This window comes from Bos mutus, chromosome 7 (genome assembly GCF_027580195.1).
Source record: "Bos mutus isolate GX-2022 chromosome 7, NWIPB_WYAK_1.1, whole genome shotgun sequence".
Lineage (NCBI taxonomy): Eukaryota > Metazoa > Chordata > Mammalia > Artiodactyla > Bovidae > Bos > Bos mutus.
This window is the reverse complement of record NC_091623.1, coordinates 6,969,208-7,041,296: the sequence shown is the minus strand read 5'-3', so window position 1 is coordinate 7,041,296 and position 72,089 is coordinate 6,969,208.

Below are 72,089 nucleotides of genomic sequence, written 5' to 3'. Positions count from 1 at the left end.
TATGCCATCCCCCTGTCACACAGAGCTTGCTGGGACCAAATATCTTCCTTTGTAAACAAAAAAGCACCAAGTAATTTCAAAGCATCAGGATATGCAAATTATGAGTAAGTTGGAATTTTAATCCCAAATCAATTCAGGATATATTTATTGATGCTCATTCTATGCCATAGACGGTGCTGCTTTCTAAGATGCAATAATGACTAAAGCATATTTCCTGCTAGAGAGCTAGCAGCCAGGTACAGAAAGAGTCAGAAGAAAAAAAAAAAAAAAAATGGCGTCAGGACAGCTGCATCGTGAACAGCCAAGGATAGGAGGAGCAATAAAACAATAGGGGGGTGGAGCCCCGCACCTTTGGAGAAGATAAAAAAGGCACAGCAGGGTATGGAAAAGAAAAGATAACCCCCAAAAAGAAAAAGAAAGATAAATGGAAGCTCACTGTAGGAAAAACCAGAGTGAAGGGACAAAAAATTTACAAACAAAGGTATGTTAGGGGAACAGAAAATAATTCTTTATGATTACAGTCCATTTGAGGCATTAAGTTTGGATATCTCTTCCAACAAACAAATACTTCTAAAAATAAACAAAATTGATAAGGCCTATTTAAATACTATTTAGATTAAAAATAATGTTCAAATCTAGCTCAGAGTTACTAACTGAAGTTAAAGCAAGTCCCCAAATTTGAGGCTTATTCTCACAATATCTTGCAATAGATTGGATGAATAATTACATGAACTTAATGAACTCGATATCTGCAGAGGTGATACATAAAATATCTGCTACTAAAAAGCATGACTCTTTCACTCTTTGTGCAGAAACCACAATATATAGGGCTTCAGAAGGCATATGTAGATGTAGTCTTGGATGCTAAGTTCAGTTCAGTCGCTCAGTCGTGTCCAACTCTTTGCGACCCCATGAACCGCAGCACGCCAGGCCTCCCTGTCCATCACCAACTCCAGGAGTTCACTCAGACTCGCATCCATCGAGTCAGTGATGCCATCCAACCATCTCATCCTCTGTCGTCTCCTTCTCCTGCCCTCAATCTTTCCCAACATCAGGGTCTTTTCCAATGAGTCAGCTATTCGCATCAGGTGGCCAAAGTACCAGAGTTTCAGCTTCAACATCAGTCCTTCCAATGAACACCCAGCACTGATCTCCTTTAGGATGGAATAGTTAGATCTCTTTGCAGTCCAAGGGACTTTCAGCAGTCTTCTCCAACATTACAGTTCAAAAGCATCAATTCCTCAGTGCTCAGCTTTCTTTATAGTCCAACTCTCACATCCATACATGACCACTGGAAAAATCATAGCCTTGACTAGACAGATCTTTGTGGGCAAAGTAATGTCTCTGCTTTTCAATATGCTATCTAGGTTGGTCATAACTTTCCTTCCAAGGAGTAAGCATCTTTTAATTTCATAGCTGCAATCACCATCTGCAGTGATTTTGGAGCCCTCAAAAATAAAGTCAGCCACTGTTTCCACTGTTTCACCATCTATTTGCCATGAAGTAATGGGACTGGATGCCATGATCTTCATTTTCTGAATTTTGAGCTTTAAGCCAACTTTTTCACTCTCTTCTTTCACTTTCATCAAGAGGCTTTTTAGTTCTTCACTTTCTGCCATAAAGTGGTGTCATCTGCATATCTGAGGTTAATGATATTTCTCCCAGCAATCTTGATTCCAGCTTGTGCTTCATCTAGCCCAGCGTTTCTCATGATGTACTCTGCATATAAGTTAAATAAACAGGGTGACAATATACAGTTACCCTGTATAATACAGGGTGACAATTCTTTGGTATTGCCTTTCTTTGGGATTGGAATGAAAACTGACGTTTTCCAGTCCTGTGGCTACTTCTGAGTTGTCCAAATTTGCTGGCATATTGAGTGCAGCACTTTCACAGCATCATCTTTCAGTATTTGAAATAGCTCAACTGGAATTCCATCACCTCCACTAGCTTTGTTCGTAGTGATGTTTTCTAAGGCCCACTTGACTTCACATTCCAGATTTCTGGCTCTAGGTGAGTGATAATACCATCATGATTATCTGGCTTGTGAAGATCTTTTTTGTACAGTTCTTCTGTGTATTCTTGCCATCTCTTCTTAATATCTTCTGCTTCTGTCAGGGCCCTACCATTTCTGTCCTTTATTGAGCCCATCTTTGCATGAAATGTTCCCTTGGTATCTCTAATTTTCTTAAAGAGATCTCTTGTCATTCCCATTCTATTATTTTCCTCTATTTCTTTGCACTGATCACTGAGGAAGGCTTTCTTATCTCTCCTTGCTATTCTTTGGAACTCTGCATTGAAAAGGGTATATCTTTTCTTTTCTCCTTTGCTTTTCGCTTCCCTTCTTTTCACAGGTATTTGTAAAGCCTCCTCAGACAGCCATTTTGCTTTTTTGCATTTCTTTTTCTTGGGGATGGTCTTGATTCCTGTCTCCTGTACAATGTCACGAATCTCTGTCCATAATTCATCAGGCATTCTGTCTATCCCTTAAATCTATTTCTCACTTCCACTGTGTAGTCCTAAAGGATTTGATTTAGGTCATACCTTGACGGTCTAGTATGAGAAACAAAACAAAAATATATTCATTGTCACATTACTCCTTTTGCGGGCAATTTTTCTAGTCTCTGTCATTATAAGTTACTCATTTCAAAGAAAACATAATTTTACAGTTGGGACTAAAATTTCCATTTTAAAATTAGTGAAGAGAATATAAACATCATAAAGAGAGGAAAGAGAGCATGAAGTTGGAGGTTATCAAGGTCCAAAAAGAACCAGACTTATCAACACAGAACTCAGAAAAGACCCAGGTAAGACAGAGAATAGGTTTCTTGTACAACTCTGGAGAGATAAGCAATCTCATCTGTTTCCCTTACATAAAGACACTTCTTTTCTTAATTATTGCAAATATAATTCGGCTTGAAAGAAATCCAGGCATGCTTGAATCCCAGGATTTATTCATCCCAATATAATCCAAGGAATGGCCTCTGGGCTTTAGACCTCCCTGGCCCAATATGCCCAGTCCTACTTCTTGTATTCAAGCTTGGGTCCAGTGATCTTAATTTTCCTTCCAGTGCATCCGTATCAACTGAGTGATGAGCATTTATTTAAAATGGCTTTCATCCACACTGTAAGAGTAGTTGAATACATTTGAAATACCCTAATTAGGAATCCATACTCCAGGCGTTTCACTAACAGTTGTGTTTCACTAACAGTTCCAGAGGTGGTGGCATTAGTGTTTTAAAAACCACTGTATCGATTTGCTATGGTGTTCACTAGTTAGCACAGAGGATATTAAAAATCAGTTTCCATTGTGGAAAAGCCACAAAAGTGGCTTTGTGAACAAAACCTTGTTGAAAATTATTGCGGATGAGCTCAGTGCTTTAATGCCTTTTGATTATTACTACAGAACTATAATAGACTGTCCTATGAGAGAGTCTATTTCCCTTCAAAATGGAGGAATCTATGGCCTGATCCAACCAGCAGTTTTGTTAATCCTGACAGGTGTTCCTGGAAATGAATCTTTCATACAAGAGGAATTTTTTAGGAGTTTTAAAAGGATTGAAAGTCTTTCCTGAGCATAACGAACAAACGGCATGACTGTTTATGTACCTAGTTATTAATGTTTGATTATGTGCCAGATTTTCACTTGAGACTAGAGCTCATTGAACCATTACACTTGAGAGTTTTGCTGGACTAGGTGAAGACAGATAGTTCCCACTTACCTCTAACTGTTGGAAGTGATCAATATGTACAAAAAGAACTGGACTAATTATGAAATCTAAATGACCTCTGCCTGGACTCTAGAAATTCCAGCCTCTATAGATACACACAGTTGAAAGCATCACTTAACTAGAATCCTGCCACTTTATTACTAGGGTAACGTTATTCCCCAGGTAATATTTGGCAACACTTGTATATATTTTGGTTGTCCCAACTGGATGCAGGGTTATTACTAGCATCTATCTGTTCGATAGAAAGCAGGCATCAAGCTGGACTCAAAACTGCCAGGAGAAATATATCAACAACCTTAGATATACAGATGATACCATTCTAATGGCAGAAAGTGAAGAGGAACTAAAGAGCCTCTTGATGAGGGTGAATGAGGACAGTCAAAAAGTTGGCTTAAAACTTAACATTCAAGTTACTAAGATTATGGCATCTGGTCCCATCAATGCATGGCAAATAGAAGGGAAAAAAGTAGAAGCAGTGACAGATTTTTCTCTTCTTGGGCTCCATAATCAATGCAGATGGTGAATGCAATCATGAAATTAGAAGACATTTGCTCCTTGAAAGAAAGCTATGACAAACCTAGACAGTGTATTAAAAAGCAGAGATATCACTTTGTTGACAAAGATCCATATGGTCAAAACTATGGCTTTTCCAGTAGTTACGTATGGATGTGAGATTTGGACCATAAAGAAGACTAAGCACCAAAGAATTGATGATTTTAAACTGTGGTGTTGGAGAAGACTCTTGAGAGTCCCTTGGACTTCAAGGAGATAAAACCAGCCAATCCTAAAGGAAATAAGTCTTGAGTATTCATTGGAAGGACTGATGCTGAAGCTCCAATATTTTGGCCACCTGATGTGAAGAGCCGACACTGGAAAAGACCCTGACGCTGAGAAAGATTGAGGGCAGGAGGAGGAGGGGACAACAGAGGATGAGACCATTAGATAGCATCAGTGACTCAATGAGCCTGAGCAAACTCCAGGAGACAGTGAAGAACAGGGGTGCCTGGCATGCTGCAGTCCATGGAGTTGCAAAGAGTCAGACCCAAAGTAGCAGCTGAACAACAATGCTGCTAAACAACCCTCCAACAAAGAAATACCCAATCCCAAATGTCAACAGTGGTGACGTTGCGCAATCCTGTAATAATGATATAGTTGTAAAACATATAATGTACAATTCAGTGACTATAGTTGAGAACACTGTACTACATAATTGAAATTTGCTAGATGTTCTCATCACTCTCTCCCCCACCCAGATAAATATATGAGGTGATGGATGTATTAATCAAGTAGATAGAGGGAATCTTTTCACAAAAGGAAAAAAAGATACTATGGGGAGACCCAGACCCTGAAAACTGCTGAAATCCTAATCTCCAATTCTTTTTCAAGACAGGCAACTTCTCTATTTCCTTTCAAAATATTCTCACCATCCTATCCTAAGTTCCCCTTTCCCTCTCAAATAAAAATCTAGGTGAGGGATCTTTTTCATGAGACGAGCTCATGAAAAAAAATAGACCAGTTCACAAAAGATATAAACTTGTTCATTCCTGGTGAAGCAAACGAGCCCTGAACTGAAACCATGAAGACCTTCCAAAAGGGATGGTATGTGAGCAGAGATGAGAGTGTTTGCATCTTAGTTTTCAGAGACTTGAAACACTGAGAGCATATCAAGCATTAATACCTCAATAAACGATCTGTCCTCATCACTGCAGAAACCAAAAATTCAGTGCAAATGTTTTGGGCATTGATATTACATTTTCCTTGTTCTTATTTTTGTCTAGAAGGCAGGAGAGGCAAGTGTGGTAGTGATATATAATAATGTCAACAGTAATAATGGAGGTGATGATAATGAAGATGATGACAGCTATTTACTGCTCAAGAATAATTTCTTACAAGCTGGGTACTGTGCTACAAATATACTTTATGTTACATTTTTTATATCTATTTTATTAGAATTGCAATTCCGTCTTGCAGATGAAGTTATGAAAGCCAAAGGAAAGGATTTAGGCTAAATTCACACTGATACTTAATGAAAGAGGTAAGTTTCAAATCCAGTTCACAAATCTCTGATATACATACTTAAAATTCATTCAACAAAATCATTAAGTAATTACCATATTGGGAGCTACCCAGGTGGCTCAGCAGTAAAGAATCTGCCTGTCAATACCGGTGACGTGGGTTTAATCCCTGGGTTGGGAAGATCCCTTAGAGAAGGAAATAGCAACCCACTCCAGCATTCTTGCCTGGGAAATCCCATGGGCAGAGAAGCCTGGCGGCCTCAAGTCCACACAGTCACAAAAGAGTTACACATAACTTTGTGGCTAAACAACAAGGCACTTATTTGGGATGCTTGAGATAAATCAAAAAGGACAGACATCTCTTAACCACTAAGTTATACTACCGCTACTATGAACATTTCAGCTATAGTCTTGCAGTAAACTGTTTTCTTTGCCTATAACTAGATTTGATTCTCATTTTTTTTTTTTTTTTTTCATTCTACAGGTTTGTCATCCTTTGGTTCTGATTCAAGTCAGATGTCATTGTTAGAAGATTCTTGCTTAGCCAAACATAAGCGTTAGGACAGAGTAAAATCTTTCTGATTTTCTCAGCCTATTAAATAATAAAGCTTAGAGGAGACTTTCATAAACTAGAGCACAAGTTCTCAGAAGTAGAGACTTGGAGAGGAAAGCATTTACTGGAGGCAAAATTCTATTTTAAAGTCTACATGAGGATCTTATTGAGATCCAGGATTCTTTAATCATGAAAGATTCTTTTTTTTTTAACTGTTGGCAGACCCAGTATTACCATTGTGACCCACGCAAAAATTCTCTTTGTTCTTAGTAGCTGAGGGTATGTGATTGGAGATTAGCCAGAGGAAGGACCATTGAATCAAACTTTTCGGAAAGGAGGAAGATTTTCAGAAACACTGGTTTTGTCTCATGGCAGTGGGCTCACCAGCCATGGAATTGTAAACACTAATCCATTTTATCCATCAGCAAATGTGACAAGTGTCACGAAATTGTCATAGAAAAATGTGAAAGAGTATCCATTTTGAAAGAGATGAAGGAGACATTCAGGGCCCAAAGAACACAACAAATCTTGGTCCACACGGGGATGTAACCTACAGCCATCCAAATAGTATGTTCACATCTGGAAAAATGAAAGCTACCAGCAAGGGACTACTGTACATGATTAAACTGCTAAACAAGGCTCTCACTACTGATCTATGACCTACCAGCTATGTCACTTAAGACAAGTTACTTACTTGACAATTTCGCAACTTAGTTTTTCTCACCCATAAAAGAAAAATATTACCAGTTCTTACTTTGGAAGATAAAAATGAAATAATGTACCTAAAACACTCAGCAGAATTTCTGACACATTCTAACAACAAATTTAAGGTACTGCTACTGTTAATTGACCTCATTAATTCAGATAAATGCATTCAACAAATGTTAGGAAACCTAAAATCAGAACTTTTCTTGCAAATAGTTTTCCCTGTAAAACATGAGATAAGATGACTTATTTTCCAACGGCTTTTCAAAATCTAAGAAGCTGGAATTATCTTATCAGGAACATTTGGATTATAGAAGGAAATTTCAAATCCCCTAGAATACACATGTAGGTTTGCCACAGCAAAATCTCTAATGCCTTAATCATTAAACTAGTCCCTTATCTTTAATTTGAAATAAATTGTTTCTCACTTTTTTTTATTTTGTTTTCTTCATAAGGGTATTCTAAATTTGAAGAAAGAAATTCATAGTTTTACATATGAAATATTCAGGAAAAGATGTTAAAACTAGGAAAGTGAAGAATGCTTTCTATCAAAACATTTTATATTCTGTAAGGGAATAAGGATACTTACTCATGAACTATAGGAGAACAAGTTGGTTACTAAATAATGCTCCAGTGGACTATGACATGAGACAGATCATTAAATTGAGATTTAAACTGGAAAATACCAAAGGAAGCAATGAAAATTAACTTAGACAGTGCAGAAAGTAAAACTGAAAAGGCAAGGAAATGAAATGTACAGAGGAAATACAAAACCACAGTATGAAGGACTGCTCCTGTGGATATTAGCATGGTGGAAACTGAGCTCCTAAGTGCTTTATCGATAAGCAGAGCTATCATTAATCTTTTGTGACAAGACACTTTGGAGTAACCAAATTGTGATGGTCCCAAGCCCTGAATATCCTGTATTATCCTCAGGATTGAAGATGACTTCTATATACAGTAATTACTGTATCATGTTTCTCTACTGCAGTAAATTTTAGCAGAAATGGCTTTCAAAAGCTGTCTTAATAAAAAGTGATTTAGGGAAAAAAAAATAGTGCCCAACCTCACTTTCTTTCTCACAATGTTCACCTAGGTATATTTGATTTTGAATTTATTTTTAGAGGCACAGACCTCCTATGTCGTTTAAAGTTAAAATAAGAAGTGGGAGGTTTGTAGTTGGTTTGAGGGTTCTAAGAGAAACCTCCCAGCCCTTGAATCGTATAATTAGTGCTATTTACACATCTTCTATGAATTTCAATTTATGACACGTATGAAGTTCATGAGAGAGACTCCAGGAAGAGGTTAAGATCAAAGTTGAACAAATAAAATATAAACAATAGGAGAAAACCCAGAATTTATAGCATATGAGAAAGCTTTTCTTAGCAGATGAAGTACAAAAAGGGCCTTCCTGTTTGCTGCAATAATTATAGAAGCTTACAGAAAGATGACAAGTGGGAAAAAAAAAAAAACATACAGAAATCAGCCCCCCACTCCCACAATGTACTCTTTTCTCATTAGTTTTTTCAATAGCTGGGCCAGGAAGGCAAACTCTGGAACCACCCCCTGTATTTTATCTCAACTCTAGTTCTTATCAGTGTGGCCTTGAGCAGATCATTTAGCTTCTTTGAGTCTCAGTTACACCATCTGTTACATGTAGATAATAATAGTACTTATTTTATTTAGGGTTTTGAGAATTAAAATAGTTAAGGGAGAAATGCTTAGCAAGTGTCTGTCATATAGTATATGCCCGTTGAGGGTAGGAATTTATTGGAGGTTGAATGGTGGACCCTCAAAAAACATATCCTGCTCTTGATGTTGTAAATGTGACAGTATTTGCAAAGTGTCTTCCAGACATAAGTTAGTCCCTAAATAAAATAAAGTATCCTTATAAAAGACAAAAGAGGGGAAGACAAGGTAAAGATGGAGGCAGAAGTTGGAGGAATGTAGCTACAAGTCAGTGGATGTTAGGGCCACCAGAAACTAGGAAAAGACAAGGAAGAATTCTCCCCTACAGCGTGTCAGAGGGAACATCTTTTGACATCTTAAATTCAGACATCTGAATTTAAGTTCCTCCAGAACTGTAAGACAATTAATTTATGTTTTTTGAAGCTACACAGTGACTATTTGGTTATAGCAATCTAAGGAAACTAATATATAGTTATTTGTAACAGCTTTTATTAATCCACATATTCTACAATTCCATTTAAAGTGTATAATTCAATAAGGGTCTATTTGGAGGTATATTATCAATTTTTTATAGTATAGCAAAACATATATTACATTTTAACCATTTTTTAACCACATAGTGGCATTAATTACATTCACAAAGTCATACACCTATCACCACTTTTTTCCTAAGTTTTTCATCACCAGAACCTATAATTCTCTATTTTCCCCATCTCCCAACCCCCAATACCATTTAATCTACTTTCTGTAATATGAAACTTTTTTTTACCTACAAATCCAATTGTATTACTTCTACCCTAGCAAAATATTTGGAGCTGTGATGTACTTCTTCAGTTACTAGTTAGAGGTGACTCTAGCAAAAGGAATTGCCAGACAGGGGCCTAAAATTATCTGCCAATTCCCCATTTGTGTGCTACATGTGGTACCAATCAGCCAATGTGTACCTTGCAACTACACCGACAAACAGAGTTGACAAAGCTCTCAAGGCAATTACGCAAGAAGAGGTAGCTTCCTATCAAACTCAAATGTTTATATAGTGATATGACCTTGCTTTATCAGTGGATTTAACCCTCCTGTTCTCCTAAGTATACCTGCTGGGCAATTGTGGTCTCCCGAAGTCTTACGTATAATCCTTAAACTCTCTGCTATATTGACCATGAGCAGGATCTCTAGTTCACTTTCCTTCTGATGTTATAAAAATTGCCTATATTTTACCACTACTCCACTTGCCATTTCCTCTTCCATGTAGGGTATAGTTTTTAGGGAGATACTATACAGTATTTGTTCTATGCTTCTACTTACTCACAAATGTGACAAATTTCAATTAGGAGTAGTGAGACACTATTCTAGGCACTATAAAGGAGATAAGTATTAGTAATTTACTTGGTCTACACTTATATTTATTATCATAACTGCTGTCTACCAGACTTTGGAGCCTGTAAAAACCATAGCAAGTTCTTTTCACAGTTTTATTTTTAAGATAATTATACATCATGGTTGAGGCTTAGATCATAGGAAATCATATTTCAAAATATTTCCCAGAAAACTTTTCTATCCTGTAGAAAACCTGATGCTCTTGTTAAGCCAAGAAACTCCATTATGGTGTAATGGATGTCGAGAGTCATATCAGGGCTTGGGTTCTAGTTTTGCTACTAATAGCTGAGGCACCTTAGGAAAGATACTTCATAACTCTGGGTCTAATTTTCTTCTTTCTTAATAAAGGATAATGCTTGAATCTACTTCTTATGGTTATGAGAATTAAATGAGATAAATTATCTGTCACTATGAGCACAGCATCTTCGACATGAGTGTTTAAGAAATGATGCCCCAATGATCTAACTACAAAGTTAGAGATCCACTATAAATATTAGGGAGTCTTCATTTTCAGGAGGTTTCCTCTCTACATATGATGTTTCATTGCTTTAATTAAATCTTTGGTTTGAGATGAGACCTAGATGCAACAGTGAGTTCCCTCAGCAAAATAGTGCCCTCCTCATTCATCGATCCAATGAACACTTACTAAATATGGTCTCCAGGGGGCTAGGTTCTGAGCTATGTCTCAGAAGCCCATGGTAATGGTGTGTATAGATACATGAAAAAATTATTCAACAATAAATATTATATTTAAGAAGGTGTGCAGAGCACTAGGGCACTTAGTGTGTATTTACTCTGGTTGTGTAACTTCTGGTTCCTTTAGCCAAGATGCATAGTCCAACCTTTTTTTTTTCCTCCAGTTAATCACATCCTGGGATCCAATGTACAAATGAAGTATTGTATGTCTTTCTTATACTTAACTCTTCCAAGGAATTTTATTTTATGTACTATATGTATCAGAATGGTGTACACTGCCATGTAATGTAAAAAAGAAAAATCTATACTAATAATTCAGCCAACTATCTAAGTATTATACCCACTAAAACAATAAATAAAACTTAAACACTGAATTTAAAAAAAAAAAATAGACTCTTAATTCCACCTTGCAAAGGCAGAGGAGGTGGCATTTCAGAGGAGTCTGACATTATATACAAAGGCAAGTAGGAAGAAATGAAAGATAAGGTTCAAGGCACAAAAGAGGGCATAGCATGGTGAGGGACTTTTAGGTTGGTTTCTGTGTGAAAGCCAGATACCCACACGAGTGTGGTCAGAGCTAAGAAAAGCTCTGATTTGATAAAAGAGAACCTAGATCTAGGGTCTTTGACTTCTCTCTCAAAGATAATGGGGAATAATTGTAAATTTTTTAATAATTAGACATCGGAATCATATTTCCTACCTACCTTTCATCTTCTACAAACACTTGCAGAGCGTCTATTTTGTGTCAGTTGCTTTGCATGATGGATGGCAGAGTCCTGGCTCGCAAAGAATTCACAGTCAAGAGAATAGCACTGGGTAAGAATGCAGTCTCACCACGGTACTACACTGAATTACAGGCGTGAGCAGAGGGTGTGTTATCCGAGAGGGTATGGGGAAAAGAGAACCCTCTTACATTGCTGGTGGGAAAGTAAACTGGTACAGCTGCTATGGAAAATAATATGGAGTTTTCTTTAAAAACCTAAAAATAGAACTACAATATGATCTAGCAATATCACTCTGGCATATACCCAGAGAAAATCATAATTCAAAAAGATACCTGCATCCCAGTGTTCACTGTGGGTTTCCCAGGTGGCACTAGTTGTAAAGAACCCATGTGCCAATGCTGAAGACATAAGAGATACGGGTTCTATCCCTGAGTTGGGAAGATCTCCTGGAGGAGGGCTTGACAATCCACTCCAGAATTCTTGCCTGGAGATTCCCACGGACAGAGGAGCCTGGTGGGCTACAGTCTATAGGGTTGCAAAGAGTCAGCCACAAATAAAGTGACTTAAAACACACACACAATGGTCACTGCAGCACTGTTCACAATAGCCAGGACATGGAAGCAACCTAAACACCCATCAGCAGAGGGATGGACACAGAAGGTGTGGTACATATATACAATGGAATGTTACTCAGCCATAAAAAGAAATGAAACTTTGCCATTTGAAGAGATGTGGATGGACTTAGAGATTGTCATACAGTGAGAAGTAACTTAGAGAAAAAAAATATCATATATTAAGACATACATGTGGAATCTAGGAAAATGGTATAGATTAACTTATTGGCAAAGCAGAAGTAGACACAGACATACAGAACAAATGTATGGACACCAAGTGGGGAAAGGAGTGGGGGATGAATTGAGAGATTGATATTGACTTATATACACTACTGATACTACATATAAAATAGATAACTAATGGGAATCTACTGTTGTAGAGCACAGGGAACTCGACTCAATGCTCTGTCATGCCCTAAATGGGAAGGAAATTCAAAAAAAGAGGAGATATGTGCATACATACAGCTGATTCACTTTGCCGTACAGCAGGAACTAAAACAACATTGTAAAGGAACTATACTCCAATAAAAAAGAAAAAGAAAGAAGGCATTTTGTGAGAACAGTAAAAAGGCACCTGACCAAGTGTTGGCAAGGTCAAGGAAAGAGTTCCAGGAGAAGCCTTCTCTACACTAAGCCTTCAAAGATTAGCAGAGTAGAAGGTTAACACAGAGGAGGTGGGAGAACGCAGGAGGCAGAGGAAGTTGCACACACAAATCTACTGTGCCAAGGAAGAGAGAGATGTGGAACTCAGGAAACCAGGAGTAATTCCTTCTGACCAGGGCTTACACTGGAAGGTTGGAGATGGGAAGAAACTGCGCTGCAAAAAGAGATGGAGTCATTCTTGAAAGAGCTCTCTAAGCCGTGGTAGACAGTTTTGACATTATTCTGAGGGCAACAGGTGTCTTCAAAAGGTCTGTGCCTAAAAATGACAAATCATTAGCTGTCTATTTTATACACAGTGGTCTGTATATAAGAGCCCACTGTGTAGCACAAGGAACTCTCCTCAGTACTCTGTAATTATATAGGAAAATAACCTAAAATAAGAATGGATATATGTTTGTGTATAACTGATACACTTTGCTTACACCTGAAACATTACATCAACTATACCTCAACATAACATACATCAACATTACATACAACATACAACATGACATCAACATTACAAGTCAACTATACATCAATAAAGTTTAAAATAAATAAAATTTATATATTTTTTAAAATAGCAAATCACATGTGTACCTTAGAAAAATCACTCTGGCTATACATAGGGAAGCATTTGAGGGGTAAATCTGGAGATAAGGAGACAGGAGGCTGGTATAATAATCCTTGAAAAAGAAAAGAGTATCTTACATAGGATAGCGGTAGAGGGTACTGCTTAGAGAGACATTTAGGAATGTCTAAGAGACATTGAATGTCTAAGAATGAAGAGACATAGAATGTCTAAGATTCCTAAGAGACACTTAGGAATCAGAAGTGGCTGGACTTTCTGATGTAAGGAGTGATATGCCGCTGCTGCTAAGTCACTTCAGTCGTGTCCGACTCTGTGTGACCCCATAGACGGCAGCCCACCAGGCTCCCCCCTCCCTGGGATTCTCCAGGCAAGAACACTGGAGTGTGTTGCCATTTCCTTCTCCAATGCATGAAAGTGAAAAGTGAAAGTGAAGACGTTCAGTCATATCCGACTTTGAGCAACCCCGTGGACTGCAGCCTACCAGGCTCCTCCGTCCATGAGATTCTCCAGGCAAAAGTACTGGAGTGGGGTGCCATTGCCTTCTCTGAAGGAGTGATATACAAGGAGGAGTTTAGAATAAAACCAAGATTTCTGGCATGGCAGCCTAGTGGCTTACTACATTTCCATTCTGATGGGGATCTCCGAGGGAGGTGTTATGTTTTGGGAGACAATTATGAGTTTGCTTTTAAACTGGAAAGAATATTCCTATGGAATATTCAAACAGAGATCGATAACTAGTAGTGAGTTGGCATTCAATATGGACTAGAGATACAAATTTGGGATTCAGCAGCAAAGAGGGAATCACAGAAGCCTTGGAATATTTGAGATTGTAAAGTAGAGGAAATAAAATGAAAGGAAATTGGGATAAGCTAGAACCTATGAAAAACCTACAAATATGGAATTAGAAAATGTAGAAGAATGTACAAAAAGACCTGGCAAGAACAGGCAGAAAGGTGGGAAGAAAAGCAGGTGAGAGTATCATTACATTAACCAAGAAAAGGGTAACAGGAAGATAAAGAAGTCAATGTTATTGTGAGTTACAGACAGTTAAAATAAGGACTAAAAAAATCACTTTAGACAGATAATTATAGATACTTATGAATAAAAGTCAGTAAAATATTAAGAATAAAGTTTATAAAATCAGTTAGCAAACTCATATACTTGTCCAAGAAAAGGATGATAAGATCTGGACTAGTGCCATAGTAATGGAATTATTAGCAAGGGAAAGATTTATAGACTAGGACACATTTTGGGATTCTAGATGACAAGACTTAGAGATGAGAGATGAGGAGAAAAAATAATCAGGTAGAGAGACATTTAGTTAAGAGATTGTTGAGTTTGAGGAACTATTGACATTTACAAGTAGTATACTAAGTGAAGAAAAATGATTGTCTGATCACAAGTTGAAAAAGAGAGATACAGTGGAGAAACACCACTTATCCCCACGAGTGAAGAATGTGTGCAAAATGGAAAAAGAGACACAGGAGAGGATTCTGGGAACACTATCTGAATGGGAGCAGAAGGAATACCCAAAGCACAGAGACAGGAAGACAGCCAAATGAACAGTGTTGTCCAAACAAAGAGGAACAAGAAAAGGAGTAGCCCCACTTACCAAATCCTGCAGATAGCTTCAATTACACAGGGGAGTTCTCCAAGATGGAGTCAAGGGAATTCAGTTCTTATTCTAGACACTTACAGTGTGAAGCTATAAAGTATAGAATACCCCTGTAAACACCCAGGACACTAGAGTTAACAAATTAATAGAGACAGATAAACAGGATGTATGTATATATACACAAATATTTCTGGCAGAACTTTAAGGTTTTAGTCTTGGTGAAGTTCATTGTCAAAGTGCTCCTTTAATGACACATCGAGTAAAAGCTAGAGTGATGAATTGATAAACAAAATGAATGGATAGACTCTTCAAGGATGAGGAAAAAAAAAAAAACTGTCTAAACAATGATTTGAAGGCACCACAATATGAAATGTTACCTAAAGTATAAGGTGGCCACTCTCTAAATCCCCAAGAATTTACACAGCTGTCTGTTGAAGAAAGATTATAGCTAGGAAGCTGACATCCAGCACTCTTTAATACTATTATATATGTTAGAAATACCTTTATTCTAGAAAAATAAATAAATAGTTTAATGATAATCAGCAACATATTCAACATATTCTGGCGACAGAATTTCAAAATAAATAATCTAGAGGAAGTTGAAAATGTTGAAACAACTGCGAATGAGAAAAATTGAATACTGTAAACCATGGAAAGAGACCAGGATTAAGTTCAGAAAGTGTTCTGAAAACCACAGGCATTATAACTCACATTAACAAGATACTTTGGTAGAACCTAAATGTCTTAAATGACATAATGATTGTATTAATGGATAAATACATTAACCATAATATAGGCTTATCTTCTTCCATGCACAAGCAGTTTTCCTTCATGCACTTGCTAATTTGAATGTTTTCATATATAATTAAATTGGTAGCTCTAATAAGATAAATGCTACATACGAAATGCTAGGTTGATCACGAAATCTAAATTGCCCTGATGTACAATGACTGCAGTGAGAATTAGGTATACCTCAATGCACTGGATCTGTTCCCCAGAATAACAACAGGCTTGTACCACTCCCACCAGCTCAACCCAACCCTCACACCTCCAAGCTGTTTTTGTACTGAAAAACGAAGAATTATTTGTAGTTCAAAAAGTCCTCTATTATGAATTCAGATAGCTTGAACTTGATGTCCAGATCAACAATCTCTCAGCCTATAATCAATTCACAATGGAATTTACAAGCAACAGCAACAACCATAGGCCATTTTGTCCTTTTAAACTAACGTTCTGAACCACTGGCAAGCTTAGTGGCCAGGGAAGTTATATTTTAGCTCCAGACCATTGAAAAATGCCTCCTATAGCTTCAATAATAAAAAGGGAATCTCTAACTTCATGATAAAACCGCAGGGGTTCTTGTTGCCACATTCAAATCTAATAGAGTAGCCATGACTTCATATTTATTAACATCCATATCATCATTTTAATACACTACTTCATCTTTCCAGGAGAGTGCATAGAGTGCAGCAAAAGCCATATTTTACAAGCCAATTTTAAATGCCTTTTAATGATGATTCACGGTGCTCTAATACAGATTTCTCATCAATATCACCATCCTGCAGGCACGCATTAAAGCTGCAAATCTTTTCTTGGGTGGTGCTACTGTCAGACTCCAAATGTACTATAAACATAACTCAAAGATCTGAGTTAAGCATCCCCCTTGGATGCAAGGGGTATAATCTGATTTCTGCAAACTGGAAAGAATGCCAGTTATGCCAGAGAGAGATTTGAATGCCCTTGATTGGAAGACATGCCTGAGTCTCTCTCTCTCCCCCCATCCCAGATGAAGAACAGGCATTCTTCGGTTCAGAGCTGGCCCACCACCCTTCTGCACTTCCCAATGGCTCAGTCGGTAAAGAATCTGCCTGCAATGCAGGAGACCCAGGTTCAATCTCTGTGTTGGGAAGATCCCCTGAGAAGGGAATGGATACCCACTCCAGTATTCTTGCCTGGAGAATTCCATAAACAGAGGAGCCTGGTGAGTTACAGTCCATGGAGTTGCAAAGAGCTGGACATAACTGAACGACTAACACTTTCATACCATTCCTCCACAGGGTAATCATAAGTTGAACTTCTTTCTGTCTATTGCTATTGCTATTGCTAAGTCGCTTCAGTCGTGTCCGACTCTATGCAACCCCATAGACAGAAGCCCACCAGGCTTCCCCGTCCCTGGGATTCTCCAGGCAAGAATACTGGAGTGGCTTGCCATTTCCTTCTCCAATGCGTGAAAGTAAAAAGTGAAAGTGAAGTTGCTCAGTCATGTCCGACTCTTAGTGATCCCATGGACTACAGCCTACCAGGCTCCTCCATCCATGGATTTCAAGCAAGAGTACTGGAGTGGGGCGCCTCTAGGTTTCTTCAATTTGTAAATTGTTTGATTATTTAAGTCTTTCTTCCCCTAGTAAGTGTTTTCTTTTTTTTTATTTTATTTTGTTTTTAAACTTTATATAATTGTATTAGTTTTGCCAAATATCAAAATGAATCCATCACAGGTATACATGTGCTCCCCATCCTGAACCCTCCTCCCTCCTCCCTCCCGATACCATCCCTCTGGGTCGTCCCAGTGCACTAGCCCCAAGCATCCAGTATCGTGCATTGAACCTGGACTGGCATCTCGTTTCATACATGATATTTTACATGTTTCAATGCCATTCTCCCAAATCTTCCCACCCTCTCCCTCTCCCACAGAGTCCATAAGACTGTTCTATACATCAGTGTCTCTTTTGCTGTCTCGCATACAGGGTTATTGTTATCATCTTTCTAAATTCCATATATATGCGTTAGTATACTGTATTGGTGTTTTTCCTTCTGGCTTACTTCACTCTGTATAATAGGCTCCAGTTTCATCCACCTCATTAGAACTGATTCAAATGAATTCTTTTTAATGGCTGAGTAATACTCCATTGTGTATATGTACCACAGCTTTCTTATCCATTCATCTGCTGATGGACATCTAGGTTGCTTCCATGTCCTGGCTATTATAAATAGTGCTGCGATGAACATTGGGGTACACGTGTCTCTTTCCCTTCTGGTTTCCTCAGTGTGTATGCCCAGCAGTGGGATTGCTGGATCATAAGGCAGTTCTATTTCCAGTTTTTTAAGGAATCTCCACACTGTTCTCCATAGTGGCTGTACTAGTTTGCATTCCCACCAACAGTGTAAGAGGGTTCCCTTTTCTCCACACCCTCTCCAGCATTTATTATTTGTAGACTTTTGGATCACAGCATTCTTGATAGTGGTCCTTAGGATTGTTACCAGGGAACTTGTAAATGATTTCAGATGTAGCTGAGATAAAGGGAGACACCTGTGGATGAGTTCCTTCCATTATTAGCATAAATCCTTACAGGCCATTTCCTGCAACATTGTGATAAACTGCTGTAAATAGAAATGCTTGATACACAACATGTTGGGAAGGCTTAAATTGTTCTGGGTCTTTAGCATATTTTCACATTGGTATTAAGAATGTTAGAAATAATTTAATCATTGCCTGATTATAGTGATGTTGGGAGTAATGAAATCCTTGCCTTATTACATATGGACTCATTCAGAGCCTCATTATTTATTTGGCAAGCATTAAGCATCAAATCAATTTAGTCAGATACTTGAAAATGGGAAATTCAAGATGAAAGTTAAAGGGAAGATTAAAAGGTAAAATTAAAACTATTTATTTCTAGCAGGCACGGAGTCATTTTCTTCATAAGCAATGCATCCCAAGAGAGTTTAAATGGGAAGAGAGCAAATGACAGAGTCCATCCCAAAGAAGGGAAATTAAAATGAAGAAGAATTGGCAAAGCAGCCCCTACTTACATTTGCCTGGTCAAATGACATAGGAAGAAGAGGGTGGTAACTTTGATTTGTAGCTATGGAATGTACTCTGTGCTTTTATGCAACTGATTATTATTGGAATGGTTTCCATTTCCAGCTCAATAGAAATGGGAAGAAGGGAAGTACATGCAAATCACTTGGGAATCTGCCGTTTCATTCTGTATATGAAGATGTACTGACATTAGTAGAATGCAATAAATGTGCTCAGTAGCGTTTTGGTTTCGGACTTAGCAGCCACATCAATGATACCCATTTTTACATTGCAGTGTATATGGGAAAGTATTCCACCCACACTCAATTGAGGCTGGAGATAATGCCAGTGTAAGCAGCTCTCTAGTTGCTCCTTGTAAGGAAATTTTCTAATGTATTGATCCATGACAATCATTATTGGATTGTCACAGGAAGCTGATCCCCAATGCATGATGGGGAATAATTGCCAATACAATTATACAGGAAGCTTTAAAGAAAAAAACATTTCTTCCTTTGGAATAGAGATGTAATAGAAGCAGAGCCGAGATTATCATAAGGCAGCATTTGGATTTGTTAGCCTGGCTAACACAGGTAACCAGTAGCAGATGGAAGAAGTAGTTGGACTTAATTCTCGTGTTTTAGGATAAGGTGAGAAGCTAGACATTTAGATTAAATGTTGGAAGTGTGTCAGAGCATTAATTACAGAAAGAGTCATATTTATTACTGAAAAGAACACTGTTTAGCCCAGGAACACGTGGGACATACATTTTGTATTAAATGAGGCAAAAACAGAACAAAACAAGAAAATGGAAACCAACGTTAATATTGAGCCAGGCACCAGTTTAGAAGCTTTACCTATAGCACATTCATGTGGTCCTGCCCACCATTCAGGCTGAGGAAGGTTCAAATCTGATAGATAAGGAAACAGATTTACGCAGATTATGTCTCCGCTTCAGGTCATCCTTGTTGGAAACGATTGACCTGGATTTAAAACTAGCTGTCTAATTCTAAAACCTATGCTTTTTAAAAATTACACCCTTGGCTTACTCAGCATGTACCATCAGGTAAAATAAACACTGCCTCCCAAAAGTATCATCACCCCATTGCACGGATCCCATGCTGGCATCCTCCACGTTTCCGTCTGCCAGCTACAGAGGCTGATGGAGAAGACCTGAGGTCAAACAGCTTCTGTGAAGTGACCCCAAATTCAATAAAAAGTCATTTAATCTGCTGAAGTGGTGAAAGTGACTTTAGTCTCAGTCAGGAGTGGATCAATTTATCCCCACTGGAATTTTTTTCAATGCTTAGATTTTACCAGTCAGCTCATTACAGGGCCAAGAAGAGGTTTTAAAGGAGGAAATTCTTTTAAAACCTACTTCTGTTTCACTCGTGTTTGCTTGAGGATCATACTAAAAAGATAATATTAATGTAAAAAGAGGGAACTAATGTGTTCCTTTGCTGTGGTTCTCTTTGGGTAATATTTTTACCCATTTCTCCCTGTGCTATTTTCAAGAAAGACCTATTGATTTTTTAAACAACTCAACATTACTAGGTTGCAAAATTCTCTTTATCATATCAAGTTTTGCTTTGTTTATACCATGACTAAAAACATGCAACTGCCCAAGTATAAACAAACATATATGACAGTCAGTGTACTACAAATGCTCTTTGTAAAAGTCAATTCATATTCTCAGTGTCTTTGTGAGTAACCATTTTATTAAGAAGTTTGCATTCTTCCCTATTTAAAGAAATTTTATCTCCCCACTACTTCATGAATCCACAGTTGTCTATAAGATTAAGATTAAACCAGACTTGCTACTCTAATAAAAATTTGCCATTCCATGTGGTCATTGTAACCAAGTCAAAATAGTTTTGCTTTGTTTCATTTTTTGAAAATAAAGATTCTTTGCCAATAACAATTGGTATTGCTACTCAGCCCTTTTCTTTTGTCTGCCCAGCCCTGGAGAACATTAGCATCAGGGAATAATTCTAACTGTAAAGCTCCTCTGGCATCCTCCTTGCCCGTGGCTTCTTTCTCCAGTTCCTCAGAGCTGTCTAATAGCCACGGCCCTGGCTTTAAAAGTCTTAATCGCAGAGATGGAGCTTAATCACAAGAGCTGGTCTTCTCTTGTGTCAAATAAATACGAGTAGCTGCAGATTGACCTTGGAGAGAGAATGGAGGTCACAGCTGTGGCCACCCAGGGAGGATACGAGGATACGGGAGCTCTGACATGATGTGTTTTATATTTATGCACATATATACACACACACACATATGCATTTACAAAAACAGTGTTCATTGTACACTTACAGGATGGGAAATTATATGTCCCCTTCTTATCGGCAGAGTTTCCACATAAATTACTTGGTATTCTTATATGAGACATTTGTATATTATCCCTCATTTATTTATTTAATCATTTACTATGTAGACAGAGGATGAGATGGCTGGATGGCATCACTGACTCGATGGACGTGAGTCTGGGTGAACTCCAGGAGTTGGTGATGGACAGGGAGGCCTCACGTGCTGCGATTCATGGGGTCGCAAAGAGTCGGAAACGACTGAGCAACTGATCTGATCTGATCTTATGTATAAACTCAGGGACATTTATTTTATATTTTGGGTTATAATCTGATCATATGTTATTTATTTAGATGTTTTTCAACATGTTCCAGCTTTAATTATTGGGCAAGCTTTCAGTTAGCTCCTATATTCCTTTGCTATACCTCCATCATTTTGTTTTTTGATCACTTCCTACTTTCTGGAACCACAGGAAGCTCCACACTCATACTGCCCTGGTCCTAAGATCAGTCACTTTTCCAAGGATCCCTGGTTCCTTTTAATGGAAAATGGTATTAAAAATTAAGGTCTTAGAACTGGATGTGCTCACTGTGAATGGGATGTTGCTTCTTCTAGCCCTTTCAGCAGACAGAACTAGGAAATATATATGTGTGTGTTAGTCGCTCAAGCATGTCCAACTCTTTTCAACCCCATGGACTGTAAACCACTAGGCTCCTCTGTACATGGAATTCTGAAGGCAAGAATGGAATGGGTAGCCATTCCCTTCTCCAGGGGTTCTTCTGGATCCAAGGATCGAACCCTTCATTCTCTTGCAATGAAGGCAGATTCTTTACCATCTAAGCTACCAGGGAAGCCCTGTGTATATTATTAATATACATTATATATTTTATAAATATGCTATAAATATGTTCATGATATTCTTTTATATGAATACAAAAAGGAAAAAGAGAAAAGATCTAAAAGAACCTCAAATGGACCTCATAGAGATGAAAAATACAGTATATAAAAAAAAATAGATAGTGCCAAGGAAAAAATACTATGAACATGAAGACATGGCAGTTAACACTGTTTAAAATAACAGTGAGAGAGAAAAAGGACTGAAAAATCAAGTCATCTAACTCACATATAATTGAATTACCAGAAAAGGGGAGGGGTTGGAAAAATATATACAAAGAAATAATGGCCTAAGTGTTGAAAAGCATGGGAAAAAAACTGGAACTCTAATACACTATTAATATTGATGAAAAATGGTAAGTCACTTTATAAAGAAAAAGTTTCTCATAAAGTCAATTATACACTCACCATATGATAACATGTGTCTTCCTAAAAATATTATGTGGCTGTTCACAGTACCTCTATTCAATATAGCCAAAACTGGAAGCAAGAAAATGTCCATCAAGTGACGAATAAGTAAGCAAACTGTTACATATCCATACCAGGGAAATCTACCCAGTAATAAGAGGAACAAGCTGCTGGTACATGCAATAATATGAAAAAATTCTCATGCAAAATACTAAGTGAAAGCAGCCAGACACAAAAAAACACATGCTGTATGATTCAATTTTTAGGAAATTTAATATATATCAATAGAACTTATTATATATTATATTTTAAAATAATTGCATACTATATTCTCATATAATAGGATTTGTATGAAATTCTCAGAAAGTCTAAGGACAAAGTAAAGGTAAGTGATTTCCAGGATGACAATGGGAGTAGGTGATTTTACTGCAAAGGAGCAGAAATGTATTTTCTGGGATAACAGAAACTTTGTATCTCATTATTTGTGGTGTGGTTACTTGACTGCATCCATCAATGCAATACAGAATTATCAGTTTTATTTGCAAATTATGCCTCAATAAATATGAGTTTTTAACAGAATATTCTTTGTCCTAAGGTTTAAGGGGAAGAGACAGGCTAGTAAGCAATATTCATAATAATAACAGTATGGTCAGTGCTAACATCAGAGGTGTGCACACATACTCCTTTTATTCAGCTGGTAGCTGTGAGCCTGGGAACATACCAAGTACTGCAAAGACTACTGTCTGCACAGAACTTAATATTTGGGAAACAGAGCAAAAAAAAACTATCTCCAAGGTCTCAAAAAAGACTTCTTACAGGTGATTTCTTACCAAAGTCTCAATAATTTCACCAGGCAAAGGAATAAGCACATATAAAAACACTAGGGGTCAAACCTACATCTCTTTTGTCTCTTGCATTGGCAGGTGGATTCCCACTGTGCCATCTGGGAAATCCCAACTTCTATTAATAGAAGGATCATATCTGGTTTTTTTCACCACTGTATACTGCAGTGTCTGAGATACGATAAATGTTCAATAGGTGTTTCTGTTATTGGATGAATATGAAATCATTTTCTGACAATTTATTCCAATTGCTGTCCCTTCAGATTCAAGAAGAGTATCTGTAGATCAGTGATCCCAACCATGAGCTTTTTAATTTTCTCCGGTAATTTCCACTGTAACTTTCTAATGAGTAGATTAGAATATATGAACTATATATATATTTACAACTATATGTTAAATTTGTGAGCCTAATACACTTCATCCCTAATACACTTCTTCATTGCTTCATGCAGGTCAGGAAGCAACAGTTAGAACTGGACATGGAACAGCAGACTGGTTCCAAATAGGAAAAGGAGTACGTCAAGGCTGTATATTGTCACCCTGTTTATTTAACTTATATGCAGAGTACATCATGAGAAATGCTGGGCTGGAAGAAGCACAAGCTGGAATCAAGATTGCTGGGAGAAAGATCAATAACCTCAGATATGCAGATGACACCACCCTTATGGCAGAAAGTGAAGAGGAACTAAAAAACCTCTTGAGGAAAGTGAGAGAGGAGAGTGAAAAAGTTGGCTTAAAGCTCAACATTCAGAAAACTAAGATCATGGCATCCAGTCCCATCACTTCATGGGAAATAGATGGGGAAACAGTGGAAACAGTGTCAGACTTTATTTTGTGGGGCTCCAAAATCACTGCAGATGGTGACTGCAGCCATGAAATTAAAAGACGCTTACTCCTTGGAAGGAAAGTTATGACCAACCTAGATAGCATATTCAAAAGCAGAGACATTACTTTGCCAACAAAGGTCCATCTAGTCAAGGCTATGGTTTTTCCATTGGTCATGTATGGATGTGAGAGTTGGACTGTGAAGAAGGCTGAGCACTGAAGAATTGATGCCTTTGAACTGTGGTGTTGGAGAAGACTTTTGAGAGTCCCTTGGACAGTAAGGAGATCCAACCAGTCCGTTCTAAAGGAGATCAGTCCTGGGTGTTCATTGGAAGGACTGATGCTGAAGCTGAATCTCCAGCACTTCGGCCACCTCATGCAAAGAGCTGACTCACTGGAAAAGACCCTGATGCTGGGAGGGATTGGGGGCAGGAGGATAAGGGGATGACAGAGGATGAGATGGTTGGATGGCATCACCGACTTTATGCACATGAGTTTGGGTGAACTCTGGGAGTTGGTCATGGACAGGGAAGCCTGATGTGCTGTGATTCATGGGGTCGTAAAGAGTCAGACACGACTGAGTGACTGAACTGAACTGAACTGAATACATTTCAGATTATAGATGAAAATCAGAAAAATACTTGTATACTTAAGAAACCTGTATTTTCTTTATGTTTGTTCAAATACTTCATATAGTCTAGATTTAGAGACTATATGAAGTATTTGAACAAATATCAGTGGCTGCCAGAAGTCTGTCTGTCTCACATAGGTAACCTAGTTTATGTTATCATCAGAGACACATTGAACTGATAAACCATGGACACTTACCCTGCAACCTGCCTGCAAATGCTTTACAGCTGTTAAATGCCTTGCAACCCAAATGGACTGTAAATGTTTATTTCAACAGTTTCCAATTGAACAGGCATGAATTTACTGTGTGGTATCTATGGTGTGGTGCCTGGTCTCATCACAAGTGAATGAGAGGAGGTTCAACATAACTGCATGCAGATAATGGGTTAGACTTGCTAGTGATGCAAGAGCTAGTGAATCAGTCCAGCTCACTTCTGACACTTTGTCACAAGCTTTTTTTGTGTGTTTATCTTTTTTTTTTTTTCTGCCTTCACATCATATGAGCAGAGAATTCCTTTCCTTTTTGACGGGAAAGAAAACAACAGTAGTAAATTCTAGATCCCCTTTACATTACTTTCACATGACATGTGTGGCCATAGAATTGTAACACTGACAATTTTTTCTATTGTGGCTGCAGAGGTGAAGAAATCCAGCCACTAAGATTTAATCTTGGTTCTCCCTGTTCCCGCTCCCCCCAAAATAGTCAGCTTTAGGAAAGTATGTTTAATTTTAAATTAATTTTCAATTAGTTGAAAAGCAGGAACATGATTAACTAAACAAAATTTTCTTGTGGAACTAGCAAAAACAGATGCTTATTTCACAGTGTTAAAAAGCATATTTTTAGGTAGAGCTTTGGACTGTAATCTAGGAGGTCTGGTTTGTTTGCCTTGCAATAGGCCATTATCTAACTCTGAGACTGTGGATAAGATCCTTGAATAGTGTGTATTTCATTTTCCTTATCTGCCAAATAGCAATGATATTTTACATACCTCTACAGAATTTTCTATGAAAATCAAGTCTGATAATATATGAGAAAATGCCTAAGAAAGTATTATAAAATGTACAAATATTTGTTATCACACAGACTCTTTTATGTACCCAGAGCATTGTGCTGTATCTTGTACAGAAGTTACTCAGGCAGACAAAATCATCAGGGCTAGTCTATCTCCCTTTGGTAACTACTCATACTTCTGCTATGATCTCCCAAAGAGCAAAAAATAGCTCACCAGGTTTTGTATTCTCTTGATGCTGAGTAATCCAGGATCGTGAAAGAGAAAAAACTAGTTGAACCAGTTAAGTGCTTTAACAGAGATGAAGAAGACAAATGACTCAGATATACATTGAATATTGACTATAATACTATCCCTTGCCTTCATGGAGTTTAGAGTTTAGCTGATTTATAGGCATAAAAATCAAAACCTTATCTTTTGTCAAAATATCCTCCAAATGCAAATTCATAAATTCAAGAGTCCTTATCTCCTACTCTTCTATCCTTTGTGTTTTCTCCTTCCAACTGCAGCAATCATGCATAATGCACTTGTCCTGACCACACTGAGGTTGCCTGTACCTTTTATCCCTATGCTTCTCTTTGTCAGCTTCATCCAAGGCCTTTCTCTTCCATTCCTATCCAGCTTAGACTTCACATTAACCATTTGGACTCCCTCTTAAAATATTCTCAACTCATTTTCACTGTGATATTTCCAATGTTTATGTCAAACTGTCTTCACACTCAGAAAATATGGCCTGGGTCAATGGAATAAACTAGAACATACTGGAACCCCAGTATTCCATCCCAACTGAATCTTCAACACTGACCCTGCCCTCATCTTTCAATGTTCCTTAGTCTGCTCTCTCATCCACTCCCCAAAGTAGTGATTACCAACTTTTTTGTTCATTTCAAATCTATTCTATCAACTCTAATCTTTTCTACTACCACAATAGAAACAGGCCAATTTAGAGGAGAATTAAGTCAGTGTTTGCTATAATTCTACACATATAACTGTATCTCTTTTGAATTGCTAGATATTGCCTCTCTGCTGGCTGTTCCAACTAAATTTTAAACATGACTGAGTGATGTCACCAAAATGGCCAAATAAGACATCTCTCATATGTCCCAGCAACCCCCAATAATAATTAGGTATCCATCTACAGACAAAAGTGCCTACCTGTGAACTTTATAATGCAGGAAAGGGACCCAGTGCAGTCCCTAGTTCAAGACTCAGGAAAGTCACATTTAAAAGCTGGACTCATATCCAGGTATCTCACTTTCTGGCTATGATCCCAGCTACAAAAATAGAAACAGCTCCATACCCTTCAGAACTCAGCTACATCCCCATATGCCTTTGGGTCTGTTACAGCACCATACACCAAGGGACACGAGAGGAGTCACATTCACCTATGCATTAAGGTAATACACAGAAATTGGTCCTGGAAATAGATCCTGAACTAACTTGTCAACTGGCTCCAGCCTCTCTAGACCAGTGTCTAGGAGTCTGTCAAGCTAAGTCCACCAGACATGATCAGACTATAGATCCTACAAGAACCCTGTGACTGGGCTCCGGCCTGCCTAACCAACCTAACCAGTCTGTAGATAGTTTTGCTGGCAAGGAACCCTGCAAGAGTACTCCCATCTGCATCCCCAGAGATCCTAAATGGCCCTATACTGAGTTCCAGGCTCTCACAGACACAGAACACAAGCATCCTGACAGTGCTGAGACCCACTAAGCACAGCTCTGGCCCCTCCAACCATGATCAGGGATCAGTCTAGTCTGCTGAGAGCTCTGGTGGGAGACAGGCTGATCCATGCCTCAAGAGGCAGGTGTGCAGACCTGTTGGCAAGAATGTGGTGAAATGGGAACCCTAGTGCCCTATTGATGGGAATAAAAATTAGTGCAACCACTATGGGAAAAAGTATGAAGTTTCCTCAAGAAATTAAAAAGTAGGATTATCATATAATCCAGAAATCCTATTTCTGGGTATTGTATCTGAAGAAAAAAAATCACTATCTCAAATAAATATCTGTGCTGTCCCATGTTCACTGCAGCATTATTTACAATAGCCAAGACACACAAAAAACTTAAGCCAAATGAATAAAGAAAGAGTTGTACATATACAATGAAATATTAGCCATAAAAAAGAAGAAATCTTACCTTTTGGATTTGAATGGACCTTCAAGCTATAGTGTTAAATGAAATAAGTTAGAGAAAGATACATATAATCTCATATGTGGAATCTTTAAAAAAAAATCCACATTTACAGATAAAGAGAATAAAATGAGGATTGCCAAGGCTTGGAAGATGTAGAAAAGTTGAAAAGATATAAACCCAATGAATCTGTTACCTAACCTTACTGTGATAATCATTTTTCAATGTATACATGTATCAAACCATCATGTTGCTTACTGTAAAATTATACAATTTTATATGTCAATTACATATCAATAAAGTTGGGGAAAAACACCATTAAGTTAAATTCATTTTGAGTTTAAAAAGAAAAAGTTCTCTTGATTATATGACCCTCCAACTATGGCTTTATCTTTCTTCTCCTGTTCTTAGCCAAATCTCTGGAGAGACTTTTCTATGCTCACAGCCATCTGACTTCAATTCCTGCAACTCTACAAAACGACCTCACAACCACACAAAGTTAGTCTCTGCCAAAGTCATCAATACCTTGATTCCAAAATCCACTAGACACTTTTCACTATTTAATAATCTTACCTGACCTGTTAGTAAGTACAATTGAAAAATGTTGGCTACTTGCTCCTTCACTAAATACTCATCTATTTGCTTCTGTGATACCCTCCTCTTCTGTCCCCCCCCCATACCTTCTGCATCACAAATGTTCTTGGCACCCAGCCCCACCTGTTCCACTGCCCTGAAATGGACTCGCTCATCTACACTCCTAGGCCAGTGTCCAGTGATACCCTCTACTCATCTAATACAGAAGTCTTCACTCCGCTCAGTTCTTCCCTCTCCCTCACACCTCAAGCCAGTCAATCACCACATTGACTTAATTTTACTCTACAAATATTATTGGATCCAAATCTGTCCAATCTTCTCCAGCACCACTTCTGCTTCTCTAATTCAGTCAGTTACTGAAATGCTCACTCCAGGTCAAACATTGTGTTAAAAGCATGGGGGAAATACTGCTGACCAAACCAAATATTATTTGAGCCTTCAAGGAGACTCTGTCACCTTTCCTGAATTATTCCAGTAGCCTTATAAAGTGTCTCTTTTTCTCCAGATATGTCAGCTTTCCAATCTTTTTTTTTATACTTAAGCCAGATCATTGCTTACTTACTTTTTTTGTTGTTGTTGTTGAATTCAGTCTATGACTGTATTTATTATTTATATATCATCCATCATTGGTCACGTATAAACAGAACCCTTTCCCAAAGCATTGGATACATGATTTGGGGGTGGAGGGAAATGTGGGGAGATATTTCTAGAAACAGTTGTAATTGCATCTCAAGAAATCTCAAGTTCCTCAAAACTGGCTTATACATTTCAATGTAATTTTTTTTTTTATTGTCAGATATTCTTTTTTTTTTTTTCTAATTTTATTTTATTTTTAAACTTTACATAATTGTATTAGTTTTGCCAAATATCAAAATGAATCCGCCACAGGTATACATGTGTTCCCCATCCCGAACCCTCCTCCCTCCTCCCTCCCCATACCATCCCCCTGGGCCGTCCCAGTGCACCAGCCCCAAGCATCCAGCATTGTGGATCGAACCTGGACTGGCAACTCGTTTCATACATGATATTTTACATGTTTCATTGCCATTCTCCCAAATCTTCCCACCCTCTCCCTCTCCCACAGAGTCCATAAGACTGTTCTATACATCAGTGTCTCTTTTGCTGTCTCGTACACCGGGTTATTGTTACCATCTTTCTAAATTCCATATATATGCGTTAGTATACTGTATTTATGTTTTTCCTTCTGGCTTACTTCACTCTGTATAATAGGCTCCAGTTTCATCCACCTCATTAGAACTGATTCAAATGTATTCTTTTTAATGGCTGAGTAATACTCCATTGTGTATATGTACCACAGCTTTCTTATCCATTCATCTGCTGATGGGCATCTAGGTTGCTTCCATGTCCTGGCTATTATAAACAGTGCTGCGATGAACATTGGGGTACACGTGTCTCTTTCCCTTCTGGTTTCCTCAGTGTGTATGCCCAGCAGTGGGGTTGCTGGATCATAAGGCAGTTCTATTTCCAGTTTTTTAAGGAATCTCACACTGTTCTCCATAGTGGCTGTACTACTTTGCATTCCCACCAACAGTGTAAGAGGGTTCCCTTTTCTCCACACCCTCTCCAGCATTTATTATTTGTAGACTTTTGGATCGCAGCCATTCTGACTGGTGTGAAATGGTACCTCATAGTGGTTTTGATTTGCATTTCTCTGATAATGAGTGATGTTGAGCATCTTTTCATGTGTTTGTTAGCCATCTGTATGTCTTCTTTGGAGAAATGTCTATTTAGTTCTTTGGCCCATTTTTTGATTGGGTCATTTATTTTTCTGGAGTTGAGCTGTAGGAGTTGCTTGTATATTTTTGAGATTAGTTGTTTGTCCGTTGCTTCATTTGCTATTATTTTCTCCCATTCTGAAGGCTGTCTTTTCACCTTGCTAATAGTTTCCTTTGATGTGCAGAAGCTTTTAAGGTTAATTAGGTCCCATTTGTTTATTTTTGCTTTTATTTCCAATATTCTGGGAGGTGGGTCATAGAGGATCCTGCTGTGATGTAATGAAGTTTCAGCTATAATACTCCTCATACTAAACCTTTCAGTGGCTCCCTCATGCTCTTAAGAAAAATTTTAGATTCCTTAATATAACCTACAAGACCCAGAAGGATTTGGCCCCAACTCATATTTCTGGACCCATGTCACTAACACTCCCTCCACAATTTCCCCTATTAACTTGAACAATATAATCCAACCATACGTCCAACTTTTGTAAGCATGATGCTTTTTCTCACTTAGACTCATTACCTTTTCTTCATGAAACACCCTCCGTCCCTCTGGATCTAGCTGCTTACTTCTAGAAAGCAAACCATGACGCACTAATTTACTATATTTGTATTTTGTTCCCTTCCTCAATGCTCTCCATGGCATGCACTTCACATTTACAATTTTTCTTATACTAACATTATCAAATTATACTCATAAAAAAACCTATGTGGGGAATTTCCTGGTGGTTCAGTGGTTAGGACTCCATGGTTTCACTGCTGAAGGCCTGAGTTTAATCCCTGGTCAGGGAACTAAGACCCCACAAACTGCGTGCAGTGGTCAAAAGAAAAAGAAAATGAAGATTAAAAAAAAACCCTTGTAAATACCAGTCATTGTGCATATCACTGTAAACAGACAGAATATCTGCCTTGAGGGAAATAAACCATAACCAATGTGTGCAGATTTATCTGTGGTGATATAAAAGCATAAATGTCTAGATGAATGACTAAACCAGATAGATAAAATCACAATTTCTGGGGTAGAAACCAGTTATAGGTTTTTTTTTTTTTTAATCCTCAACAATACTGATTCTCATTTCTGGTTAAGAAACACTATACACCCCCCCACCGTGCCACACACATTTTTTTTGAAAAACGTGCACCTGATCACTGATTTTCATAGTGTGATCCTTGAATTAGCAGCATCAGCAACACTTGGACACTTGTTAAAAACCATCAATTTCTGTATCACACCCAAGATATACTGAAAGAAACTACTAGGTATCAGGACCCAGGAATCTGCATTTTCACAAGCCCTTTAGGTGCTTTTGATACAAATTAATATTTAAGGACCATTGCCTTAGATTAACCTTACAATAAGGATGTATTCCCCACCTACATTATACATGTGTGTGAGTGGACAGGTGCTCAGTCGCTCAGTTGTGTCCAACTCTTTGTGACCCCAGGGACTGTAGCCCACCAGGCTCTTCTGTCTGTGGGATTTTCCAGGCAAGAACACTAGAGTGCGTTGCCATTTCCTTCTCCAGAGATCAAACCTGCATCTCCTGCACTGGCAGGTGGATCTTTACCAGTGACCACCAGGAAGCCCTAGGTTAATCATGCATAACGTGGTTTGGTGTTTGATTAGAGAATCCTTTCCCTGTGAGACCAAGTCATGGTCTCAGAATCCTTCTCAACAGAGAGATACAGGAAGTGATGGCAGTTAAGTCAGAGTTATACCTTAAGTTGAAATCTTTCTGTGATTCTTACTATAATTTCCTATAGGATTCATACTATCAATACTTCTCAGTGCACAAAAAATTTAGGATATAGGCTCAAGCAATGGAGGAAAGAGGGGTGGGCATGAAGATACAAACTTTAAGATAACTTTGAGAAAAGAAAGAAGAAAAGAACTGGTTTGGAGGAAAGATTCTCTAAATGTAGAGAGAAGTATTGGTGGCCAACAGTGGAGAGGAGATCCAGGTAAGGAGAAATTTTAACAGGACAAAATAGGCATAATGGACTGGAGACCAGAATGAAGAGAGTTTTTTGATACTCTACCTTTTATATACAATTATATTCATTTACGGGCTACATTAATTCATTCATTATAGGCTTGCCTGGTGGCTCAGATGGTAAAGAATCCACCTGCAGTGCGGGAGACCCGGGTTTGATCCCTGGGTCAGGAATATCCCTGGAAAAGGCAACAACAACCCACTCCAGTATTCTTGCCTGAAGAAACCAGTGGACAGAGGAGCCTGGCGGGCTACAGTCACAAAGAGTCGGACACAACTGAGCCACCAACTCTTTCTTTCATATTCATTTATATTCACAAACTATATGGAGTTCTGTAACTGACGGCATTCTGCCTGGTTTTGATGTTGTATAATGGCAGAAATTTTCCTAACTCATCTTACTGAACAGGAAAGGGAAGGCCAATAAGTACTTTCAAAGTAGTTAAATTAAAGGCACTATTTCCAAATAGGCTAAATTTAAGAAACTAAGACAATTTTGAGAATTTGAGTTTTAAAAATATCACCATAATGGGCTTAATACAGTTAATACTAAGGTCTTTAAGTCCATTTATTTTACCGCCATTAGAAAGTCTTTTTCTTTGATAAATGGCATTACCTATGCGCTACTAAATGCTTCTCCTTTTTTGTGAAAACAGTACATTTTATGGGAACAGGGCAATTTTTATTTATCCAAACCATTATATGTTTGAAACCTCAATAGATCCAAAGAAGTTACAAACAGGAGTAACCAGAGAGCTTGAAATGTATTTATAATAGCCCCATTTAATAAATATCTCTTATATTGTCCATTATTTTACAAATATTTTTAAAGCTTGAATAGTCTCATTTGAATGTACATTTCCAAGCTAGAATTTGTGTAACTCTGCTGTCACCAACAGGTTTCTGTGTGAATTAAATGGTTTCGTCTCAGTGTGTTTTCATTGTATCTAACACTTAAAAATCAAGGCATAAACTATACTGTTATTTTTCTTAAACTTAAGATGCTGTAGAGTGCAATTAAGCATTAACATATTGCATCTGGAAAAGTAATTATTATTTTTTGATTTGCTTGAAGAGGATAGTATGGACATATATCAGCCAAAGAGCCATTTGTATTTTTTTTCTCTCGCAACAGATTTATTTCTCCATTAAATGTAGAAAGATCATCAATATCCACTACATGGCTTCAATTAACTGAACATTTTGTCAACCACCACTATTCTCCAGCTGCCAGAAAAACCATATGAAATAATAGAGAACCTGTGCTGTTCGTTCTTCTTCCTTCTCAATTAAACAAAAGAAAATAGAATGACAAGAGGACATTAAATCTAAGCCTGCCTTTTTAGTTGGCATCTGCTCTTTCTCAGACAATTTATAAAAAGTTACTTAATGGAAGAACCAATAAAAAGGCAAGAGCATGAGGGTATTAAAAATATGTCTCTCCCCCACCTCATTCCATTTGAAGGACCTTGGTTCCTACGCCTCCTTCCTATGCCTCCCATAAAGTCTCAGCATCAGTAGGCATAAAAGAGAGGGATCCAGAAAGTATTATCTTTTGACCAAGAAAGAAATAGCCAAGAAAACTACTGGTCAACAATACAACACAAATATTCCATTAATGTAATTCCGTATTAGAACAGAACCTATTGTTTCTTCATTTTTAAAAATCCAGGCAGTTTTATTACTATCAACTGAGTATGATTTCTCAAGGTTTCATTAAACCTAAAATATCCCAGATGGACACAGAGCATATTTAATGGAGGTTCATCTTTTTTTAATAAGGAATGTATAAGACTTTAGGATCACATATATGACAAAGTGAAGGTAAGATCATAAATTATGTTTACTATATTATACTGAAGTGTAGCTCATATGTACAGACTGATTTTGATACTGCTCTATTTTTTGTGCTCACATTCATGTATTCAATCTCATAGAAAACGGTTGGTAGCATGATGAACAATTAGGATACAGATCTTCACTTTTAGGCAAACGTCTAGTTGAGTGTGTGTGTGAACACAAAGCAGATATTCATAACGTAGTGCTACAAGAATAATAAGAGATATGTCTGTGAAAGAGATAGATAGTGATTATGAATTTGAGAATAAAAAGGAAGAGAATCTAAGGCATCAGGGAGTGGTAATGGAAGACTTCCTGGAGAGAAAACTAATTTGAGTTGAGTTTCCCAGCAATTGGCTAGGGTACTCCAGAACGAAAAAGCACTCTGGATTAATACATGAGGATATTTCTTTATTATTTTTGTCTTAATTAAGCATCTACAAGTGAGGCCTTTATGCTATATGCTTTAAGAAGGACACCTCTTTTAATCCTTCCAATCAACCATGAGACATTTACTATTATCATCTTCATATAAAAAATGAAAAGTAAACAATTTTTCCAAAAGTCAATCATACTGGATTTTATCTCACAATATGATTCCATTTGGTATAACACTAGAGATAGCATGACACCTCTAGGAATATACTACAATCTAGTATTGGATAGTGGAGGGCACTATAATAGATACCACAAATCAGAAATGAAAGTGTGAAAGAGTGGATCTTTTATGTGAAAATGCATATTTTGAATTTTTCCTATTGGCTACATGGTACAATTTCAGGATTAAAAAAAAAAGGATAGAATTATGTATTACTTTTATAAAAGCTAATTATTTAATAGCTTTATAGTAATCAGTACAGAACATAGATAGGGGAAGTAATGATTAAACCCAGGAGATAACTTAAGAAACTATGGCAGTATTTTAAGCAGGAGATGATAGTTTGGACTGAGTAAGTGGGAGTTTAAGAAAAATGGACAAGTTCAGGAGGCAATAAAGAGGAAGAATCCACAGGGCTTTTTTAAAAAATGAATTAGATGTGTGGAGAGGGGGAGAAAAGGCCAAATTTGCAGTGACTTTCATATTTCTAGCTTGAGTAATAAAATGTGGATTGTAGTGATATCTGGATTGTAGTGCTAGTAGAGAATATAGGAAAAAGACACACTGTGGGTAAAATAAGGGAAATGATGGCTCCTCTTTGGAGAGCGGTATGGCTGATCTACCTATAGAGAGTATCTTGGCAACTGACTAGAATGATCTTACATGCAGAGAGATGCTGAAGTCAAATATATATGCATGTATCACGAGTTCATAGGCTATGGAAGTTGTTTCAGTTGGCAAGATCAATCAAGGGAGTATGTAGGAATAGAAGATAAAGTTGGCCTGGATATCAGGAAAAATAGAATCTCATGAGAAAAACTGAGACATCAGTGAAGAGAGGTGGAAGCAGAAAAAATATATGGAAGAGATAATTCTGGAGTACAGGTAATGGTATCAGAGACAGTAGAGATCGTGTAACTTAGATATATCTACCAAACATGGCCCTAGAAGAAAACAATGTGATTGAGTTGCTTAAAGAAGTTAGACCACATTTAGAGGAGAAAGAGATTTGTGTGCCCAGAAAATAGGGGTGCTGAAGTGATACACCATGATGTCCGCGTGGGCCAGGGAAGAAATTAAAGCTAGGTGAAGCCTAAGAACTGGAGGTTGTGATGAATTTAAGTACTAGAAGTGTTACCATCAAAGTTCTCAGGAAACTGTAAGACAAAGGCTATGGTGGAAAAAAAAAAAATGCGCCACTAACTTTAAGACCTCAGAGATGAGAAATTTCTAAGCAATTATATTATCCAGGCTTTTGGTCACAGATTGAGTGACAGAGAATGGAAATGAAGGTCACTAGAAAAGAAATGATGAGAAATTGAGGTAGGTGGCCATATAAAGGTTTGAAGTACCTGAGGTGGTTGACAGGAGTTGGAGTAGAAGGGGAGACTAAGGCAGGAGCCAATTCACAAAATATACAAGGTTTGGGGAGCAGAGGGAATTAAGAGACCAGACAGGCGGCATGCACTTTATGTAAGAACAGCTTTCTCAAAGGGCTGGATAAATACTAGTTTGTGCTGTGTGTGCTTAGTTGCTCAGTCGTGTCTGAGTCTTGCGACCCCATAGACTGTAGCCTGCCAGGCTCCTCTGTCCACGGGATTCTCCAGGCAAGAATACTGGAGTGGGTTGCCAGTTTAGCAGAGTGGAAATGGGGAATTAAAGAAGGTCAACATCTCCCACCACCTCCAACATATGTAGAATGTGAAAAATCAAGTTATCTTCACTAAAAGAACAGCAGGGTAGAAATTAATTTCCTCTTAGAAGCCCACTCTGAGCCGCAAACTCATCCTGTAGAATCCCTTCTACATAATATTCGCTGTATTTATGATAACAATCGTGTATTTGCCTTTATCATATTTCATTTATATCAGACTATTGGATTTTATCTATTGCTCCATTCACTGTTGTGTTCAACCCTGAATCTTCCACAGACTATATCTCAGAGCTATAGACATAATAACCTTCTACCAAGTACTATATGAAAGAAAGAACAGATGTGTATTGATCAGAAACTCACCCATGTCTTTTCCAATTGGCTAACATAACAGCAACAAAATGGGTATATGGCCTCCTCTATTAAGATATTAACACATTTGCACTATTATTTGTGTCAGTAAACAAGCTAGCTAGGGCTGATCCTGATTAGGATCAGCCTAAACACTGATCCAACTCAGCTACACAGCTTGACCAAATTAACAGGTAATATAGCCATAACCTTTATTTCAGTTTTTAGGTTAGCCAAAAAGTTCATATGGGCTTTTCCATATGCTGTTACAGAAAAACCCAAATGAAATTTTTAGCCAACCCAATATGTTGTGAATAAAGAGACACAGAGATGAACAAATCAAATCAATTAACTTAAAAAAAAATCTAGATACCAAAAACCACATTTATTACACACAAAAAATTGGGGGTAATGTCAAAGAAGTATTATGCATTCCAGTTTTAACTTCAGCCTCCCAATTTAGTTCTCTTTAGTCCATCTCACTTTTTATATTTCCTAGTAATACTTCCACTTGCAGTTTCAGAATCTGAAGTTACAACACCAGGGACATCATCGAAATTCTCAATGCTCAGAGTGACTGTTGTAACGAGCGAGGCTACAGATTCAGCCACTGTTTCAGTAAAAGGATCAATATTTGTATCTTGTCCAAAGTCTGCTGCCTTTCCTTGACAATAACTTCCACTACTCCCTTGAGGAATAACCTATAAATGTCTGCAATTTTCTATCTCAAGGCCTCCTTTCTCTCTCACTGTCCACTGTCTTGGCAAAATACTTTCTTTCTCACACTTCAGGGACCTCCCTTGTTACTCCCTCATCCAGTGTGGCATTAGCACTACTATTAGGACATCTGCAATAGTTAGAACCTCATCTCAAAAAGGTTGGATGCTCAAGTTGGTATTCAGATTTTTTTTAAATATATTTCCTATCATAAAATTAAAGTTTTCTGATATAGAGCCAGTGACCAAGTGCAGAATGCCAATATGGGATCAACATTTGATTAGTATTCTTCACAAGCATCAGTTTTATGAAGCCAAAGCTAACAGTTGAAATAGTCGATCTTTCCCATCAATTAGCAGATCATATAAGTAAAAGATAGGATTTAATTCCTTTGATAAATTGGAGCTTATAAAAAGAGCTGATACCTGCTTTAAAGCTTAGAAAGGATTTTAAAATATGATAAAAAGATAAATATCATGAGTCTGCTTGTATCAGGGACCCTGTAATATTTTAATGATGTATATAGTTAGCCCTCCTTAACTGCAGATGTGGAACCTATAAATACCAAGGACTGACTTTACTACACCATTTTACATAAAGGATTTGAACATCAGCTGATTTTGGTATCCTTGGAGCTCCTGGAACCAAACCCCACTGGATAACCAGGAATGACAGTGCATTTAGTTTGATCTTTTATTTGAATTACTGAGGGCTTGCAAGGAAATGGAATCATCAGCAAAATACATCATATGGTAGTAGAAAACAACTGGGATTAGGAGATTAGATTCTCGGATTCTAACCCTACTCTTGTGTGTGGCATACAACTAGACCATGGTATGAAACAGACTGCTGCTGCTGCTGCTAAATCACTTCAGTCATGTCTGACTCTGTGCAACCCCACAGACGGCAGCCCACCATGCTCCCCCATCTCTGGGATTCTCCAGCCAACAACACTGGAGTGGGGTGCCATTTCCTTCTCCAATGCGTGAAAGTGAAGCTGCTCAGTTGTGTCCGACTCTTTGCGACCCCATGGACTGCAGCCTACCAGGCTCTTCCATCCATGGGATTTTCCAGGCAAAAGTACTGGAGTGGGGTGCCATTGCCTTCTCCAATGAAACAGACTAGATAGCAGTAAAAAGTATGGATGTAAGAACAAGAATGTAGGGCTCACACCTACCTCTGCCACTTACTAGCTATAAGACCATGGACATATCATTAAACCTATTTGTGTCCTGGTATGCAAATATGTAAAGTGATGATAAAAGTACCAATTTTGCAAGGTTGCTGTGACAAATAAATGGATCAATACATGTAAAGCCTTTAAAATGATGTCTAACCCACAGTAGAAACATATTATTATTAATTACAAATGCAAGCTAATATCAGACATATGTATACCTATGGCTGGTTGGTTTTTGGCAGAAATCAACACAATACTGTAAAGCATCCTTCAATTAAAAATAAGTAAATTTTTAAAATAACATACTTTATACAGCACTTCAGAAATGACAAAGAATCTACTTAGAGAATCTTCATTGCTTCATCAAGAGTAGGGTTAGAATTGCTTCATAATCATGGTTCCTATTTTACTGATGAGAAATCTAAGAGTCAGAAACATAACATAGTCTTTCAGAGTCACATGGGTAGGCAATGGCTCAAACTCAGGTCCTCATACCTAAAGTCATTTGCCACATTATATGTCCTTATAGCTTTGGCTGGGAATCTACACTAGGTCACTATCACTGGAGTCGAGAATTCTACCAAGTCCTTAGTAGGAAGGAGTACCAGCTTGAAATAAATAAATAAACAAGCCAAGAGTTAGATTCAGAATTCTACTTCTCTTCTAGAAATCAAGGAGTAATTAGGAGAATGGAGTAGGTGTAGATAAACTGTGGACCTCAGGATAAATTCAGCCAGCCAGCTAGGTTTGAATGGCCTGTGAGCTGACGAAGGTTTTCCCATTTTAAATAGTTGCGAGAAAAAAAAATCAAAAGAAGAATATTTTGCATCACATAAAAATTATTTTAAAAATCTAAATTCATTATCCATAAATAAACTTACTTGCAGACAGCCACATCCATTAGTCTACATAGCGCCTATGGCTGCTTTGTGAACACAGGAGTACCTGAGACAGAGACTGCGTGGACCACGAAGTCTACAGCAGTTACTATCTGCTGTACAGATAGTATAGTCAACTTTACAGAAAAAGTTGACTGCTTTCCTTGCCTCTGCTGCATCCTAGTACAGCCGGCACTAGACTACTGAGAAAAAAAAATCATTTTTTATGAAGATGATGATGAAACAAATGTCCTCAGATACCTTACACACACTCAGCACATTCCCTACAATAATGGTTATCAATGCTAGGCTCTACTCTGATTAAGAGTACCTGGAATTACTGGAATACAACATTGAAATATTGACCTTTTGATTACAGATCTTTACACTCTACCTGTTATTAAGATGTTTTCACATAAAAGGCTGGCCAGTCTCCTTTTACAAAGAAAACAGAATGGAGATAACAACATAGGTTCAAATCTAAGGCATGTTTATGTGTGTTCACACAAGCTCAGTTGCTTCAGCCATGTCCGCCTCTGTTACCCCACACACTGTGGCCCGCCAGTCTCCTCTGTCCATGGGATTCTCCAGGTAGAATACTAGAGTGGGTTGCCATGCTCTTCTCCAGGGGATCTTCCTAACCCACGGATTGAACCCATGTCTCCTGCATTGCAGGTGGATTCTTTAGCTGCTGCTGCTAAGTCACTTCAGTCGTGTCTGACTCTGTGCGACCCCATAGACAGCAGCCCACCAGGCTCCCCCGTCCCTGGGATTCTCCAGGCAAGAACACTGGAGTGGGCTGCCATTTCCTTCTCCAATGCATGAAAGTGAAAAGTGAAAGTGAAGTCACTCAGTCATGTCCGACTCTTCAAGACCCCATGGACTGCAGCCCACCAGGCTCCTCCGTCCATGGGATTTTCCAGGCAAGAGTACTGGAGTGGGGTGCCATTGCCTTCTCCCCTTTACCATCTGAGCCACCAGGAAAGCCCTAAGGTATGAATACTTGAGCTGAAAACTGAAGGTCCCCAGGCTGCCAAGCTCCTATATATAGTGCATACTGAGTATGGTATCTGGAGACAGAGGAAAAGGCTCGTGTGTCCTAGATAAAAGACGGCACGCTAACCCTAGACTTAAGTTGTAGAAATCAACTGACTTTCTGCTTGGAGGTTAAGGAGCCAGATGATAATCACGTGTTCAGAACCCTGGGACTGATAAATGATTAGATTTGGTATCAGTTCAGACAACAGTGTTCTCTGGTTTAGCATTTCTAATGACCTTTTGAAACCATAAGCTCAACATTATTTCTTAATGAATTTCCTTTGTCCTATTTCAGGAGCTCTCAGGGCTCCTTGGTTACACTTGGGTGACTCATAATTAGTTCTGCAATACTAACATAGATTACAATTTGAAAAAAGAGAGAGTAAAAACAAATATGCTTTCAATCACAGCAGAGGAGAAAAAAAAAAGAATTGTAACAAAATGTGTTGGTATTGCAAATTACCTAGTTTTATTACTTGTTCTCTTATTTATTTAAATTAAGATTCTAGGTCCTTTAATCCAGGCTTATTCATTTTTTTCAGGATTATTCTTTTAAAGACATTCTATTTTCAAAGTTTTGAAACAGTAATTGTAAAAATATATTCTGTAAAGTTTATGGAAGTTTGCTTAGATAAGCCACCCTGGCCGTTAAACTTGATTTTCAAGCAAACAGCATGGTGATTGTTGCATGGCACATCTAAGAGTCAAAGAACTGAGTACCACTGAGCATCACAGTAGAATCTGAATTAGATGAAGACCAGTGGCTTTGGGGACTGACAAACCTCAGTTGGAAGCCTGTCCAGCTACTCAATAACTTGTAATCTTAAGTAATTATTGCAACTCTGTCAGCCTTGGTTTCCAAGAATCTGTGCTCATAGCTGTGATCAGAATGAATTGAGTAATTCATGTGAAGTGTCCAGCACAGAAGTGCTCATTAAACATTTCTTATTACTCTATTATAATGCAGTCTGACAATCATGTACCCCACTGACTCAATGCCCAGTGCCAAATGCATGAGTGTTCTAGGGTGTTCCTGAGAGCATTTCAGCTCTAAGTCTTTACCTGAGCTTATCATGTGCACTCAAAGATGATCATTTCTCCTTCATTGTGACCCCTTGGTCTGTAGCACACCAGGCTCCTCTGTCCATGTAATTCTCCAGGCAAGAAAACTGGAGTGGGTAACCATTCACTTCTCCAGGGGATCTTCTTCACCCAGGGATCAAACCCAGGTCTCCCACATTGCTGGCACATTCTTTATTGTCGGAGCCACCAGGGAAGCCCAAACTATTCAAATTACCAAACTTCTTATATTGAAGCCAAATTATTATATTGAAGCCAAATTACTATTTTGAAGCCAAATTGTTATATCGAAGCCAAATTACCAACCTTCTTATTATATTGGTTTTCAATTATTAAGTCAGTCTCTCCTTAGTCCAACCCTGTTTCCTGGAGCTACACAAAATCAGTCTACGGTTATCCACACAAGTTTTCTCTTCAAATTAACTAACCCAAGTTCCATCAACCATTTCTCATATTTTATCAGTGGTTTCCAACCCTGGTTGCACATCAAAATTATCTGAGAACTTTTTGAAAAATTTGGATGCATAGGAAACTCACCCTAAAACTAAATCAGAATCTCTTGGGGGTGGGCCCAGGAATTGCTATTTAGAAGGTCCCCAGGTAATTCTGAATGTACAGCCACTTTATGTATTCTCCTTTTTATTGTGTTGATGATTTTGTTCCTAAAGAACTGCCTAAATTATTGCTCTCAGATAAACACTGTGGTTTCAGTCGCTAGGTCATATCCAACTCTTTGCGATCCCATGAACTGTAGCCCACCAGGCTCCTATATCCATGGGATTCTCCAAGCAAGAATACTAGGGTGGGTTCCCATTTCCTCCTCCAGGGGGCCTTCTGCAGTGACAGGCAGATTCTTTACTACTGAGCCGCCTGGGAAGCCTATACACACTGTATTCTTGATACAACCCGAGCAAAATCACCATCACCTTCACTTTTCTTTAAAGGAAGGAAATTGTCTGTCTTGTTCAAGCAAACCCCATTCAGTGCTTCTCAAACATTATTATGCATAAGAATAGACTGGGGATTGTGTTAAACTATAGATCCTAATTTATAATCTCTGGGATGGCACTCAAGATCCGTACTTCCAGAAAGGTCCTAGGTAATTGCTGGTCTAAGAACCATACTCTGAGTAGCAGAGGTCCACCTTCTGATTGAAAGCACATTAAAGTGATATGCCAATACTGAAAGAGACAGTGAGCAAATATTCTCTTGGTCACATCATCAGTCATTCCACTGAATCTTTTATAATCTGCATATATTTGGTGAGTTTGTAAGTTGGTTGGCAAGCCATCTATCTCAAATATTGGCTATTTCCTCAGATGTTCTGCTTGGTGCCTGGTTTGGAAACCAGCATCCATTTGTCTTTGTGGCAGCTAGGATGGTGAATTTAGCTAGCAGACGGGATTCATAGAAATATGAACACTGCACTTCAAGTCTCTGAGAAAGAAGACGTGCTAAAACAGTGACATAATTTGAACAAATAAACACCTTCTTTGTGTACAAGGATCATGCCCTTCCTTAATAACGTCTCTTGAGACTCTCAGTTATCTTCAACATGATGGACATTAAGATGCTAAATGAATATTGGCTTATTAACTCATTGATGAGACACACTCACTAGACAATAAAACCTGCTTTTTATGTCCATGGAATAACTAAAGAGGGAGATGCTATGTCAAATATCACAAATTGCATGGCATAAACAGTGAATACAATTTGACTAATAAATGGGAATATTGAAAGAGGCTGAAACAAGGCATTGAAGGAGTGATAATCTGCAAAAAGGTAGAGAAAAGGGGCAGGCAAAAGTCATTTCAACCTTTAATATGGATAGTTTTACATCCAGAGTCAACATCATGCTTGACTTGGGATATCTAATGAGATTGCAGACCTAAGTGGTGTACTTGTAGGACCTTCTGTCACATAATGTCAGGGATAATATATTGAGCCAAGGAACATGTGAGTTATATTACAACTGCAAGGGAATAAAAATTAAAACCCCTTCATGTGGAAATAGACATAATCGTGCTACATTTCCCTGCAGAAGAGCATATAGTGGCAATTTTTCTTCATATAATATTACATTAGCTTTAATTCTTATTAATAAGATACAAGAGTCATTAACACTATTAAAAATCTAATTATGTTAGCAATTTTCCATCATGTCATATTTGACCAGTTAAGTATTGGTATTTGTTTTTCCTAATGGGATTCAAAAGTCTAATTAATAGGCTTTCTTTTGTGGTTAAGTGGGATGAATCTCTATGAGAAGCAAGACATTTTTAGTATCTATAAGCAGCTTGTTTTCTCATATACTACAGTACCAAGTCATCTGTTTATCTGTGGTATAAATAACTAAATGTGAATTATGAGATTATTCTAGGAAATTGAACAATGCTTTTCACTACATGTGATGTTACAGCTACTATATTCTAAGAACTTTGATATACTATTTACTAGACAAAAAGCATTGAAAGAGTATGCAGTAGATTCTTACTTATACATATTGAAGGAAATGGAAGATCACATACTGAATGGCTAAGATGCTTTTTCTGCTTGTGGTGGTACTGTTTTGGGGAAGTGTACATACAAATAGCTAATAAAGACTCAATAGTTGTAAGGTTAATGTCTTAATGCCTTTTTATTCCTTGGTAGTATTCTAGCTAATATGTATATTATAATATGCTATGCTAACATGTACAACATATATATTATACATTGTATTATATGTATAGTTTCTATATTCTGCTAATTACTCCTTGGAAGGAAAGTTATGACCAACCTAGATAGCATATTCAAAAGCAGAGATATTACTTTGCCAACAAAGATCCATCTAGTCAAGGCTATGGTTTTTCCAGTGGTCATGTATGGATGTGAGAGTTGGACTGTGAAGAAGGCTGAGTGCCAAAGAATTGATGCTTTTGAACTGTGGTGTTGGAGAAGACTCTTGAGAGTCCCTTGGACTGCAAGGAGATCCAACCAGTCCACTCTGAAGGAGATCAGCCCTGGGATTTCTTTGGAAGGAATGATGCTAAAACTGAAACTCCAGTACTTTGGCCACCTCATGCGAAGAGTTGACTCATTGGAAAAGACTCTGATGCTGGGAGGGATTGGGGGCAGGAGGAGAAGGGGACGACAGAGGATGAGATGGCTGGATGGCATCACTGTCTCGATGGACATGAGTCTCAGTGAACTCCGGGAGTTGGTGATGGACAGGGAGGCCTGGCGTGCTGCGACTCATGGGGTCGCAAAGAGTCGGACATGACTGAGCGATTGAACTGAACTGAAATTATATTATGCTAATATGTATATTATATGTATAATATGCTATGCTAATATGTATATTATTCATTTATTATAATATAACAGACATAAAGTATATATTTCATATATGTGTAATATAATGTAATATATTATAGTCTACAATATAATGTGATATGTGATATATATGTATAGATAGATACTAACATAGTACCAAAGAATAAATAATATTTATATAGATATCTGTTTCTTGGTTGCTATTAAAAATGACCCTGTGATATGCTGATAATTTGTAATTAATCATGTAGTCACAGGAGTTAAACTATCATATCATTTTTTCCTTCAGACTATTAACTACAATTTTTAAAATTAAGACTAATTTTATAGCAGTTTTATGTTCATAGAAAAACTAGAGCTAAAGTTATAGACTAGAATTATTCTCAAATTGATGTTGAGGAGCTATTGGTAGGATATGAGAAAGCTAACAGCCCTAGAAATGACATAATACAAGAGCTGGCAGAGCATGGATATAGAATAGCAGCATTAAAGAGCATATACACATTCTATATTTACAAAATTTTTTCAGTTATTCATAATCACAAAACTAATAAGATCTCAAAAAGAAAATATTAAAATTTAACTCTGCAAGTTATTATGTAGCAAGACAAATGAAAATATTATACAGACTATGACATATTGTTTCTGTCTTGAAGCAGAGAATAGTTCTAAGACAGGAAAATGTGACTTTCTTTTGGTATATTTGCTTTTATTAGCTATTTTATCACCTGTTTTAATTCTATCTGTTTGACTAGACCTGTTACTAGTAATTTGAAGCTACAGAAGTTGACATTTTTTCTCCATTGCTTCTCTCGGCCTTTCATGTTGAGGAAAACTGTTCCTTAAAACTGTTACTTTTATCTGCATATGTGCTATTTATATACACCTTCGTTTGCTTTTCTATTTGTTTTATCTTTGGTTAAGTTAACGGTTGATCTATATTATAGTTTCTTGCCTAATTAATTTTAGAATTTATGCTTATTGCTCCCATGCTTTTGCTCTATCTCTCTTGTTAGATTGTTAATTTATTTTAATTATTTTTGTGTCCATATGTACTCCTTGCTATGATTTTTCATCTAATCATGGCTTTGGCTATATTTTGCATAAGAAGTTGAGAACCTTGTATCTTTATTTCAATAAGTTAAAACTAGAAATGAGAGTGAAAATATTTCTGTTTTAAGTCTTAAGAAGAGAAAAATACCTTCCTCTTGAGGAGACTGGCAAAGAAAATTAGCATGAGACTCATGAAGTACGTGCTCATCTCATTTTTTGCCCTATCAGTGGTACTATTCAGATGAGAGCACGATTTACAGATGTGAAGAAACCTCTCAGGAACATTTGCCTTTCTCTATCTGATTTTAGGATCCAAGATAGTAAGTATCTCAATAGCATATGAGAAAAAGATCACAAAATGCTTTTCCTTAGAAACGAAGTTTGTCCTGGTTTTTTATGTAAGTGCTATATTCATTTTAAATAAACAATTGACCCACTGAAATAAAATTTTCAAAAAACGTTCATATGATGCTAACATAAATTTCACTTTTACAAATACTCCCAAGTATTTCACTTCAAGATGTAATTTTAATCTTGGGACAAAATGAAATAATTCACAACAGCCTTATATTTAACTACTGGTTAATAAGGCATCCAATGACACTTTAATCACATATTTTGACAAATAAATTTTAAAATATAAAAATAAATTTATATAAAATTCCATATTTACCATTTAAATAAGTGCAATTATTTCTATAACTTCTATTTTAATCACAAGCATCTAAAAATACATAGAAAGCAAGTTATTTCAGTTGACATAGAGAGATTAAAAAGTAGACCTAATATTATAGCTACCATTCATATAACGATAACTAGTTTTAAGCCCTTAATTTATTCCTAATCACGCTCTTCTGAGATACATATCATTATTATTTTCACTTTATAAAGAAGAAACTGAGGCTTGTACAGATTATGTAACTTGGTCACAATCACAAAGCTAGTAAGTGACAGCTAAGATTCAAAGCCAGACAAAATGACTTCCAGATCATTTTCTTAATCTCTTGTCTAAAACCCACCCAGTGAAGTAGCAGAACACTGAAGAAAGCATATGCTCTCAGGCAAGTGTCCAGCTCTGTCAGTGTGCACAGCACTCAGCACCATGCTCTGTATTTAGCAGCTCATGAGTCGATTCCTATTAAGCCTATAAACCAAGCACAAGCCCTGGAGTTTGAAGAAGGATCACACTTTACAAGACAGACAACCTAAGGTCCTCCCAATCTATCCAATAATACTTCCAACAATAAAGAAAAGACCAGGTACATGATCCTTGGATAAAGACCATCACCAATGAAATCCCTATGATTTTCATGGTTTGAGATGCACATTTTTTTAAACAGTAGAGTGAAAGTGAAAGAGTTAGTTGCTCCGCCATGTCCAACTCTTTGCTACCCCATGGACTGTAACCTGCCAGGCTCCTCTACCCATGGGATTCTCCAGGCAACGATACTGGAGTGGGTAGCCATTCCCTCTCCAGGGATAAAACCTGGGTCTCCTGTATTGCAGGCTGATTCTTTACTGCCTGAATCACCAGGAAAGCCCTTTAAATGGTAAATTTCACATGGAAGCAAGAGTTCTTTTTCACAAAGGATGAAAACCAACCTTCACTTGTGTACCAAATCCCAGTTATTTGATATTAAGATAAAATGGTTCTCAGCTGGTGGCTGTCTAGCCCCTCTCCCACCAGATGACACTAGACAATCTCTGGGGACATTTTTGGTTGTCACAACTTGGTCTGGGGTGAAACTGATGCTGGCAACTAGTAGGCGGAGGACAGGGATGCTGTTAAACATTTTGTTAACACAGGGCGTCCCCTCAACAATTATCCAGCTCAAAATGTCCATAGTGCTGATGTGGGCAAATCATGAACTACATATGGGTGCTTTTTAATTCTAATGAAACTGTGATTTTCATTAATACAAAAGAAGAAAATAATAACTGACCTGGAAAGTTCCTCCCTGGCCCATGTTTTAAGTGACTAACAGAGGGAAAAAGGGAAATAGAGAAATTAGTTCCTCTACAATGCTGTTTTAGAACTCGAACTTGAATGGATGAAAACCTCTAAGACTGTTTGCTATCTGTCTTCACTGAGACTTTCAACTCTCATTCTCTTCCGTCTCTGAGAATTTCTGAAGGAAATCTGCCTTTGTGCTTTTCCCTGTACCTCGTGACTCCTCACGTTCCTTCCTCTCTATCACAGACAAGCTGGCTGTTTGCTTACTGCCAACACATAAAGTCCCAGAGGACTTCAGGTACAGAGGAGGAGGGCAGAAAAGGAATAAAATGGAGAGAAGGAAGGAGGAAGGGAGAGGGGGAGGAGAGAGATGACTAGGGTGGAGGAGGGTGTGAGGGGATGGGAAGGATGAGACACAAAGGGAGACCCACTTTCCCAAATCCTTGGAAGGGCTTGTTTTTGCTGTCTAGAAAGCCATTTATGCTCCTAAGAAGTACTAGCAGCATAATCATTGCAGAGTAAGTAATATATTAGGACTGGCTGTTAGCTGTGGGAACAGAAATACAGTATTAATGTTTCAGCATACTTACTTGCCTATTTTCTTAAATTAGTTTAAATAAAAAGGTCTAGACTATTCTACTCTCATCCTGTCATCCATTGCAGCTCTTGAGAGTCTGCTTTAGTTCAAAATCCTTATCTCTGCACTCTTCTCCACCAAAATACATCTAAAGGGCATCTAACTCTTTCAGTTAACTGTTCACATATATTTGAAACATTAAGAAGAATTTGCTGGCTTCCAACTTCAGCAACCTAGGTTATTTGGATCAACAAGTCCTCTAGAAAAAGAGCTAAAAATGTTTGCTTAGGTTTTGAGCAAAGCAGTAGAAAAGAAAAACGGGAGGTTATGGGAAAACTCTCAAAACTGTGGGCAGAGTTCATGGAAATTTTTAGATTATACATAGTCTGAGACTATGTATAATCTAAGACTAAGGACTAAGACTAAGGACCTACTACCACCATGGTTGTGGGCAGAGCAGTGCAAAGCCATTCTGGAGATATGTATGTTCAGCATCATCCATGAGGAAATACCACAGATATTTTTCAAGGGCAATAACCATACAGCAGTGTAAGATAACTAGATCCAAAGAAACAAGGCAACATGAATGAAAATCAGCAGAAACACAAATAGCATAAAAGACACAATTTAAATACTAGAATGTTCAGATACAAATTTAAACACCAAGCCCACCACATTTAAAGAAACAAGCAATGAAATATTGCCAATAATAGTAAATTGAAATAGATAAATGCTCAATTAAAAGGTAAGTTCAAAATTTTAAAAGCGCAAATTATAACTTTTTACTAAAACCTAATAATTTAAGTATTGATAAATAATATAAATACAGTAAATCCTTTAGATAGTAATCAAAATAATATTCAAAAGAAATCTGGGTGACTATACTAATAATAAATATATATTAAGAAAAGTCATCACTGGAGACAGAGTTTTACCACATAATGACACAAATTTCAATTTACAAGGAAGATTCAAAATTTTAGATTGACATGTATAAATCTGGAAAATTTATAAAGCAAAAATTGGCAGACCTACAAATAAACAAATTTATAGTCACATTAAGAGATTCTAATATTCCTCTCTCAGTAATTGATAATAGCAGCAGCAAAAGTTTTGAGCAGAGATAGAGAAGGTTTATTATTCACACTCTTGATTCACAGAAAAATATACCACCCCCAGCAACTGTAGACATAATTTTTAAGCACATATGATATTTTCATAAACCTGTAATGTTGAAATAGAAGAAGTCTCAAAAATTTGCAGAGGATTGACCTCTACAAGCACAACTTCTAACCACAAAGATATCCTAACAATGAGATTGTTAAGAATTAACTCAAAGATAACTAGAAATTTCTCACACTGAAATTAAGAAATGAATTAAATAATCCATAAGTCAAAGGAAAAAACACAATGAAGATGAGAAAACACTTTGGATTTGAGAACAAAAATGCTACATATCAATATACGGGATATAGCTAACACTGTACTTTGAGAAAATATATAGCCTGAAGATAGAAAAAAAGAAAGGCTGAACACTAAGAAATGAAACATTATCTGAGAAAGAATTATTATGTCATTCTTGACATATGTGTCATTATGACATAATAAATCCAATGAGAGAAGAAGGAAGGAAAATTTTTAAAACTTCAGAAATCAATGAAGCAGAATACAAACATAAAGTGGAGGCGATCTACACAAGCAAAACTGACGATCATGTGGCAAAAGTTTTCAAGGAGGAAATGAAGAGACAAATTCAAAATGAAGAGTAGAGTGACTAAACTTTTTTTTTTCTTTCAGTTCAGTTCAGTTCAGTCGCTCAGTCGTGTCCGACTCTTTGCGACCCCATGAATCGCAGCACACCAGGCCTCCCTGTCCATCACCAACTCCCGGAGTTCACTCAGACTCATGTCCATCGAGTCAGTGATGCCATCCAGCCATCTCATCCTCTGTCATCCCCTTCTCCTCCTACGCCCAATCCCTCCCAGCATCAGAGTCTTGGGGTATATTAATTTCAACAGGAACTGCCTCAAAATTCAAAATAATAAAACTCTTGATATTCATGCTGTCAGTACCTTTAAACTCATGATGATTTGCCTTCTCCTAACTCAGCGAATTGTAGAAATAAGACAATGCAGATTGTCCTATGAAATGGAAAATATAAACCAATATCAAATAGGCCAGGTGTTAATACCACTTCTAAGATACTGAAGAGTTCTCAAGGCTTGGAAAGGTTGAATTTAATTACACGGAAGATGGCAACATACGTCAACAAAGACTTTGGAGCAGAAGAGAACTTGATTGGTCATGGAAGCCTTGGAGAAGATGTGTCTTAAAACCAATATTCAGAGCACATATGAAAACTGATCTGGAGAGGAGGATACCCCACCAGCTCAGTGATCCTGCCTGCCTTGGAAAGTATAACATATGAGGGCTGTGACGTCAAACATTCACCTTTTTGATCTACTTTCTGATTTCCAATTCTATGTTTGTCTTTCAAGAATTTGGTTTCACTTGTACTTTGCCTAGTGCATGGAATCTTGACTTCCAGATTCAAAGAAAGCTATGGCCATCTCCACAAGGCAGGAAAAAAAAAAAAGTTTGATTTTTCATGCAATTCTGGAAGATGATTGTGAAGACTATCCTGATACTCCAAGGCCTAAAGGGAAGAATGTGCTAAGTCAGAACAATATCTTGACCTCCTGACAGTTCTAGTTCTCAAGGTAAAATAATAAATTAGCATCCTGGTTTGGCATTTCAATCTCCTGTGCACCTTTTCAGGAAAAGGCAGTGTCTTTACATCCTAGCAACTTTGGAAAACTGAGGAAACCAGCATTCTGTACAACCATTGGCCAGATGGAGGTGACTGTGTGTAGTGTCGTGTGGAGGAATTTCAGTCATTAAGTGACTTTAGAATGCAGGAACACACCTCACATTAACTGCATCCCAGGCAGGTAATAATCAATGGGCGAGACCACGTTGAATGAGTACCTGACCTTCAAAACAGTTTTCATCTTTAAACTTCAGTTTTGCTAGATCTAAAACAAACAAAAAGAGATTCATTCATATGAGTCTGGATATTTCCCTTACCCATTAATTTACAAATTTAGACACTAGATTTGTATCCAAACACCTTAGAAATGCAGTGAAACCAAAAATATATGAGCTTGTTAGGTAACAATTTGGTGGAGATGAGTGAAAAAAAACTAGTGAATGATCTGATGTATATAAAGAAAAGTGAGTGAACTTCTCAGGTAAGTCTTTTTGAACTTTAATAATTTTCAAGGATTCCAACAAATGTTAATAGCAAAACTTTAACACCAATGCATAGTAAACAATCTTAAACATAACTGAAATGTACTTTGAAATAGCAAGGTAAAAAACAAAAAGATAACAAGTAAATCAAAAGCTTGAAAGAAAATGAAGTATGAGTGACCTAGTCAAAGCTGTGAGTTTTCTTTCTTCTGTTTAAAAAAAAAAAATAACAGGACTGCATTCACCCACCTTTTACCCAACCATCAGATAAATTAAATATTACATAGATTTATAAAAAGATCAGAAGACATGAAAATACTTTTTTCCCTTCACATTTGCTATGGCATCAAGGAAATATGAGGGTCATTCAGTGTATCTCTGACTCTAAAAGTCTAGCCTATATTCAAAACAATCTAAAAACGGGAATTGATTCATCATTTTTCCCTTTTAAATTTTACTTATCCACATAGAAGAGACTTAAAACATTTTCATAAAGATTAGTCTGAGACCCAAGACATATCTCTACCTAGAGACCCTTGAGATGCACACTTCAATACTAGAACACTTATTTGGTGGTATTTGTGACTTGTCTGGAAGATAACACAAAAAAACTGTAATGTAAGTCCTCAGATGCCTATGAAAGGATCGAGGTCTCCCCACAAATTTATTTTTCCAGACATGTTAAGCAGTGGGACTTCTAAGGCGTTGTCCTAAGCAGAAATCTGAGTTTGTGATGAGATTTAGATTTCTCCTCAACATAGTCATAGCTTCCTTACTGTTCTTTCTGAAGTGTACAGAACTTAAATTCTATCTCCTTAAAATATGTTCCTGATTCTCCACTGCCCATGAAAGAGGCTCACTTTAACATCACATTCAAAACCCTTAACTAATGTCAAACTGTCTTCAGTCTTGCCTCTCTCCACCCTTAAAGCCCTGTGCTTATTAATCAGACTGAACTACCTACCATTCTTCACACATGCCCAGAGTTTTCATATTTTCATGCTTTTCCCCTGTATTTTCTCTGCTTAAAATACCTGTGTACTCCCAGCAAAGCCTTATTCATTCTCTAAGACTGAAATGAAATACATAAGCCCCCAGATACAGCTAATTCCATCCTCCCATTTGGAACCAAAGCACTTTGTTCAATCTTCCACTCTGCCCTCCTGAACCTAGTGTTCAGGTGTCTGCCTCACAAGCTGGAACTAAGCTCCATGAATGTAGGTACTCTGCTACCTATATCCTTAAAGTCATACCATGTAGCAAAATTTTGGTGCATTCAATAAACTACTAACAAATACAAAATTTCAGCAGCAACCTCCCAATATTCACCACCATAAGCCTATCATGCTAGCACCAATTATAAGTCCATATTGACTCCAAAGTAAACCCTCAGCTTCCCTTTGTGTTTCTCATTCATGAGCTCAGGTGACATGTACCTTTCTGGTCCTTCTGCAATAGAACTTTTCATTCTAGGGACCCTCGTTTCCAGGGAAGCAATGACTTCATCGGATGCTGATTTATATGGCTTCAGATAGGCGGGACTTACAGAGGAGTTCTAATGGCACTTTCTGTTCACTCATGCCCCGTGCATCATTCAGCAATGGCTCACAGGCTATAAAAGTGTCTCTGCCTGCACGATGAAACATGGCTATCCTAAGGTATGCCAGAGATTCGAAAATAAAAGTAAATCTCCTCCTTGGGTGGGATCCACATTATCATGCAATTTGTGAGCTGGCCCACGTGAGCCTGTTTCAGGCACTTTTAGATCAGTGGAGCAGCTATTAAAGTGCAATCAAAGCATTTTTGACTCCATAGAATTAATCATGAAATCTGTTCCTGCCAGCTCACTTATCATATTCGAAATATTAATTTAGAGCAAAATTAAATCGGACACCCACCGACAGCAACATTTTGCCCTTCAGAACTCCCCTTCATATTGATTTATTAATGGCTGCCAGAACAGTGTACCAGAACAATCCATTACTTCTTTCTGGATGTTTCTGAAAGCTTACAAATAGTCCTTGGGAATGAGAGGTGTTATCTGACAGACTTTTGACAGGGGTATTTTTCAATTTGCATAACATTTGGGGGATTTATTGGGATTTCAGGAAGAAGTCATTTTAGTATCAGTGGCAATGGGTGATTTGCTTCAAGAAGTTTTAAAGCCAGGTGGTCATCTGACTGTGGTGCAAGTCTGAGATAATATAAAACTGAGTGCATCACTGAATCCACTCTCCACTGTGATGAGGTGCTGTAAAATGCAGAAAGGAGGCATAGGGTGTCCTTTTATGAACTATGTAAATATTCTTTTTACTTTTGCTATTAAGATCTCAAATACCTACATCAGCCCTTGAATACCATGAAAGTTCAAATGATTAGCTGTGACAGTGCTTATTCCAGGCAGTAAAAGCAAACAGGCCTTTAATCCTGAGACAAAAGGCCTCTCTCCCCAGACCTCAGAGAGGAATCACGCTAGCAAAGCCATGAAACAGTGCTGACAAGCCCAACTTCACCGTCTCCTTTGTGTAAACAGCAGCACAAACACAGGCACAGGAAAGAGATCATCTTGGCTGAGTCACAGACTTTGTGCTCATTCATTCAGTCATCTGATGCATTTTCAATTGAGTTCCTACCACCAGGCAATTTTCTAAACACATGGCTGACCATGTTGAATGAGACCGACAAGTAGCTTATGCCTTAACTGAGGCAAGGGGAATAGAAATGAGAACAAAGCAAATAGACAATTACAGGTGCTATGGAGAAAACAGTATGGGAAAAGGAATGGAAGGTCATCATGGGGTGGAAAGAGACTGCATATTCGTTGGGTAGTCACAGAAGTTCTCTGTAAACAGCTGGAAGAAGAAAATTCAGGCAGAAAAAAAGTCAGTATAAGTGTTCTGCTGGAAATATAGGAATGAGTCTGTGTGTATAAGAGACAGGAAACAAAAGCTGGAGTGACATGAACATGGTATAAAGCAGGGTTCTCCAACCCCTAGACCACAGACCATTACTGGTCTATGGCCTGTTAGGAACTGGGCCACACAGCAGGAGGTGAGTGGTGGGCAAGAAAGTAAAGCTTCATCAGTATTGACAGCCACTCCCCATCACTCGCCTTACCGCCTGAGTTCCTCTTTCTGTCAGATCAGAGGCAGATTTAGATTCTCATAGGAGTGCAAAGCTTACTGTGAATTGCAGATGCGAGGTGCTGTGCTACTTAAAAGAATCATCCAAAATCACCCCCTGCTCCCATGTGTGGAAAAAGTGATTTCCATGAAACCGGTCCCTGGTGCCAAAAAGATTGGGGACCACTGATGTAGAGGGTGTGGAGGGGGGAGAGAGCTTGCAGATGAGGTCAGCAGGGCAGTGGTCAGATCCTTTGGTTCTTGTGTACATCTAATGTGGTTTATGTTTTAAAATATCACCTTGGCTACTGTGGGGAGGTATCTGAAGTCTCTGTTCTCAAGTAATGCCCATCACCACACAATGAGGTGACTACTAAGGTAACTGCTACCACCACTCCCATTTCAGAGAAGGTAGGCAGATTAGCCAAAGGCACAACTAGTTAGTGTAAGAGGTGACCTTCCAGATACACTCAGTGTCCTTAACCACTGTGCTCTGCCATTCAAATAGAGTACAAACATGTGCAATTGTTTAATGTTTCTTCCAGATTTAAAGCAATCAGTAGCCACTGTTGTAGGTGAACCGATTCCGTTCAAAGGGAATCTGTTATCCCACCCTCACCTGGGCCCACAGTCCAGCGCACAAAGCCAGATGTTAGAGTGGATTCTCCCATTCATTGCCTTGGGACGTGTTCTATCTCTCAGCTGTCCCCAGTGGATTATCTGTTCTCCATCTCCTTGACCTGTGATCACAAGGGCTCTTCTGAGCACAGCTGTGATACACTAGGGACAAGGTCTCCCCTCGGTCTCTGGGAATGCTGTTTGCATCTTCCTGAGTTCAGCCCAAAAGCTCCTCATCATTGTGCATCCATATGGAGTATTCCCATTTTGGACAAACAAAAAGTAAACAGTTTGACACTTACAGGCTACTCTTAAAGCAATTTCTCTAAGGCAATAAAAAATTTATTATTTTACTTTTCCCCTGCATTTATCAGGACTTAAACATATAAGAAAAATTGGATCACTGAAAGATTATACAAAACATGAATAACAAGAATTGCTCCAAATTCACTTTTTAAAACAGCATTTATTAGGTAATGGTTGATATTTTGTAAATAGGCACTATGTGGGGAAATTTAGCCCTCATTTGAATCGAGTCATTTGACAGATATCACATTTATTATCTATGTATCTATCTATCTACTTCTCTGTACATCTATATCTATCTGCCTATCTGTTATTCATTGTCAAATCATTTATCCATAAAGATAAAATAACAGTAGAAAAAATGGCAATGGAATACATCCTAATAAAACGGTAACTACAACTAAATATCTAAATGATGTGTCAGAATCAATCAGCTCTCACGTGTAGGTGCTATGACTGTACGCAGGCCAGAACTACATACAGTAAAAAAGCAACAATGAAATGGCAAATCAATAGCACAGAAACTGTTGTTCTACTTTTACATGTCAGTGAGAGTAACACAAATTAGAAAAAATGAGAATTAAATTCATGTACTTAGGTATTTTCAGTCTCCTATACCAACTGGACTAATACCAACAGACAAGAAGATAAAAGGACGAAAGAAAATGAGAAGGAAATCAGAAATCTCAACTAAGAAATTACCTAAGCTATGGAAGAGTACAGACCTGGGAATTAGAAGACTTTGTTCTAGTTCTGGCTCACCACCTGAGACATTTTTCTGCACTGTACCTTTTTCAAATGAGGGGAACAGAATTGTTTCTTACCTACTGCTCTTACTTGATATCAGTAGGTGGTGAATCCTTACTCAAGTTCCTCACCTCCTTATCTCCCAGCTTGTTTATGGCCATATAGTATTCATGACAAGAGGTGCCCAGAAAAACTCAATAAACAAGACATATTTTATTGCAATTTTTTAAAAAAAAATCCAAGTTAATATAAAATCCAGGTGACAAAAATATCAACACATCAAAAATCTAAAATAAAGACAGAATTTTTAAAAACTGTGTCTCAGCTTTCCAGCATGGAACTGTTATTTTTTGCATTAATTTTTATTTTTAAATACTATATTTAAATAGCATTTATCCTAAATTACTGAATTTTTTGGGTGCCCATTAAATGTTGTGTAGGTCTTTCCCAATGGATCATCAGTAAAGAATCCACCTGTAACACAGAAGATACAGGAGGCATGAATCTCCCTGTTTCAGGAAGATCCCCTGGAGCAGGAAATGGCAACCCACTCCAATATTCTTGCCTGAAAATTTCCATGGACAAAGCCTGGCGGGCTACTGTCCCTACGGTTGCAAAGAGCTGGACACGACTGAGTGACTGAGCACAATATTGTGTACTAGTCAAGTACTTCACGGAGAAGGCGATGGCACCCCACTCCAGTGTTCTTGCCTGGAGAATCCCGTGGATGGAGGAGCCTGGTAGGCTGCAGTCCATGGGGTCACTAAGAGTTGGACAAGACTCAGCAACTTCACTTTCACTTTTCACTTTCATGCATTGGAGAAGGAAATGGCAACTCACTCCAGTGTTCTTGCCTGGAGAATCCCAGGGACAGGGGAGCCTGGTGGGCTGCCGTCTATGGGGTCACACAGAGTCGGACACGACTGAAGTGACTTAGCGGCAAGTACTTCACTCACCTTACCCTACCCCATCCCCAGTTTAACCATCAATTCCCTAGGAACTCTGAACAAACCAGACTTAGTATTACAAAAGCAGGATGGGGAACACATGTATACCTGTGGCGGATTCATTTTGATATTTGGCAAAACCAATACAATATTGTAAAGTTTAAAAATAAAATAAAATTAAAAAAAAAAACAATAGCAGAGAGAAGTCACCGGATCAAGTGTATTTAATAAAACAGCAAATGTTGTAGAAATCTAACTGTCCATGGTGACTATCGTGCTTGTGTCTATACCTGCTCTCTGTGTCTCCTCTGAAGAATCCCAGATGTAAAGCTCTGGTATGTTCACTAGGTGCTACAAGAAACTCACGAAATATTTCAGAACATTTGAAGTCTTCCCTGACAATGTCTAGGATGCAGAAAGTGAAAGTGAAAATGAAAGTCGCTCACTTGTGTCTGACCCTTTGCAACTCCAATACAGTCCATGAAAGTCTCAAGGCCATAGTACTGGAGTGGGTAGCCTTTCCCCTCTCTAGGGGTTCTTCCCAACCCAGGGATTGAACCCAAGTCTCTCACATTGCAGGCAGATTATTTGCCAGCTGAGCCACAAGGAAAGCCCCTAGGATGGAGAAGTCCACCCATAAAGTATAAGATTCCCTCTTGTCTCTGCTCTGTTCCCCTCCCTCTTGTACACACGCTTCTGAAAACTTGGGGCTCACATATCGAGGTGTGCAGAACTAGCTTATCCTCCAAGACAAGGGTTTATCAAAAATTTTCCCAAAGGGAAAAATATTTTTCCCCAAGAGGACATCTCTTAACTAATTTGACCATTCACCATCCTGCTCTCATATACATACATATGCACATATATACATATATATACCGGAGAAGGCAATGGCACCCCATTCCAGTACTCTTGCCTGGAAAATCCCATAATGTGATGAAAGTATCAGTTCAGTTCAGTCGCTCAGTCATGTCCAACTCTTTGCAACCCCATGGACTGCAGCATGCCAGGCTTCCCTGTCCATCACCAACTCCCAGAGCTTACAAATTCATGTCCATTGAGTCGGTGATGTCATCCAATCATCTCATCCTCTGTGATCCCCTTCTCCTCCTGCCCTCAATCTTTCCCAGCATCAAGGTCTTTTCTAATGAGTCAGTATCTTTGCATCAGGTGGCCAAAGTATTGGAGTTTCAGCTTCAGCATCAGTCCTTCCAATGAATATTCAGGACTGATTCCATTTAGGATGGACTGGTTGGATCTCCTTGCAGTCCAAGGGACTCTCAAGAGTCTTCTCCAATACCACACTTCAAAAGCATCCATTCTTTGGCACTCAGCTTTCTTTACACTCCAACTCTCACATCCATACATGACTACTGGAAAAACCATATCTTTAACTAGATGGACCTTTGTTGGCAAAGTAGTATCTCTGCTTTTTAATATGCTGTCTAGGTTGGTCATAACTTTTCTTCCAAAGAGCAAACATCTTTTAATTTCATGGCTGCAGTCACTATCTGTGGTGATTTTGGAGCTCCCCCGCCCACCCGGAAAAAAAAGATGAAAGATGCATGAAAAAAGATGAAAGTATAAGATATATTATGTGGGTCACAAAGATTTCCTTTAGGAGCCTTGGTCCAATCTGAAATTGATCATTTCTCTCTTCTCATTCACTTCCTAATGCCAGTAAAGGGAAAAAAAAATTCTATCTGAGGAAACAGAAATAGCTTTCTCTCTTTCATGTTACTTTCTTATTTTTAATGACTTGGGATCCTTCATCTTTACTTGTAGCAAATATTTATGGGTTTTTCTCTTGATCTCTGTGGAAAGAGAAATACACAAGAGATTCCTGAGGTCCACATGTGGTCCATAAGAGGAAAGCATGGCCCTGATGTGGGTCTCAGAACACCCACAGAATCCCTCAGAACACTTAGGTATTAGCAGCAAAACCAGAATGCTCCTTTCCTGTACAGTATCTTATTTCCCTGAAACACACCTTGGCTGTGGGCTGCCCTGAGACACACACTGTTCCCTCGAGCTGAATGCTGTTTTGGAGCCTCATGCCTTTGAATTTGCTGGTTTCTCTGGCAGGAACACCCTTCTTTTCTGTATCAATTTTTAAAAGTCTTCTGTCAAAAAAGCTGTATTAGTCTCCTGTCTTCTGCAGCAACATAGTACTTAAGACAACATCATTTTTTGGCCTCACAGTGTTGGAAGTGAGAAGTTCAAAACAGACCTGCTGGCTCTTGAAGAACATCTGTTTCATTGCCTTTTCCAGATTCTTGATGCCACCTACATTCCTTGTCCCCTGGGCCCTCTTCCATCCTAAAAGCCATCGGCGTAGCATCTTCTCATCTCTCTCTCTCCCATCAACATATTCTTTTCTTCTCTGACTTCATGCCTCTCTCCAAAAAGGTTCTTTGTGATTACAACAGGCTATCCTGATATAACCCTTCCTGTCTCAAAATCTGGAACCTAATGGCACATGCAGAGCTCCTTCTTACCACGTACAGTAACATATTCATGAGTTCTAGGGATTAGGACATGAGCGTCATTGAAGTGGAAGGCATCATTCTGTCCCTCACAGAAGCCTAGGCTGACTGTGTGTTCTAGAGTAAAGCTTTGCCATCCTTTGGCTACAATAGCACCTTAGCTGTGGGCTCCTCTCACAGTCAGGTACAGGCAGTTACCCAAGATGCTTATCTGTAAAGCATGTTAGAACAACTCAGTAAATGTAAGAAGGTGCAGGAGGAAACTACATTTGCTAGAAAACCTCCCAGGAAGGAAATCTGTTTGCTTAGAAGAAACACTTCAATCAGCTACTTAGAAGAGAAGAAGACGGCACTCCCAAGGAACATCAGCCACCACACTGCTTCCAAAGGGGACTCCTGCCTGCTGAGTGGGCTGGGTAATGCCCAGGGAGGTAGTAGTTGAGGTTTGTTAGGCACTATTGTGTATGGCCATCCCTCTTTTCCCCTTCCAACTGCCAACTCAACCACCTTTCTAAGTAAACAATGAACACACACTGAAGCAGCGTATGTTAGAAAAGAAACCAAACGATTAGTGGGCCAACATATCCTACTTGGGAATCCATCCATAGGGTTGGCCAAACAGTCCATTTGGGTTTTTCCATAATATCTTATGGAATGTGTGTGTGCGTGTGCTTTTTTGCTTTGTTATAAATTTTTTCACCAGCAAAACGGGGATAAAGCCTTTTCCTCATATGTTGCTGGGAAGACTAAATATGTAAAATATTTAGAACAATGCCATACATATAACGAATGCTTAGTAAACCTTAACTATCCTTACTGGGCCTTATTCTGCCTATATAAGGGCCATCTGGTTTGGTAGCCTGTATATTATTCAAACCCCAGTGTTAATAGTTTCTACAGTAGCTTCAACTCCACTGCGCTAGCGAAGCAATACACTACACATGGAATATACGTACAATACAGACACACAATACACATACATACACATACAACAGCTAATAGCCACGTCGGATTATTTACATTCATGTTCAAATTAATTACAATTATACAAAAATGTAGAATCCAGGTCCTTAGTCACACAAGCCATAGGTCAAGTGCTCATTAGCCACATAAACACTGATCATTTTCAACATGCCAGAAAACACAAATGCAGAGCCCATTCAGTAAATACCCCATGTTGAGGAATACAGTAAGATCTTCAGAGAAGTCAGAAAATGTTTAATGCACTCATAGACTCACACATGTGTCATAGTCACTGTTCTTTCATGGTAAATCTTAAGACCCATAATAGATCTCAAGTTAAAAAACACAGGATTTTAAACTCTAAAATGAGGATATTCTCTGGGCTTTGAGGTTTCTGATATTATGAAGACATCTTTTTCTGGCCTCTGCCCTCTAGCACTAACCATCCAAAAACCATTAACCTCCCCATGGTAATGACACCATTTCCTCATAATCTTTAAAACCCTGGCTGGATTAGGTGAGGCAAGAAGAGAGGACACATATAGTTCCAGTCATGTTCACATTACCGAGATTAACGATGTGCCAGAATAGTCTGACTCACAACACACCACCTGACATTACTCTTATAATCAAAAACAAATTCCACTCCTATTTTCTCTATCTAGCCCCAACGGTAGTACAGAATTATTTCTATCACAGGCACTCATCTAGAGTTCAGTATCAAGAATGACAAGTTTCATCAACAGTCCAATATTCTGTGTGCACAACAAACATGGTTAATCACCGGTAGCCATCTCCCCATTGGCTTGGCTATGGCACCAGAATCCTTCTCCCACGCCAAGCCCACGTAGCATGAACCAAACAGCGGATACTGCTATCTGAGTTTAAACCTACGTGTTATTCCTGGGTCAAAGGGTATTTGGTGGATAGAAAGAATCAAAGATAGAGGAAATCCAATTATCCCATTTAAACAATGCCACTTTCTTTAAGGCATAAACGTGCTTCCTTTCCCTTTTTTAGGATAAGAGAAATGCTCTCTAACCAAGAACTCAGTGGAGCGACAGTGCCACCCAATGGCTGGTTGGTTAGTTTTTCATTTAACTGTTCGCATTTTGAACAGAAAAACTCTTTCACTGATAAAAATGGGAACTGGAGTTGGCTATTAGCTACTTAAGCTCTACTCACCGTTTTTCTAAATGATAGATGCACAGAAGGTAGGAGGCATTGTGAGAAATGGAATTGCCTTAAAACAAAATCCTCAATCCTCTGCACGTTTCCTCTATCAAATCAAACACCTCAGCGAAAAGAAAAGCTCCGCATGAATTTACAAGTGAACAAGATGAATTTTCACCTCTCATTTGCAAGTGGGTGAAACGGTCATCCGTTCCCCCAATACTTCCACATCTGCTCCCCAAGGTGAGCATGGTTCTTTTTTTCCCTATTTTCTGATAAATCAGTGTGCTAAATTCACCCTACTAGAAACATTAGAGTAGGTATATGTATTGCAGCATTTTATATGCAAAAAAAAGTATAAAGGCTATGACAAGTGTTATAAATAGAACTATTATTTAGCTTAAAAGGAAGCAGAATTTACATTTCCCAAATCGGAGACCACTCAAGCTTTGAGATTCAAGTAAGCAAAATAAATCTGAGCTTTTTGCAGTGTGAAATCGAAGCTCTAACTCTATTAATAGAAGAGGTAAGTAATAGATTTTCCTGGTTGGATGGTGGTGGGTTTTTATTACCTAATTTTCGTGATGTGCATAGCTCACCAAACATTTCCAAAGTGAGGTGACAGGAAGTCCCCAGGCACTGAGGTTGCATATTGTAAATGATGGGTTTTTCTCCCTTGGAGGGACTTATTTGAAGATTCAGAGATATACCCACAGGACTTAAGCCCAAAGAAGGGGGAAAGCCTGCTTTTTCTTTTAACTTGCAATCAATCAGACTGCTCATAAAGTCTTTTTTTTTTTTTTTTTTACCTACATTGATGCTTCTAAAAAATATCCCAATAGTTAAAAAGAGTAAGTTGGTACTAGGGGTTAGTTGGTGCTTTTTTTTTTCAATGCATAAAGAGGTAACACAGAAATACGTACTACTGTTTATTGGTGATTGCTATGATTAATCACTTTCGAAGAAAAATAAAATTTCCAATCTGGCATCCATCTGTGGTCAAAAGACTTTTTGTCCAGAACTTCTTTATTCCACTTTTCTCCTCTTATTTCATTTAGTCTTTATTTCAGTGACTTAAATTGTGTTTCACTGATAAATATGATTAACCAGAAAAAAAGACTCTAGCTTTGAAAATGAGATATATAGGCTAAACAGAGGCAAACAGTAAATATTTCATGCTAAGAGCAAAAATATGCCCCTAGTGAATCTGAGAAGAGTATTCAATTAGGTTCATGTTTCTTCATTGAGTCAGTACGTAGGAAGTTCAATTAAAGAAAGTTCCATGGATAACTTTGCTGTTTTGTATTTTTAATAATTTTCATTTGTTCCTAGAGTGTTGAAATAACATGAAACTAGTTACCATGAGCTGTCAGTGTATGAGACCTTAGATCAGTTAGCCTATACTTTAATCTAGTTCAGCCACACAAATTCTGTATGTGAATTTGAGTAAACGACTTAAAGCCTATGAGCCTCAGTTTCCAAATCTGTAAAATGGAAACACCAACAGTACAAACCCATGATACTGCTCTGAGGATTAAGAAGTGTCGTCTATGGTAAGAGGATGGAATATTCAGAAACCCAAATCCTCTGATGTAAATGGAGTGGCAAGAAATGTGAATAGAAAAGAAGACTCAAGTCAGAAAGTGACATATCTTAGGAAGTCCTCTCAGAAGAAAGCCAGAGTCAGAGAAGGATGATGACGAAGACTATGAGCTCCTAGCTCAAACCATCTACACTTTGTACACTTTTACCATTTCCCAGCATCACAGTCACACATCTCCCATCCTTGGTGTTCTCTTCGGTAACATGGGAATAGTAATAGTGACGCCCCAGAAACTATACGTGCTACATGGTAAGACATAAACAGCTCTTACATACTGCATAGATCAAAATAAGCATTAAATAAGTAGGTACCTGAAACAAACTCATCTTCACTGTAGTTGAGGTGATCGCATATATGGTTGTGCCTCTGCTTATTTTCACTGAGGGAGGCAGAATTTAATAACTGTCAGGTCATGCAAAGTGAAATAAGCTTTGTGGAAGGCAGAACAAATGCAGAACCATCATCTGCAGAATCTTACTGAAATCCACAATGCTCCTTTTTACCTAGTCATTCTTTGCTATAAATGCTGTTAAGTTCACACCCTTACCGTGTAGGTAGTATCAGGCAGACAATCTTTGCTTTTAAGGAGGAGGAATTCTAGTTCAGGAGACAGAGCATTCACGTAGTAAATGTCAAGTGAGGGGAACCCATAACAAACTCTCAGATAGGTGCTTCTGCACAGCAGGAAAGACTCAGCCAGACTACCTGGGTTTGATTATCTGCAGTGCCTGATGGTGCCGCTTAGGAGCTGTGTGACCTTGGGCAAGTGACTTGGCTTTACAAATGCCTTACTGTTTACATCTACAAAAGAAGGGAATAATAATACTTAACCTAATTGGGTTGTTGTGCAGAATAAAAGAGTTAAAATACATAAGGAACTTGGAATATATTTTGTGCCTAATAACTACTTACTGATACTCCTACTACTAGTAATAAAAGCTCGCTAATCAAGGCACAGTTGGAGCCAGATGTGTTTCAGAACTTTTCAGATGTTAGTAGGATAGCACGGTATTAACACCATATATTTACACAATCATTCCAAAGGCCAGCCCCTATATTCAAAATGCTAATGTCTCTGCACTATGAATTTTCATAACTGTTAGCTAAATAAAGACCTATAAAGAGACTCATGTCCAGCAATGTCAGAGTTTGCTAATAAATGAGTTCAGATCAGGCAAGATTTTATTACCAGATGAGTTCTTAAAGGCTTTCAGCTTCAAGAGTTTTTTTTTTTTTTTTGAATTTTGCCTTTGTGCATCTGTACAGCTATGAACATTAGAGAGAGATTGGGAAGGCTTCAGAGAAGGGCATTTTTTTCCCTGGTGGGCAAAGAAGAGTAGAGGAATGACAAGCAAAGGGACTTTGTGACAGCATCTCTGGTCAAAGTGAGCAGAATATGCCCATAAGACAGAAGGGCAGACGAAGAGGCGAGGCTGGGGTCAAATCACCTGACCCCCACAACTGTCAAAGATCAGACAAGTACTAATAACAACAATAGTGTTAATTCCCTTGAAATAGTGACATGTCTTTATACTTAATGCATGTACCAAAGACTGCAAACCAACAGGTCTGGACGTCCGACGGTGAGTCTTGCAGATGTGTCTGTTTTGCTGACGCGTGATTAGCTTTTGGAAGGTGGATACATCGTGAAAGGTACATACCTGTCGCCTGCTGCAGATGGCCCATCACACCCACGGTTGTCCTCCAGCTGGATTCTCTCACTGCTCTCTCTCTGATCTCTCCTGGTATTGGGATTTTCGACCCCTAGTTGGCAAATAAAAGAAAATGACTGTGTGAAATGAGTCAGGAGATTTCAAATCATCAATCGCATGATTGAATTCCAATTATGGTCTCTATATACACTGGCAGAGAGGTTCATTCTAAATGCCATCTCTGTTGATTGGCAGTAACTTCCCAAAATGCTGCATTATGAAGACCTTTTTGGCTGCTGCCAGGCTCACTGCTGTAGAGGAGAAGGAGAACATTCATCTGTCCTATGCTTTACACCATTTATTCTCAAAATATAGTCCAGTGAGTAAAAGTAACATATTATAGGGTCTTTTCCTTTTCTGTCCAGTGTGGTACTCCTAGCCACATATGGCCATTGAACACCGGAAATACGACTAGTCCAAGTTGAAATATGCTGTAAGTGTAAAATATATACCAGATTTCAAAGACTTTTGTACAAAAAATAATGTAAAGTACCCTATTAATAATGTTTAATATGGATTATAGTATAACAATATTTTATATATTTATTTAATAAAGCACATTATAAAATTTATTTTACCTGTTTCAGTTTTTTTTTTAACTTTTTTAACATAGTTGCTCAAAAACTGAAACTCACATATATGTCTCATGATACTTCTATTGGACATCACTTGTCTAGACGATATATGCTAATGTTATAGTAATACTAAAAGTGATTTCTGACCCTCTTTGTTTTATTTTTGCAATTTTAAAGACCTAGAAACCCCACAAAATTATTATTTCAGCTAAAAAATAAATTTTCTTCCCCCACCAGGGATGGAACCCTGCATAGAAAGAGCGGGTCTTAACCACTGGACCACTGGGGAAGTCCTTTCCTGTGAACTCTTTACAGGAAAAAGATGAAATTTTCCAGTAGGGACTCTCTTGAACTTTACTCCCCAATGAACTTGCCAAAGTTCCTTCCCATCACACCAAAACCAACTGAGAATCACTGTTCTAGAACAGCCCAAGAAGGGCCACGTCCACCAGCCACACACACACGTTTGCACATTTTCTATGGCTCACTTGGCATTAGGACAGCAGGGTTCACCTAGTGTGACCGACAGCATCCTCACTCCAAAATCCAAACTGCCCACTGGTTTTTTTTGTTGTTGTTGTTACAGAAGAAGTTTGCTGACCCCTGCTCTAGAGTAACAATTACAAATGGGATTTCCTAAATTAATTCTCATAATAGACATTTAGATCAGTTTATGAAAGTGAAAGTGAAGTCATTCAGTTGTGTCCGACTCTCTGCAACCGCATGGACTGTAGCCTACCAGGCTTCTCAATCCATGGGATTCTCCAGGCAAGAGTAGTTGCCATTTCCTTCTCCAGGGGATCTTCTGAACCCAGGGATCAAACCAGGGTTTCCCGCATTGCAGGCAGACTCTTCACCCACTTTATACATGTTAACAAAAATTGCTTAGGAAGAAGTTTGAATCAGTGTTACAAACCACAAATAGAATCAGGAATAAAACATTATTTTTAAGCTTCTAAGATTCTTCAAATTGTTTTATTTTTTGGAAACAATACTTTGTAAAATGAGATCCTGGGAGCAATGTTAGTAGACTATAAGTTATTTGAGACTGAAATAAGCAAACATAAAGGGAATGACTTCTACAATTGTAATGCTCTGCTAAAGATTCCATAGAATTTCATGTCTTACCGACATGTTTTCTACCTAAGAATGGACATCCGAATTACTGAGAATCTCCTCACAGCAATCAGAAGTATCCTAAACTTTTGGCTTCTTAGCTAACAGATATTTTTCTTGGTTTCTATGAGAAATTGAAGATATTATATTATTATCTTTGTCATCAAATGCCATTGTTTTCTCATAAGTTGAATCTAAATCTCCTGATTTCTAGAACTGATTAGAGAAAGCCTCTGGTTTATGCTTCATTGTACAAAAAGTACAGAACGCCTACATTAAAACTGGCATTATGCTTAGGAAAATACCCCCTGGAGGCCGATAAAGCATTATTTCACCCTTCTAAGACCCAGTTTTCATATTAAAGGTTGCAGATGTTCATTTCCCAATTTTATTAGCTTTCTTCACAATTGGTTAAAAACGGAAAGAAAAGAAATTACAATTCTAATTGTGACTCTACTTAACTAGTTCAAACTGATTTAAGTATGAACATCTGAGAAGGCTGAAAACTCAGCAGCCATTTAAAAGTCTATTTGAGCAGTAGATCACAATTCCTTAGAGAAATGGAAAGGTGCTTTATAGTCTAATGCTTCCTTTTGAACTGTATATCACTTTTTCTATTTAGAATTCATTTGAATGCAGAAATCGAGTTAGGTTCCCTTTGCTGGAGACACTCCAAATATTTTGACAGTTATTTGAATACCATATTGACAAGCCCATTATATTTACTGGTCCTAAAACAAATAATTTCCACATATTCTAAGCTTTAAAACTCTTTAGTCCAAATTATTAAAAGATTATAAAGTGTTTGTCTGTGCATTTTTAAAGGGAGGGATTTGTGACATCTTAAAAAAGGAAAATATTTGAATAGCAGTTATAATTCTAGTATATTCACAAATCAGTCATTAAAATGCATAGAGCAGAGTTGTTGCAGCTGTATACAGCTTTTATTATTCAGACTGCTAAATGGGTGAAACATATATTTTAATTTAATGTATAATGCACAACTCAGAATGAACCAGAATGATTCTTCCTCCCCTCCCTTTCCTAAGGAGCAGCCAGAGATCCTTCAATGGGCTAGTGATAATTTCTCCTGGACAACAGCCAGCCGAAATTTATTGAATATGCCAGCATTTCTTCATAAAACATTGCAAGAGCTGGCAGAAGTTTAGTCAAAAATCAGCCCATACCATTTCTACTTTTATTCATATATTTTCAAGGAGAATTTAATTGCTAAGCCTTCAGCTCTGGTTACCGATTATGGCCCAATGGGAACTTTGGCTCCTGTAGAAAGTTAGCAAAGGCGAGGTCTTCTCATTTCTTTATTATGAGAAAAGAAGGCATGGACTTGAGGATGGTAGGAGGTGGTATTAGAGTCCTGACTAAAGAGAACTACAAAGAATCACCTTGAAATTGCTGATGTCGGAGAGGGGGAGGTAAAGAAAGGGTGTTTATTCTCATTTAATGACCACAGAAGTCAGTGACGGTATGTTTGAAAGCAAAAATAAATCATATGATATGACTGTATTCAAAGTGTGATGTGTTTCCTCTGTTTTAAACAGGCCAGACTCTTGCCTGGAGGACTCCTACTTGGAGAACACTATTGTCTAGCTAACAGACTCTCTCCAGCTAGTTGGAATGCCATCCTGAGCCTTCCTGCAAAATAAAGGCCCTCCTCCTACATTTTCAGAACTAACAAAATCCCATTTATAGCTCCTCATAACTCAACAAATACTTGCAGTCTATTTTATTTCTTTGCTGAAGGGTAAGTTTCTCTCAGATGTAATTTATTCCTTTCTTAAGGACTCCAACAAGTTCTCATTGGAGTTCTGAACTCTGCTTCTCCAGCACAAATCTCAGTGGTACTGCTTAACTAATTTATTGTGTTTAATCAGAGACTCTGCAAAATAATTTTCTCATGTCTTCCCTTGTCTAGAGATTTATACTGGTGCTCACTCTCTGAGAAAGGACAATGCTAAAATTCATGTCGGTTGTGTTGGCTTTTGGATTTAGACAATTCGTGACCATATCAAGAGGGGATTGTATCTTTTAGCATTCTGGGTAATTTCACTGTAGAGAGGAACAAATTAGGGCTGAGGGTTTAACAGTCTTAGGAGACTCTGAATTTGACTTACTGAATCGCTGAAGCAAATTGTGACACACAATAGCCTTCAAATCTGTGACTGCCACAGACCGTGCTCTCTCAGCCTGCCACTGCTTTGTGGCAGATGCTTGTTATGGTCTAAAGTCCTTTTCTTAACTTCAGCATGTCCGGATTGAACACAATGGCCTATTCTGTCTCTTCTAACTTTTTATCACTTTTAAGTAATCAATAATATGGCCCCATCTCTCCCATATCTAAACTGTTTTTGAAATATCTTCAGTATTTATTCACATTTTATCTACCACTTTATAAAAGTGAGTTGAGGTGCTCTTATAATAAAGGAGGTAAGTCTCATAACTTTAATAAAACATAAAAGGAATTCAGGGCCATGGAAAGGTAGAACATGTAAATATGCTACCTCCTGAGCCGTGAATAATCGAAATTGGACTTAACACATGACTTGACGCTTCTTGCTGACAGTACAAAAGGAACACAAGCCATGATCCACATGGTTTCCTTCCCTTACTTCTAAAACATATTTATCCTTGTTATCCACATCTGTATGGCCTTGTAGCCCAACTGACTTATTATACAGTCAAAGTTCAAAATTTCATCACACATATTTATCAGAAAAAAAAAAAAAAAAAAAGGAGAGGTCAGTATGTTTACTCTTACTAACATCTTAATTCCGCTTCTTTTACTTATTAGGGAAAAACTGAATCCTCATCTCTTCCAAGAACACGCCTGACATCTGTGCTATTGGTTTTATTCTGGAAGCTTCTTTATCAATTACTACTTGCTTTTGCATCCTAAATTCCTCACATTTCTTTCCTTCTATCTTTAACTAAGTCTCTCCTCTAGGAAAATGTTCCTTTCCATTCAGCCTGATTTTCAAGTCTACTAACCCTGTCTCTGCCTCTTTGATTGTCAAACTTCTTAAATGAATATTCTCACTGATTACTCATTCTTACTTTCTTAATCCTCTGGACTACTTTCAGTACTCCCTGACATTTATACAGAAAACCTTGCAGATGACCCCCTGTTTGCTCAAAATCTTCTTCTCTCTCCTCTTCAGTTTTCCTCTAATTTATACCTGAAATACCTCAACTCCTGCTCCCAATTTCTTCTCTTGCTGATGCATTGTCTTTATTTCTGTCAGAGTTAACTTTCTAAACAAAAGTTGGATTATATCACTTGGAAACTCAAGACTGTTCTCAGCTAAATTTGACCTCATCTCTAGCACGTGATGTGCACACACACACACACTCATCTCTAAGATACACACCGCACCTTGAGACATTCAGAGCTCATGCCATAATGACGCTGCTCTACTGAGAACATCCTTCTTCAATGTATCCACTTGGCAAACACCTGCTCTTTGGTTCTGGCTCTCTGTCCCACCCAGAAGAATTAAGTCCATGTGTTGCCAACGTACCCGATCAGTTTCATGACAGTTAGTTGTTTATATGTCTCCCCTCCAAAATATAAACATATCTAAGAAAGGGAACTTGTCTTACTCTCCCCTTTCAATCTCTGGTAATTCAGGTTGTAATAAATATTTAGCAAATTATCATGGTAGTCTAATATTATTATCCTGCTACTGATCCCAGATATGTGTATATGGGCAAATTTATAATATAAATGCCTTTGGTCACTCTGTCCATTCTTACAGCATTATCAACTGCTCTTGGCTGCTCAGAAATTTAAGGGCATGTTTCCACTATTGAAAGTCTAAAACTGAACCCTGGACCAGAAATGCAATCATAATATTTTAACAATATCATTCAGTTCAGTTGCTCAGTCTTATCTGACATTTGTGACCCCATGAACTGTAGCATGCCAGACTTCCCTGACCTTCACCAACTCCCAGAGCTTGTTCAAAATCATGTCCATTGAGTCAGTGATGCCATCCAACCATCTCATCCTCTGTTGTCCCCTTCTCCTCCTGCCTTCAATGTTTCCCAGCATCAGGATCTTTTCTAATAAGTCAATTCTTCACATCAGGTGGCCAAAGTATTGGAGCTTCAGCATCAGCATCAGTCCTTCCAATGAATATTCAGGAATTATTTCCTTTATGATTCACTGGTTTGATCTCCTTGCAGTCCAAGGGACTCTCAAGAGTCTTCTCCAGCACCACAGTTCAAAAGCATCAGTTTTTCAGCATTCAGCTTTCTTTATCATCCAATTGTCACATCCATATGTGACTACTGGACAAACCATAGTTTTGGCTCTACAGAGCTTTGTCAGCAAAGTAATGTCTCTGCTACATTATCACTATCAACATTTATTTATTGACTGATATGTTCAGTGCCCAGAGCTAAGCACTTTTCATCCTTTATCTCCTTTCCTCCCCAAAATCACCCAGTGAAGGGCAGTGACACCAGCAAGATAGTGGAATAGGAAGGCCTGGACATTCCTTCTCACAGTGAACACACTGACTGAAAAATTCTGAGACAGATTTCATTTATAAGAAATCCAGATGTTAAGAAGCTCCCATACCTCAAATAAGCAGGAAATCAGCCACACTGATGCTGGCAGGAAAATTTGAGACACTCTGTTACCAAAACCCTACCCATAGCATAGCACCATATGATTGGGACAGAAAACTCCAGTTCCCAGTTTCTGCCAAGGTTGGGAAAGGGTTCACTGTGTGTTCAATCCTCTAACTTATTTGGGGCTACCCAGGTGACTGAGTTCAATCTAGCATCTCTCAGAGCACTGATGAACATGGCATACTAAAGTCTCCCGGGGACAATGAGAACACCAATGACGGTTTGAGCTGGCAATCATCATAGCCACTCCCCTTCGCTCAGCACAGAGAGAGCAAATGAAACACCTAACTCCTAACTTCTCCCTGGGGAAGGGATGAGTTGGACAGAGAATCAAATGAACTAAATCACCTGACCAATGAATTAATCTGTCATGCCTACTTAATGAAGCTTCCACAAAAAATCCCCAAAAGGTAGGGTTCAGATAGCATTGGATTAGATTAGTGAAGACCTGGAGATATTGGG